Here is a 64,438-nt window from a genome sequence, read left to right on the forward strand (position 1 = left end):
TAGTGAATAATTATTAAAATAAAAATTCTAATTTTTGGAAAGCTTTTATAATCTACTAACTATAAAAATATGAGTTAATCTTAATTGATTTTTACCTTGAATTAAATTTGATCAAATATATTTTGTCTTAATTCTTATTAGAGTTGTCTAAATCTATTTAGATTATGTCTTAAAAGTGCCAAGTGGCATTTTCTCAATACATCACTTGGCTTAACCTCGTGCTTCCCTACCCTCGTTTTAATATAATATAGATAGATATAGTTGTTGTCCTAAAATTATCAAGTGACTTTTTTTAGCTTGCCACTTGGCTTAACCACAATGCATACTACCCTCATTTTAATATAATATAGATAGGTAAATTTTAATTTTATTTTATATTTTAACTTGCTCTAAAGTATAAATAGTCATAAGTTATCTCAATTTACGTCTTTCTATAAAAATAAATTTATATTATAGTTTTTTTAATTAATTATTTACCTCTGTAGTTCTAGCTAATATAGAAGAAAGTCTACGAGTGGATCAGTATATAGATAGGTATAGATATAGATATAGATATAGATATTGATTTATAGATATATAGATTAGATTTGTCTAAGATCTATTTAGATTATGTATACGATTCATTAAACTATTTTCATTAATTATGTTTTTATTTATAAATTTTAATTAATAATGTTATCCTAAAATTGCCAAATGGCTTCATTTTAACTTGTCACTTGGCTTAACCACAATGCATACTACCCTCCTTTTAATATAATATAGAAGATATAGATATAGATAATTACAAAGGACCGTTGGTTTTGTGTTGGTTTGTTTTACCATTTTGCAAAAGAAAAAAAATTAAGATATGCGGTGAAGATTAACATATTGTCATTTTTATCATCTTCTGTTTGGCCAAACTCTTAAACTAAACTTATTTTAAAAAATATTCTTAAAAAAAATATTTTTAGCGAGAAACACTTTATATTAGATTAATTAATTTAAAAAGTATTTTGAGAAGCAATTAATACTTGGCCAAACTTTTAAAACGTGTTTTTAAGTGTATTTTTTTTAAAAATATTTTGGAAAAAATACTTTTGGAAAGAAAACATATTCCTTTTTGCTTATCAAAAACCACTTCTATTCCACGCGAAAGTACTTTTTTCTTTCTAATAACTTGGCCAAACAACTTAACATTGAAAAACAACACTTCAACTAAAATAAGTTTGGCCAAACGGACTTTAAGTCGATTGATTTAAAAGTTGTCCTCTTCACTCCTTTCACTTTATTTGTCGTGATTTGATTTCACATAAAGTTTAAGAATTTGTTTTTGCAATTTATGATTTTAGATATATCATAATATTTGTGTAGTAATAAAATATTTAAAATTTATGATTTTAAATATATCATAATATTTCTATAACTATAAAAACTTCTCATCAAAGAAATATTGAAAAGTAATATTTTTGTAGCATAGACTATTAAAGAAATAGCGTTACTCAAAGTAAAACAGAGAACTGAGAAGTATCATTGTTTCTAGGGTCGTACCATAGTATCGATTAAGAGTTCGATCGAACTCAGTAACTTTGATTTAAATCGTATATTCATTATATATGTATAAATTATTAATTTAGAACAAAGTAATTTAAAAAAAATTGATTCCCGAACCCATAATCCAAAAATCCTGATTTCGCTTCTGATGGTTCCTAATTTAATATTTTTGCTAACAACTATTCTATAATATATGTGTTATCTTTATCAGCATTTTTATTAGGTGATTTTTGTCCACTATCTCTATTCTGGCGTATGATGTGTTTCTAATATTGACGAAAAGTATTGAGATACGAACAAATTGAAAGGTACATCACAATTATATATATATATATATATATATATATATATATATATATATATATATATATATATATATATATAAAATCAAAATAAATATCTTAAACTCTATATTCTATTGAAGACGGTCATATAAATGAAAAATAAAAAATATATATAAATAAATGATTTCATGTAACGACCCCGACCGGTCGTTTTGAGCATTTACGCACCTTTCAACTATTTGAAGTCTTGAACAACTTCCTAAGAGATTTTATGACTTATCGGGATAGTTGGTTCGGGTCCGGAAAGGAATTCGGAGTGAAATGAGACACTTAGTCTCATAATTGAAAATTTTAAGATAGAAAAGTTACTCGGATGTGGACTTATGTGTAAACGACCTCGGATTTGAATTTTGATGATTCCAATAGCTCCGTATGGTAATTTTAGACTTAGGAGCATGTCCGGAAAATTATTTGGAGGTCCGTGGTGGAATTAGGCTTGAAATGCCGAAAGTTGAAATTTTGGGAAGTTTGGCCGGGGGTTGACTTTTTGATATCGGGGTCGGAATCCGATTCTAAAAATTGGAATACCTCTTTATGACTTGTGTGCAATATTTGAGGTCAATCGGACGTGATTTGATAGGTTCCGGAGTCGTTTGTAGAAACTTGAAATTTTAAAGTTCATTAGGTTTGAATTGGGGTGTAATTCATGGTTTTAGCACTGTTTGAGGTGATTTGAGGGTTAGATTAAATCCTTTGGTGTTTTAGAACTTAATGGTATGTTTGGTTGAGGCCCCGGGGACTCGGGTGAGTTCCGGGGAGTTAACGGATCATTTTTGGCCTAGGTGAGATTGCTCATATCTGCTGCTGCATTTTTCTGATTATCTCTTTCGCGTTCGCGAGTGGGCCCTCACGTTCGCGAAGAGTGTTTTTTGAGTGTGAGGTTTTGTTCTTCGCGTTCGCGAAGGGGAGGACGCGAACGCGAAGGTATAGTCTGTGTGTGCATCGCGAATACGTGAGTGGTGTCGCATTCGCGAAGAGGAGTGAGGCTGTTGGGGACCCCGGGTCCTTGTTCTACGCATTCGCGAGGTGGTGGTCGCATTCGTGAAGGTCTGAGCTGGTAAAGCTTCGCGTTCGCGAAGCCGTGGTCGCGTTCGCGAAGGGTAAGATTTGTAAAGCTTCGCGTTCGCGAAGTAACGGTCGCGTTCGCGAAGGGTTAAATTTGTGGGCAGTCGAGTTGTGCTTCGTGAACGTGAAGGACCTGTCTCGTTCGCGAAGAAGAGAGGCCTGGACATAAAGTTTAAGTTCAAAAAATGGGATTTTTCATTTTTAACGATTTGGAGCTCGGATTGAGGCGATTTTTGGGAGATTTTCAGAGAAAATAACGGGGTAAGTGTTCTTAACTCAATATTGGTCAAATTACCTGAATCTGTGGTTGTTTTTAACATTTAATTGGTGAATTAAGTCGAAAAATTGTGAAAACCCTCTTGGTTTAATTTGGAGATTTGAGGGCCGAGTTGATGTCGGATTTGAGTAAAATTTATATGGTTGGACTCGTGGTTGAATGGGCATTCATATTTTGTAACTTTTGTTAGGTTCCGAGATGTGGGCCCCACAGGTAATTTTTGAGCTAAATTTCGAATTTTTATGAAAATTTAGTATTTTCTTATGAAATTAATTCCAATAAAATTTATTGACTGAAACGAATTATTTGTGACTAGATTCGAGGCTTTCAGAGACCAATTCTCGTGGAAAGGCCATAGCGGAATAAAGAATTACGCGGTTGGAGGTAAGTAACAGTTTTAAATTTGGTACTGAGGGTATGAAACTCCGGATTATTGGATTATGTGAGTATTCTGGAGGTGACGCACATGCTAGGTGACGGGCGTGTGGGCATGCACCGTAGAAATTGGGACTTGGTCCATTCCGTAAAACTATAAAGTTGTATAACTTGTTGCTAGCTATATGCTCTCTTTGTGTTGTAGAGATTTGACTGCAAATTATGTTATAAAATATGTTTAGGCTACATATTGGTACTGTTGGGACCCACAGAGGTCGTGTACATGTTGAACTCTTATTGTTTTGACATAGAGTGGGTTGCTCTAGTGGTAAGCACCCTCCACTTCCAACCAAGAGGTTGTGGGTTCGAGTCACCCCAAGAGCAAGGTGGGGAGTTCTTGGAGGGAGGGAGCCGAGGGTCTATCAGAAACAGCCTCTCTACCCCAGGGTAGGGGTAAGGTCTGCGTACACACTACCCTCCCCAGACCCCACTAGTGGGATTATACTGGGTTGTTGTTGTTGTTGTTGTTGTACTCAGTCACAGTTTACTTGTTTATTTTATCTCAGTCTCTATTGTTCATTATTGATGCATCATATCATTGTTGTTTGGGCTGATTTCATGATTATTGAGAGCCCGAGAGACTGAAGATATTTGTGACTGAGTGAGGCAGAGGGCCTGATTATGAGATATTATATTATAGCACGTGAGTTCTCCGTGTGGGATATTATAGCACGCGAGTTGTCAGTGCAGCACGTGAGTTGGCCGTGCGGATCCAGATATTGATACTATAGCATGTGAGTTATTCGTACAATATGTGAGTTGGCCGTGCGGATCCAGATATTGATACTATGACACGTGAGTTGTCCGTGCAACACGTGAGTTGGCCGTGCAGATTATAGCGATTGGGCTGTAGGAGCCCCTCCGGAGTCTGTACACCCTCAGTGAGTGCGGGTACCCATTGAGTGTGAGTGCTGAGAGCCGAGTGGTTGAGCTGTTGTGACGAGTTGAGTAACTGTTGCCCTGAGAGGCTGTACTTGCTTTTCATTTATTGTTGCACTTAGTTGCTATCTGTCATTGTTGTGGAATTCTCTGAATGATTTTATATGTGGATTACATGAACTTGAAATGTATAAAATTGATTTAACTTAAACTGCCGGATTTGAAAGTATGTCTATTCTTTGCTGGAATTACTGGAAATGAACTATAACTGTGTAGCTCGTCACTATCTTCAGTTCCTTATTTATTATTGTTACTTGCTAAGTTGGTTGTACTCAGACTACACCCTGCACTTCGTGTACAGATCCAGGTATTCCCGGACATAGCGGGTGTTGATTCTTTCGCACGGTTGATTTTTCGGAGATTCTGAGTTAGCTGCCGTATTTTGCAGACCTTGCCCCTCCTTCCCTATCTCCTTATTTACTGCATTTGGTCTCAGACTATTATGGAGCGTATTTTCCAGACTTGTATTTATATTATATGCTCATGTACTCAGTGACACTAGGTTTTGGGAGTGTTTATATATGTATTCGTGAGTTTTTCTTCCGTTAAATTTAGATATTATGTTTTCAAACTTAAAAGATATGGTAGTTTATTGAGATTGTCGGCTTGCCTAATATTGAGATAGGCGCCATCACGGCGAGTGAGATTTTGGGTCGTGACAAGTTGGTATCAAAGCTCTAGGTAACATAGGTCTCACGAGTCATGAGCAGGTTTAGTAGAATCTTGCGGATCGGTACGGAGACGTCTGTACTTATCTTCGAGAGGTTGCCGAACCCTTAGAAAAATTTCACTTTCTTGTATTCTATCATGCGGAATTGATTCAACTTGAAACATAACTCTTTGAATTCCTCCCACGCATTTCGTATGCGCATATGAGCACTTGGTATCAGTTGTGTGTCGCCGGCTTGTGATTCTATGAACGAGGTTCAAGATGTGTTTTCTGTGTTTTGGTGATGGGCCAGTCTGGAGGACTTCAGGCCAGGTTTAGACTGCAGCTTAGGCTCGGTAGCTTCAGTTGTAACCTGTACATTTGGACTCATATGTCCGATAATGTCCCTACGAGTGGAATTTGTGGCTCTATGAGCGGTAGAATGGCTTTGTGATGAGTATGATGTAACTGCAGGATGTGTTAAGATGATTTGAATGTGACGAGAAGTGTTTCCTTGAAATGTAAAGGAAGACCATTGTGTGCTTTATTTTCGTTTTGATGTGACATACAATCTCGAGTGTGAATGTTTTATAAGATCTTTCACGTTATTAAATTGTGGGGCAAATTAAATTCTCATGTCTTGTTAACGAGTTTGGACTCAAGAAGAGTAAGTGATTGTGTAGTAATTGTGGTTGCGAATGGGCATTTCTAATGTTGATGGCTCAAGAAAGATAATCTTCGAAGAGGCTTATAGTCGGTAACATTTTATGGGTTCAGGTGCGACAGAGATGCATTTTGATTTAATGCAACAGTCGGGCAGCAAAGTATGAGGGAAGACATGACGAGAAGTGTTTCGCGGTGGTTGAAGTACTAGAAGGTCAAGTGGGAAAAGTAGAGGTTGAGAAGTTGCTTAAAGGAGATGATTTAACCGAAGTAAGAGTAGCAGATTAGCATATGAATTCTGTGGTAGGGTAGTCGCGCGCTTTGAGGAAGTGTAGAATATAATTTGGCCTACGGACTTTATTTGGAGAAATGGTTACTGTACGAAGAAAGATTGAATATGACAGAAAGGAGTTGTTTGAAATGAAGAGGGATGTGAAGATCTGATTGTCGTTTCAGGCGTAATATGACTTGAGTTCGGAAGGTATTGTTGAACTTTCAGTTGATGTCGATAGGGAAAGTGCAGACTTATACAAATGGTGGGCGAGCATGAACTTAGGAGAATTTACTGATTACGTGGTCGTTGCACCCAGTGCAGCGTCTTTGGAAGATGTCGGTAAGGAATTCCACAGGTGGGTTATCTCCTGTGAGCAGTTAGCGGTGGTGTGATGTTGATGAAGCTTCTACGGGGAATATTACTTGCTACCCGGTAAGAGGTCGGGTGTGTGACTGTAGCTGGTGAGTCAGAATGTTCATGAAAATCTTAACAAAAGACTTCGAGAAATTTAGTAGGTTAACGGTGCGAGATCATGGTAATTGAGAAAGAGAAATCCTTGCGGGTTCTAAGTTTATATAATTACAGATTAAAGCTAAGTGGGGGAGCCTGCTATTGACAATTTAATTTCATGGTTATGTGTTAAAATTTTAATTGGTCGGAGACATACTTGTGGAGTAGTTATGACTTGCAGAGATGGAAATCGAGGATGACTCGAGTAAGGAAATTCCTGAATACGGGTTATATGGCACTTTATAGAAATACGAAAATCATGGAATGATTAAATTGTTATTTTGAAGAACGTAATGCGCGCAAAGTATGAATTTGATTGGTGGTGTTAAGGCATGGTTACTTCTTTGGGGGTTGTTGTGCTAATGGGGGATGGTGTCTTTCGGCCCGTTCGGGCGGTGCAATTTAGATTTGAGCATAGTGGGTGACTTTCGAAAGGATTATAATGGATTCAAAATGTATATGTGTCAATTGAATTTTTTTTCGGAATTTGTATATCACCATAATCAGTTATTTGCATTTGAAGATGTCGGCACTTGCGGTAATTTTGTATGACTATGGATTCTACATTTCAGTATAAGAAAGGAATGAGGAATAATTTTAAATTTCACATAAGGTACTTTCAGAGTGAGTATTACGGTTGTGGTATTTATGGGATAATTATGATGTTGTGAGACTTTACAAAACTTTTGGTGGCAATATTCTTGGGTTTGGTGACCTGCGTGGCTTGGTCGTGTTAGAGGGATGAGTTCTGATAGCTTGGTTATGTGCAATGAATTTCAAAGTGTTCCTAATAGTTTCTGCCATGGGTTTAACCGGATATATTCTACTGGTGTAGGGAACATATTATGTATTATGAATTCCACCTGGAATGAAGCAAGATGAAGGTTACTGAATGACCGGGTATGTAATTTGCTGGTTACCCAAAGTTGATAATGAGATTCTCGTGCTTGACACATGATGGCATGATAGATGTGGTGTGTGGCGCAGGATTAAGATTTACATGTATAAGGTGGAAGTTCATTCTTGAAAGGAAGATCACGAATTCTGGACATAATGGTCAGTGTTATATATTTAGATAAATGTTATAGTTGCTCGGTAATCCCTAAGAAGGGTGTGCGGTTGAAAGGGGTATTGTGTTTGGATTTACGGATATTCACTGGTATTGCGGTACTCTCCTGGTTGATAAATTGTTGATATCCAAATTATTGATATGTGGCACAGAAGAATTATGAAAGTATTCCTCATGGGAAGATCGTGAATGGAAGATGTGTTAGTCATTCTAGTGTTGGAGTTGGGATCAGTTACGGTGATTCATGTGTTTGATGAATTTAAAGACTGAGAGTTCTCAGAAGTATATTGTTTCAGGTTGTGACCTGTTTGAGATGAGTATTTTCTTTAACCTCAGTGGAGACACTAGTTGCGTTAATTATTTGTGATAGCTACGCGCTATAAGTGTGCATATTTGTGAGGTTTGAGCCAATGTTCGAGCATCAGGGCAAGTATTCATACTCGAAAGAATGCTTAGGCTATGATATGCCTAGAGTTGACTGTTAAGCGTAAAGTTACAACGTTTCTCGTGTTCGTACCTTTGTTGATAAACTATATAGGCTACATTTGAGGTTACAAAGAGGCTAATTCCCCTGAATAAATGGGGTAGTTACTATTTTCGCGTTAACTTGCCGATTTGAAGTGTGATAGCAGGCTTTGCACATGCTTACACTATGGCGTGCTATTTATACCAGTCCAGAAGCATGTGAATCTTATTTCATTATCATATATACGTGTACTTGTTTAATTGCTCCTGTATGATATGTTGGGATTGGAGGCCTATGACCATACCGGGTGATTCATATTATTGGCACGTGAGTTGTCCGTGCCGTGTGTGGGAATTTTATTTCTATGATAATTTATATGATTCATTAATTTCCTTCCTCTGCAATTGTGCACATGCGCCTACTTATCCTCTTCACGAAATTGAGGAGTTGGTTGTAACATTGCGATGGTGGTGGTGCTTGCTGAACTTGCAATACGGTTCTCTTCCTTGAGACATCTGCCATATTTGGGTACACAGATTGCGCAGTTGTGGCTTGAGTTATATTGATGTGGAGTGTTTGAGGGATAGTTGTGTTTAATAATATAAGGTCATTGGACCTAGAATGAGTACTAACAGACTTGATTATGATATATTCTGGAGATAATATTGAAAGTCGGCTTAGGAGATGATTATGGTTCTGGTTGGGGCGAAAGAGCTCCATGGCTAGTTGATCTAATGAGTGGTTAGGAATTTTTGATTGTTTCTTTTATCATTGGCAGTGTACGAAGGTTTTGGAATGGGGTTTTGTTGAATGCGGGGTTTTATACTAGTACTTGGTTGGTTTTGGAGTAGTCACTGTGATTAGGAATAGTGCTACGGGCATGCGAGTTGTGTAATATACTGGGTGATTATATCCGTGGTTATAGTTATAGCTCGATGCAGCTTGTTCAGACTCATATAGTGTATAAATATAAGATTCGGGTCTTGAAAAGAAATTTCTGATGGATGGGAATTGAATTCCAAGGTTTTTTAGGCTAAGGTTAAATTAATAATTTTCAGTTAGGTTGTGTGGTCAGGCCTATATAGAATAGGGTGATGTAAGATCACCCCCGGGTATGCGCGTGGTAAGGTGGAATAGAGATTTGAAGGTTAAGAACGACTCTTGGCACGTTCGAGGACGAACGTATGTTTAAGTGAGGGAGATTGTAACGACCCGACCGGTCATTTTGATAATTTACGCACCTTTCAATTATTTGAAGTCTTGAATAAATTTCTACGAGGTTTTATGACTTACCGGGTTAGTTGGTTCGGGTCCGAAAAGAATTCGGAGTGAAATGAGACACTTAGTTTCATAATTAAAAATTTTAAGATAGAAAAATTGCCAGGATGTGGACTTATGTGTAAACAACCTCGGATTTAAATTTTGATGATTCCAATAGCTCCATATGGTAATTTTGGACTTAGGAGCATGTCCGAAAAATTATTTAGAGGTACGTGGTGGAATTAGGCTTGAAATGCCGAAAGTTGAAATTTTGGAAAGTTTGATCGGGGGGTTGACTTTTTGATATCCGGGTCGGAATCCGATTATGAAAATTAGAATACCTCAGTTATGTCATTTATGACTTGTGTGCAAAATTTGAGGTCAATCGGACGTTATTTGATAGGTTTCAGAGTCGTTTGTAGAAACTTGAAATTTCAAAGTTCATTAGGTTTGAATTGGGGTATAATTCATGGTTTTAGCATTGTTTGAGGTGATTTGAGGGTCCGACTAGGTTCGTATGGTGTTTTAGAACTTGATGGTATGTTTGATTGAGGTTCCAGGGGGCTCGGGTAAGTTCTGGGGGGTTAACGGATCACATTTGGCCTTGGTGAGATTGCTCATATTTGCTGCGCATTTTTCTGATTTTCTCTTTCGCGTTCGCGAGTGGGCCCTCGCGTTCGCGAAGAGTGTTTTCTGAGTGTGAGGTTTTGTTCTTCGCGTTCGCGAAGGGGAGGACACGAACACGAAGGTATGGTCTGTGTGTGCATCGTGAACGCGTGAGTGGTGTCGCGTTCCCGAAAAGGAGTGAGGCTATTGGGGACCCCATGTCCTTGTTCTACGCGTTCGCGAGGTGGTGATCGCGTTCGTGAAGGTCTGAGCTGGTAAAGCTTCGCGTTCGCGAAGCCGTGGTCGCGTTCGCGAAGGGTAAGATTTGTAAAGCTTCGCGTTCGCGAAGCAACAGTCGCATTCGCGAAGGGTTAAATTTGTGGGCAGTCGAGTTGTGCTTCGCGAACGCGCGGGACCTATCGCGTTCGCGAAGAAGAGAGGTCTGGACAGAAAGTTTAAGTTCAGAAAATGGGACTTCGTCCCATTTTCCATTTTTAACGTTTTGGAGCTCGGATTGAGGCGATATTTGGGAGATTTTCAGAGAAAACAATGAGGTAAGTGTTCTTAACTCAATATTGGTCAAATTACCCGAATCCATGGTTGTTTTTAACGTTTAATTGGTGAATTAAGTTAAAAAATTGTGAAAATTCTCTTCATTTAATTTGGAGATTTGAGGGTCGAGTTGATGTCGGATTTGTGTAAAATCTGTATGGTTGGACTCGTGGTTGAATGGACGTTCATATTTTATAATTTTTGTCGGGTTCCGAGATGTGAGCCCCACGGGCGATTTTTGAGCTAATTTTTAAATTTTTATGAAAAATTAATATTTTCTTGTGGAATTAATTCCAATAAATTTTATTGACAGAAACGAACTATTTGTGACTAGATTCGAGGCTTTCGGAGATCAATTCTCGTGGCAAGGGCATAGCGGAATAAAGAATTACGCGGTTTGAGGTAAGTAACAGTTTTAAATTTGGTACTGAGGGTATGAAACCCCGGATTATTGGATTATGTGAGTATTCTAGAAGTGACGCACATGCTAGGTGATGGGCGCGTGTTCATGCACCGTAGAAATTGGGACTTGGTCCATTCCGTGAAACTGTAAAGTTGTATAACATGTTGCTAGCTATATGCTCTCTCTGTATTGTAGAGATTTGACCGCAAATTATGTTATAAACCATGTTTAGGCTATATGTTGGTACTGTTGGGACCCACAGAGGTCGTGTACATATTGAACTATCTGCTTAATTATTGTTTTGTACTTAGTCACAATTTACTTATTTATTTTATTTCAGTCTCTATTGTTCATTATTGATGCATCATATCATTATTGTTTGGGTTGATTTCATGATTATTGAGAGCCCGAGAGACTGGAGATATTTGACTGAGTGAGGCCGAAAGCCTAATTGTGAGATATTATATTATAGCACGTGAGTTGTCCGTGCGAGATATTATAGCACGCGAGTTGTCCGTGCAGCACGTGAGTTGGCTGTGCGGATCTAGATATTGATACTATAGCATATGAGTTATCCGTGCAGCACGTGAGTTAGCCGTGTGGATCGAGATATTGATACTATGGCACGTGAGTTGTCCGTGCAGCATGTGAGTTGGCCGTGCAGATTATAGCACTTGGGCTATAGGAGCCCCTCCGGAGTGTGTACACCCCCAGTGAGCGCGGGTACCCATTGAATGTGAGTGCTGAGGGATGAGAGCCGAGTGGTTGAGCTGTTATGACGAGTTAAGTAACTGTTGCCCTGAGAGGCTATACTTGTTTTTCATTTGTTGTTGTACTTAGTTGCTATCTGTCATTGTTGTGAAATTCTCTGAAAGATTTTATATCCGGATTACATGAACTTGAATTGTATAAAATTGATTTGACTTAAATTGCCGGATTTGAAAGCATGTCTATTCTTTGCTTGAATTACTGGAAATAAACTATAACTGTGTAGTTCGTCACTATCTTCAGTTCCTTATTTATTATTGTTACTTGCTGAGTTGGTTGTATTCATACTACACCCTGCACTTCGTGTGCAGATCCAGGTGTTTCCGGACATAGCGTGTGTTGATTCTTTCGCACGGTTGAGTTTTCGGAGATTCTAAGGTAGCTGCAGTATTTCGCAGACCTTGCCCCTCCTTCCCTATCTCCTTATTTACTGCATTTGGTCTCAGACAATTATGGACCGTATTTTCCAGACTTGTATTCATATTAGATGCTCATGTACTCAGTGACACCAGGTTTTGGGAGTGTTTATATATGTATTTGTGAGTTTTTCTTCCGTTAAATTTAGATATTATGTTTTCAAACTTAAAAGATATGGTGTTTTATTGAGATTGTCGGCTTGCCTAGTATTGAGATAGGCGCCATCACAACGGGTGAGATTTTGGTTCGTGACATTTCAAGATCCACAGTAATAGTAAAATCTTGTCTTTAAAGAAGGCGTTTGGACATAAGAAATGTGAAATTTGAAAAAAATAATATTTGAACATGCATTTTCAGTTGAAAGAATATTGTAATTTTATGAGAAGAAAATACTTGTTATTTAAAAAAAAGGTAAAATTCACTTTTTCAGTCTTGAAACTCATCTTCAAATTTTTTGAAACTCAGGTTAAAATATTTAGTTAAATGTATAACCAAATAATATTTTGAAGATGAGTTTCAGATAAAAGGAAAAAATATGGACAAACGTGTCCTTAGGAGCCGTTTGGAATGAATTTTTTACTTTTTCAAAAAATATTTTCAAATCCGTGTTTGGTTATATACTTAGGACCTGTTTGGCCATAGATTTTGCCAAAATATATTTGGGTTTGTTTTGGCAAATACATATTTGTTCATAAATTTTATCAATATTTTGGCAAATTCTCAAAACCCAAAACCCAAATCCCAAAACCAACTCAAGAGCTGGTTTTGGCCCAAAATATTACTATTTTATTTTTTAAAAATTGTCCTAAACTTTTATATTTTATAAAAGAGTGCACAATTTATTATTTTGTAACAATGATGCTTCGTCTTCTCGGTCATCTGATAGTCTATTATGTAGTTCATTATAAAAATAATAATTTTGTACCAAATTTATTTATGTTCAGGACTATGATTTGTGATAATATAATAAATGTTATTGATGAAGATACTGTTAGGTATTTGTGATAGTTTTTAGAACTTGTGGGTATAAGACATGTTTTTTTTTTTTTTTTTATAAAATAAAATATGTTTTGAAAACTAATGTCCAAACACATTTTCATCTTCAAATCAAATTTCACCCAAATCATATTTTTCAAAACAAATTTGGGAATTTATGGCCAAACGCTAGTTTAATTGAATTTTTTGAAAATGAGGTTCAAATTTTTTTAAAGAATAGTTTTAAATTTGAAAAAGTAGGTATAAATAAAGAAAACCATTTTTGTAACACACTCCCTCCGGTACACAATAAGTAATATTATTTTTTTCTTGTAGTCAAAAGTATCTCATTTTTCTAGATTTCAAGAATGAATTAATTATTTTTTTCCTATATTGCCTTTGGAATAAATAGTGTTGTGGTATTTATGTAAAGAGATAGTAAATGTTAATATGATGAATTTTATTACTAATGTTAAAAGATAAATTTATTAATTTGTGTGAAAATAATTAAAAAAAATCAATTATTATGGATGTAATATCCAGATAAGCATAACACGTAGATGATGGAGATTATTTACCAGTACGTATTAAAGAAGTGCGACGACATAAAAAGTGTAAAAAAGAGTAAAAAGTGAAGTTTGGGGGACCACACCCGAATCCAGAAAAGCTGATCTTGCTTGATTCTCTGCCTGTCTACAGCCGTCAACTTGTCTTAAAAGACCAAATTAACCTTTACCTCGTTTCCCACAAAAAGCCTACACAGACCCATGCAGACCTGCTATTCTGCACTCCTACCCACTGTGGTATCCTACGTCCCAATTCGAATTCTCCTTCTCTTTTGGTTTATATGACAAATTGACGAAATTTATCAGAAGAATATGTGATTTTAACACTTCAGTTGTTTAACCTTACCGTATATGGGTATTATATTAAGTTGTGTCACATTATTAATTAAAAGAGTGAATTATTATATTTTAAATAATCAATATAGATAAATTCAGAATTTAAACTTTATATCTTTTTTAATTAGATAAGAAGAAAGAAGAAAGGTTGTAGCGCAAAATGTACTTCTATCTAATTGTCTCATAAATCCTATATCTATCTATACGAAGAAGAAATTATGTAACGAAGAGGATTCTTGTATTAATAGTACTTTGAGCTTGGAACGATTATGAAAAGATTAACGATACTTCAATATCTTTTGAGTTGATTTGTCGGATCGTTCGCTCGAGATCTTTGATTTTTTCCGGACCCGATAAAAAAATAGGATCACTTTTTATGGACTCCGTTGAGAATGATTCTGGTCTAGTTCATGGCCTATTAAAAATAGAACTATATATATCAATCTTTTAAGGTTTTTAACTTTAAATCCATTGTATTTTAAAACTATATATTCATAATTACTACTATTTGCTATAGTTTTAATAGATTTTTATACATAAATTTATATATTGCGTCGAACGTTATAGGTTCAGTTGAACCTTGCTTGATAATGCTAGATTCGTCTCTGTTCTCATATCGTTAAGACCTTTCTTACTTGGTGAGTTAACTCTTATAATGCTAAATTAGACTCGGAGATTCATTTTAGTAGCAGATTGAAAACTAGAAAATGACATTGGACGGTGTGGATTTTGTTAGGCAAAAATTCTTAGTAGCATTTTTTTTTAGTTGTAGGGATGCGAAATAGAGAATTATACTTCGAGAAATTAAGGAAGAAATAAAAGCACACATTAAATAGCAAGTAATCTAGAAGTCAGATTTTAATTTGGTGGGCACTAAACACAGTCACTCCAGATTCCTTTTTCTCAAACTTTTCAAAATCATTGTTTTAATTTAAATTTAAACAGATGAAACTGCATATGTTTCTCCTTTTTGTCAACAATTCAGAGTCAAGGATATTGCATGAAGAGAAATATTAATCTGACTGTTATGTTTGAAAGTGAAATATTTTTGAAATGTCTTCTAAACATATTTTTTTTGATGTTGTTTTCTGAAAAAGCTTTACAAAAAGCAAAAAAAAAAAAAAACCTTTTCAAGATAAAAAATAACATGATAATAAAACTATTTATACAAATCATCTTAACTTTAACATATTTCACTTCCGTTATCCTATTAAGTTGTTGCTATTGTTTGTTGTTTTATCTTCACTGTTTTTTTTGAGTCGAGAGTTTATCTGAAACGATTTTTCTATTTTCACAATGTAGAGATAAGATCTGCGTTCATATTATTCTTCCTCGACTCTATTTCTAGGATGATAGTGAGTTTGTTGTTATTGTTGAACTTTATCTTTAATAGTCATATGTTGTTGTATTTTAACTTTAACACATACTCCACTATTAAAACAAAATACTACTACAGCATTAGCATTTTCCTAATAAAATAATGTGTAAAAATTCGAATGAATTTCTTTAAACAAATTTCTGAAAAACTGGTCAACCCGCGTCCTAGTAACTACAACATGCTCAGAAGTCAGAAGTTTCTTGAGAATGAGCGACATTTCTTTCTAGGATTAATTAATTAATACGCAATATAATAATTGTGTAAAAAGTTGTGCATATTTCTTTTTAACCTGATCTTTCTTTTCCATGTATCTTACTACTTTAGTCCAGCTTTTTTGTGTCAGTCTCGGGAGTCCTCTGTTTTGGTTTGGCCAGCCGAAAACAACAATATTATAATAATCATTAAATTTAAGCTCTATATAGTAGTATTATAAAAAAAAAAACCTAAAATTAATCGTTTAATCCGTTATAACTAGTAAGCTAATATTTTTACCTGGTTATCAGTTGATATTTATTGTAAAGATTGCCTATTATAATTTAATTTAATCATATAATTTTTTTTTTGCCTTTCGATATATAAACATTAAATTCTTTCCCATGTGTTGTCCCATCCCATTAGTTTATCTCACTTTCTATATGAGATAACTAATTCTACTGTGTTGATATAAAATTTATCTGATCATTAACTAATACTCATTATCAACAATAAGTTAAATATAATTCTATATTCTATCTCGAAATTAGTATCGTTATCCCGGCAACCAAACGATAATCTTTACATCCTGCTTGGATAGTCGTTACCCATTGTACTGTATCGTATTGTTACTTTGAATACAATATTTGTTTTGATTGTTACTTAAATTTTACTGTATCGTGTCGTTAAATCCGTCGTTACGTAACGACGAAAAATGCCACTTTATGCAACGTCGGATTTGGTGTGGTGGCGTCGTTACCTTGCTTTTTTTCTCTCATCTTACCCTTCCTTATTATTATATAATCATATTTTATCCTTTACCTTACTCTTTCATATAATAATTCTACTTCTTATCTTATTTTTCTTAGTAATATTGCAAGGTTATTCTTCATATTGTTGGCGCATGATATCATGAAACGACGACAAACAATACAATCTATCCAAATATTGTATTAATCAAATAATACAATACAATACGATACAATATGAAATGACATATAACAATAATCCAAATAAGTTGTTAGGAGTTGTTCGATATTAGGGATAAAGATAATAAACCAAGAATAAAATATGAGATTATTCTATCACGCCGGGATAACAATACTAAAATTAGCTAATCTCACGATAAAATAATCAAATGACAAATATGTCCTTCCAAAATTCCTCTCCCAAAATTCTTTAAAAATGCCAAAGTTAAAATTTGTTACTCCACATAACTTCATCCAAGTTTATTCAGTTTCAAATCAAACATATATTTCGAATTATACATAGTGTTCCATTTGTTTCAATTTAGACGACACATTTTTCTTATCGAGTCAATTTTACTAAATTTTGAAGCTAAATTAGATTAATTCAGCTCAGTATTTTAAAATTAAAATTTAGATATTCAAAAACTATACAAAAAGTACTATAAGTTGCAAATTTTCTCATGTTAATACGATTAAAAAGTATATTTTATAATGTTTGTCAAATTTAACGTAATTTGACTTTCGGTAAGCGAAATATGTCATCTAAATTGAAACGAAGGTAATATATCTCAATTTAATTAATTGAACCAAACAAAGTGCTCGGATTAAATAATTAAGTGAAGAGATTATTGAATTCCACCATATTATTAAAAATCACTATAATTTTATTATCTTTAAACCAAACAACCCCTTGTGTTTTTTTTTTATAAACCACTTGTGTTTGATGCACACCACCAAAAGATAGAAAGAGAGAAAGATTTGATCCTTTTATTATTATCTTACTTTGAGAGGGAAAAGAAATGCAATTTAAGAACCAACTACTCTATTTCCTGTTGGAAGTAACAAAGTGCATACCAAACCAAACCTTCCTAAAAGACATTGAAGAGTGAGAAAGTACACTGCTTCTCCTGACTATTAAAGAAACAACAGAATTCCTCCTCTCCTCTTGCTCTATTCTTATATACAGAGAGAAACAGAGACCACTTAATTTCTCACATAGAAAAAAAAAATTCAAGAAGATGTTTGCAGCTGAAAATGGACTCAAAGGAGATTCTAGACTTCAGGGCATTTCTGAAGCCATTAGAGTTGTTCCTGATTTCCCAAAACCAGGTAGTTTTCATTTTTCTACCTGCATTTTGCCCCCTTTTTCTTTCCCATTTTTTCTTGTTACGTGAAAGTAGCTTTCACGCAACGGTAAAATTTTCTTTGTATGATCTATAAGTCACTACTTATATCCACAAGTCTAGCTATTGTCTCTTAGCTGCCGCTCAAGTCCTGTATTTGTCTTAAAAAAATCTAATTAATATATGTAAGTAATCTACCGAGGATCCGGTAACTTATAATGTCCTAGATTCTAGAATCCATATACTCAACATTTGATCGCCGTGAAAGCAACCACTAATGCAATCATGCTACATCACACACTTTAGGTGCGGTCCTTTCTTGAACCTTCTAACCGACCTTTCTTCTTATTTTTTGCTATGCATGTCTTTTTTTTAATACTATTTTTTTCTTGTTTTTGCAGGAATAATGTTTCAGGATATTACAACTTTGTTGTTGAATCATAAGGTATTTAAAGACACAGTGGACATATTTGTTGATAGGTACAAAGACATGGACATCTCTGCTGTTGCTGGTAAATCTCTTCTCTTGCTTTCTAACTATTAGAATGTGTATCTGGTTTTTCTTGTGTATGCAAATGGAAACATTTTTTCTTTCACTGTATTAATTTCACTAAAAAAATTTAGGTTATTTCTTCTTGTTTTTGGTCCTTTCTTACTAATCATTGATGATTAAGTCATTATTCCACATTAAAATGAAGACTCTTTTTTTAAGGAAATTAAGTGTGGAATACATTTTTTAAAGCATAAATTACTTGTGTTGGATTGATTTGGAAGCTGTATTGAAGTGTATTTAAGCACCTGCCTAATTTTTTATATGACAAAATGCAATTATCTTTGAGTGTCATGACTAAGTAATTTTGGATTTTTCCTGAGTTCTAAAATATTTTATTCAATGAGAGAGACAGTTAATTGTGTTTTTTGGTGATACAGTGCATTTGGTCAGAATTATTTAATTGTAGTATGATAGTGTTTTCCATAATGTTAGGATATTAGGAAAAATTGTTCTTCACCCTTACCAATTTTCAAACTTTTTAATTTCTTTTCCTCATTTTTCACTAATGGCCAAATTACTTTATAGGAATTGAAGCTAGAGGGTTCATGTTTGGTCCATCTGTAGCTCTTGCCATTGGTGCAAAGTTTGTTCCTTTACGCAAGCCAGGAAAATTGCCAGGTATTTTAGATTGATTTTCTAAATAATCTTTAGAAATTAGAACTTCTTTTCATTATGAGGAGCACTCAATTATCAGTAATGCATCTCCTTTTTCTGGTGGAAATGTTGTGATAATTTCATGTTAATGTTAGAATTTTGCTTTCGGATTCATCTTAACTATCGAAGTCACAGTCAGTATCTTGTGATTCATCTTTTGTTCATCAGATAAGAAGATTTATCAAAGAGAACAGGATAAGAAATGGATCAACTCAAGTAGTTGATTAAAAAAGGGTAGCCCGGTGCACTAAGCTCCCGCTATGCGGGGGTCCAGGGAAGGGCCGGACCACAAGAGTCTATCGTACACAGCCTTACCTTGCATTTGTGCAAGAGGTTGTTTCCATTCCTCGAACCCATGACCTCTTGGTCACATGGCAGGAACTTTACCAGTTACGTCAAGACTCCCTTTCAAAAGAAGTAGTTGATTAAACAAACTAATTTCATGTAGGATAGGATGTGTTCAAATTTCTTTTACTTTGTCGCTGACAGTATATTTAATATCATGCATAATATCTTTACATGCTACTGGGCTCTACCTCTATGCTGCCCATTCCATCTTGGTGTATGGTCCAGATATGGAAATTATCTTCATTGAGGATTGCTTTAAAGGCTGGTCTTGAAAAGGAAACCTTTTTAATGTTTGACTACTATTTTTGGAAAGTCTTATCTCAGCATTGACAACATTGGACAGGTAAGGTAATTGCAGAATCATATGAACTGGAGTATGGGAAAGATTGTTTGGAGATGCATGTTGGAGCTGTACAGCAAGGGGATAGAGCAGTCATACTTGATGATTTGGTAGCTACGGGTGGAACGCTCTCTGCTGCAATTAAACTTCTAGGTAACTTTTGTGACTCTGATTGTTTCTTCGTTCTTGGGCTTAGCTAATGATGTTTTCTCTACTACAATGTAGAACGGATGGGGGCTGAAGTGGTTGAGTGTGGTTGCGTTATCGGAGTGCCAGAGGTCAAGGTAGTGTTTACTTATCATTCTCTTTGACTTTGCTTTGTATATTTTGAGATTTGAAACAATTTGTTAATCAATGCAAACTTTTGTTGAAGGAAAGTAACTGTTTTTAGGCTTTCGTGTGTTTTTCATGAAATTTGCTACAAGTTACATAAAAAATGATAGAAAGAAGTCCAAAAGAACTACTAAAAGTAGCCCCCCCCCGGGTTAGCTCAGATGTCAAAAGTTGAGGGACTTGTGTTTTAGGTCACATGTTCGAGCGTGCACCAAGCGAACTAACTCTGGTATTTAAGTGAAGGGTAGAAGGGTGAGCCCATTATCCCTGAGTTTCAAAGGCTGCGTTTGGTTCAAACAGTTGGCTCCAGACGGATTTCCTTTGGTCATCAGAAAAAGAAAAAAAAGAAATTACTGAAAATATACTTTGTTGGCATTTGTTCTTTCAGTTTTTTATGATTGAAAAGAATAAATATCCTTACCGGTTTCCTTGGCATGCAATAGTTATTGCCTACAGAAACTAGATCTCATCTGCAAATCTCATAAATAAATACTACATCTGCCCTACTGCTGTTCAAATTTAATACTCTTGAGATGCTAACTAGACAAGCTCAGTTTACTACTCTTTTTCGGTAATGGAATTTAGGATGTTTAGGAAACGGAGATACTTATTCAGTGGCGAATATAATTTATTTCCAATAGGTGTTTTTATCACTTCATTTTTGTTGGAATTTTATACAGTCTGAGCTCTGAATCATCTGTTTTGTGCAGCATAATTTGCAAGTTTTTTTTTCTTGTTCGTCTAATTTTTCTCCGCGTTTCAGGGGCAAAGTAGGCTAAAGGGAAAGCCTCTGTATATTCTAGTTGAACCGCGGGAACTAGAAGACTCTTGATGAGGTACACCTTGTCATTTTCTTCCTAAATTCAGTTTAAGGAACAAATTATAGTTCCTAGCTATCTTGTAATTTGCATATAAGTAGATATAAGTGTTCGCTGAAACAACACTTGAATTTGGTTTTCTTGTTCTTCTCGCCATGTTGTCTGTGCCTATTTTGATTCTTATTTTGACAGGCTAGTTCTTTACTATTAGTAAGAGAAAATGATCAAAAATCAGTTTTCATTGACTGATCTATTGAAGCTAACTATGAGGAAACTTATCCGCGCGGGTTAAGTGATAAAAATGACATGAGAATGTGTATTAATTAACTATGGTTGTGATAGCAATATATGTAAAAAAAAAAACATGTCCTGTACTTATTGAAGTGGTATAAACATCGGGTGCGAATAAGTATTTTTCTGCTAACTATTGCCATTGGTGATTCAAATTGTTTGTATTCATCGCTGTTTTCATCAAAATCAAGATTCATGATTTATATTGTCTTTTGTTCTATTTGTAGATATGTGAATCCTTAGATTGATTTCTGTCAAGAAGAGATGATGCCGATGAGAAAAATCACAGCTGTTTGGTTGACCGATGCTCAAATTTTGGTTTCCATTTATCATTTGTTGGCTATTCTTCTTTTTTTCATATGGTTCTTTCAGTTTCATGATTAGTTAAATTTCATTGTTTGAGATTTTCTTGTAAAAGCTGACTGAAAATGTGCCATGACAGAAGCTGGGTTTGACCATACATTGTTCTATCTAATTTACTTGATGCGATTCATTTTTAAATAATATTCTACCATATTTTTATTCAATTAAACATTAGTTCTAGCATTTGTTGTTTGGTGTTGACTGTTTAGATTGTTTGCTGACATGATTATTCTGATTTCTTAATCGTCATATGAAATTTGGTGGACAACTATGGTTAACTCTTGCAAGAACGGTAGTAGAAGAGTGTAGCACACCAATTAAATCGACTTTAAGTTGTGTGCATTGACGAACAAGGTTTTTTATATTATCATAACAGGCACCTTTTATAACGAGCTCGTTAAGTTGTTCTGATATTGTAGAATTCTTGGGCACTTCCAACTTTACGTTATATACATAGCTGTACCAGCCCCAACATTGGTAACAGTCCTTTTGAATTTTTTCACCACCACCCAAGGGAAGTTTCCCTCTTTAGGCTATACTCATATAAGGCAATAAATTATGGGTAAATGAGATAAAAAGATGGATTTGAGAAGTTGTAACTAACTGATGATCTTGCAATGGTTTCATGGAGCATAGAAGATTCAGTCATGAGAAGTAGGATTATATATTACTAATCCTGGATCCACAGCACGATTCGGATCAACATGTCCTGCTCCGATGCCTAATGGCGTTGTGGGCTATTGTTGTCCAAATCAATGATGGGGTTTGAAGTGCTGCCTAAGTAGGTTCACACCTTCATGGTGATAGCTGATGGACTCCAATCTGGATGCACAACTTTTGGCATGGCAGCAATTCCAGTAGCATGAGGACAGGACATGGATACGCCTGACTGAAGAAAGTACTCATATTCTAATTCTGTGCTGGTGCAGTTGCCAGTTGCACATATAATACAAGGCCAGGCTCCTAAGACTGACATGCATGGTACCATTCTCGCTGCAGCAGAAACTAAGACCCCCTTCAGCATGGCACCAAAAGAGGCAATTGCTATAGAATCTTTTCATATCATGGAGTAATTCAGTACCTAAGAGAAATGGATATTCTGTCAACACTATCTGCAACAGCCTGATCCATACCAGTAAGATAATTCGAGGTATAGCTTCCTTCTGTCCAGGTCACCTCGTAAATAGCCAGCATAGCATGTGGAGCAACTCCTCATGCTGTTGCTTTGGCATATCCATAGTACGGAGCAGATTGAGCATAGTTTCCAGCAGCAATGGAGGCTAGATGTGTGCCATGACTAGAACTATCCCTGGCAGAATTAATGGAAATGTTCACACTAGGATTAGCTGCCAAATTGATTGAAATAAATCGCCCCAACGAGTTTCCTGTTGCACATCAAAGAATTGAAATCCGTCCCCTCACAATAAATTCCTTCCACCTTTTTTGGGATTTCAGGTGTATCATCATCCCTAAAGCTAGCATATTCTGGCCAGAAGACGGGTTGAGCTTCAAGAACCATAGGAATATAGGAGCTTTCAGCAGAATGTTGGCCAGCGAAAAGAGGATCAGCAGTTTTGATGGAATCAATGATGGAGCAATGCTACTTGGAGAACTCAAAGTGGACAATGTAATTGGTTCTCTCTGCAACACAGAAAAGAGGAGCAAACAGAAATCATCAAAACAAAAACCAAGAAATTTTGCCCACCCCGTGAATGATCTCTGTCTGGTTTCTAGAGCTATGCCGCCATTAGTCAAACATGCATCATGCATCAAAAACCAACTGAAGTTTTGTATTGAGCCATAGTTTCCAGATCATATTCCATGGCCATTGTGCAGAGCTAGATTCACCCTCATTAAGTACTCTATAGTATGAGTTGACTGTGACGTGGATACTGCTGGTCCATTTCCAGAGATTCCTAAACGTCTTGATCTGCCCAACTCCAGAATTAGTTGATCCATGTTAGTTACTTCCAAGTCAAAGTAGTTTCTTCTAAAATCACACACCATTGACTTCCTGATCTACAATGGGCAATAGTTGCTTTAACTTGTTCCACAAAGCAAAAAAGATCTGGATATTTCAGCTTCAGGGGTCTGTGTTCAAACCTTGCATCTTGCTGTTGTGGGAGCATGTTGGGCCTCAAAGACACTTAAAAAGATATTTCTTTATTTTGTGCACAAAATTTGAGGATCCATGTAGGTAACTGGCAACTTGAAGTGGAATGTGTATCAACAGGTTTTGAAAGGAATCTGCAAGAACTATCAGATACTTGATTTATACCTTCAGCAAGGTGGAACATGAGCTGTCAACTGGGTATTAACATCTTAAATATAGCAGATTATGCAGGAATAATGAGTATGTAATCTTACCAGCTGAAATGAAAATGCAATCACCTGAAGTTATTAAAGGGTTTTGGTGAAACTGAAGGACTTGCTCATCAGATTGAATCCCTTTTGCTTAGGGTCAGGTACCTCGCTTTTTGTTATTACAAAAGTAGCTAATCCTCTCAAGACTTGCATAGACACCCAGGATGATCTCTTAAAATGATACATACAAGACTGTAGAAGGGGTTGAGGAATATTTCTTCCACAGAAAGCATAGAGTTGCATTAATTGTTTTCAAACTGCCCATCAAGCAACGGACCAGATATTTGCGTCTTGTTTTCGGTAACCTTTCCTTGAGCAGAATGCAGTAGTTTTCATCGATTTTGATATTTTTTAAAGGCCACGTTCTGATTTCAGCAACTTTTGCAAAGTTCCAGTTCCAATCCCACAATTACGTTTTACCAATAATCTTTACAAGAGCAAGATCCATTGGTGAAATGGTGAAACCGGCTACGATCTCTAACAACTATCTCGCGATCAAAGACTTTCGATATTAGTTTTATGGCAAGGTGGCAATCAGCACAGACCCTTAAGTTCTTCACAATTCTAATAGAGGTCCCAGGCGGTGTACTGATCAACATAAATGCAATTGCAATTTTTTCACTATGGTACGCCAAAGCAGTCTCTTTCTCCTCTTCTTCTATGTCAGCAAGCACATTGGATGTATGAGGGACATAACCTTCCAATCTCAACAATCTAGTCATTTCCACAAGCATAGTATATATAGCCTCAGTTTTAGGATGGGTTCTATCTCCCATAACAAATTCATGCACACGATTACCCAACTCAACGAGACTATGCCCGGGGACTTTCTTTACCCCTTCTTTAAGCATAGTTCTCCTCAGTTTATGCACATCTGACCATCGCCTTTCGGCTGCATAAAGGTTCGAAAGGAGCACATAATCTCCAGAATGTTTAGGTTCTAACAGCTTAAGGTGATTTCTGGTCATCTCAGCTAGAGCTAAATGACCATGTATTGAGCAGGCACCGAGTAATGTTCGCCAAATCACCGCATTGGGTTGCAATGGCATGTCTGTAATATACTTGTACGCCTTTTCCACTAAACCAGCCCTTCCTAATAAATCAACCATGCAGCCATAATGTTCAATTTTTGGCTTAATTCCAAACTCCTTTTGCATCCTTTCAAAGTAAGCAAAGCCTTTGTCCACCAAACCACAATGGCTACAGGCATATAACACCCCAACAAATGTGATCTCAGTAGGAACAAATCCTTTTCTTTCCATTTCCTTGAAAAGCTCAAGTGCTCTCTCACCAAACCCGTTAACAGCCAAACCTACAATCAAAGAGGTCCAAGAAACTACACTATCCTCCTCCAACTCATCAAAAACTTGCTCTGCCTCTTTTACATTCCCACATTTAGCATAAAGATCCAAAAGGGCATTTGCAGCATGTAAATTCTTATCCAATCCCACCTTCAACATAAACACATGCGCCCTTCTGCCCAAATCCAAAGCACCAAGCTCAGCAGAAGCAGTCAACAAACTAACCAAAGTAAACCCATCAGGCTTAACACCTTCAAAAACCATTCTCCTATAAAGGGTCAACGTTTCATTAGGTCGACTATTCAAAGCATACCCATTAATCACTGAATTCCATGCCACAAGATTCTTGTCAGACATTTCCTCAAACACCTTATGTGCATTCTCAGCTTGACCAATAGCTCCATAGAAATGAACCAAAGAATTCTGAACAAACACCAACGATTCAAACCCATTTCTAATTGTAATGCAATGGACCTTTTCTCCTTCCCTAACATCAATCACCTTCGCAATAGCTTTTAACACAAAAGGGTATGTATGTGTGTCAGGTGCAACAGAATTCACACACATTTTATTGTGTATTTCAATAGCTGGATACGGGTTTTCACTCTCAGCATAACCTCTAATCATTGTATTCCAAGTAAAGATATTTGGAAATTGAATTTGATTAAAGATTTTCTGGGCGTAGCGCATCGGACCTGAAAGGGAAACTAGAGAGAAAATCAAGTACTTGCCCATTTCTGGGCTTGACAAAGGGATGCCACGTCTGATGGAAAATGCATGTACTTGCTTGAATTTGTAAGTTGAAGAGGCACATGAAAGCAAAAGGGCAATGCATTTTTTCAGAATGTATGGTTTTGTGCTCTCTCCACTGTTGTTATGTGATTGCATGTCATTCATATTTTCAGAATGTATAGTGGGGCAAACTATTTGTCTATATGTAGTGATGATAACAATTTTCAAATTTAACCTCGTATAATGTATTTTCTGGTAACTTGCCATTGTTACTTGTTATTAATATTGCTTTTTTCATTTATTTTTCTGGTTCTTAGGTTGCTAGTACTATCTTTCTATACGGTTCCATAGTTGAGTGTCTATCGGGAACAACCTCTCTACTCCACTAGGATAAGAGTAAGATATGCGTGTACATTACCATCTAGTCAATGAAGTTGAATTAGGAAGTGCATTTGGTCGGTTCGCGTAGTTTAAAATTAATTTGTGATTCGATTCATTTTGAATTAATTTGATTCTCTTTGGAAGGTTTTTTTGTGCATAAATAAATACTTGATTACCAAACTAAAAATGTTTGATTTTTTATTTGAAATCAAGGAAAAAAATATTTAACATTAACTAGATAAAAAGGAAAAAATAATATCCAAAGCAAAGGAATTAAAAAAAAGAAAAGAAAATGGAAAGAGGGAACAAACAAGTCGTCCAAGAGGAAAAGCAAAGTTTAGCTTCTGCTAATATGAGAAAAGGAAAATTTTTGACAGGCACTCATTTAACATATACTCATTTTTTTAAAAAGTTTTTACTTGTACTCACTTTTTAAACAACTTCATCCTCTTTCTCCTCCTCCTCCTTTGTCTTCTTCTTCTTCTTTTTTGGGTGACAATGATTTTATATGATGTTTGTGAACATATTTTAAGATAGTTTATGATGTTTTATAATGGTGAGCTGTTATGACGCTTTATTTTTTACTATTGCTTAGGGTTTCTTCTTCTTCTTTTTCGTAATTGCAAAATGGGTTCATTAGATTTATTGTTGTTTTGACAAATTGATGATTGGGGTTTGTTGCCGATGATATTTGAGGTTATGTTTCAAATTTGACCTCATTTGGAATAGATTTAAGTATTAAATCGTATATTGGATTGTTATAATTCGAAGAACAAATTTTTGTTTCTGGGCAATTTGCACTTCAAGCCTATTTGGCCTTAAGTGCATAAAAATGTTGGTTGCACTTCAGGCCTATTTGGCCTTAAGTGCATTAAAACGTTTGTTGCAATTCACCTTTTGGCCTTAAGTGCATCTGAAGTGCAATTTTTCACTTCAAACTTATTGGTCTTTAAGTGTAGCAAAACGTTTGTTGCACTTCAGACCTTTTGACCTTAAGTGCATCTAAAGTGCAATTTTTCACTTCAAACTTACTGGCCTTAAGTGCATGAAACCATTGGTTACACTTCAGACCTATTTGGCCGTAAGTGCATGTGAAGTGCAAATTTTCACTTCAGACTTATGGACTTAAGTGAATGAAAACGTTTGTTGCACTTCAAATTTTTTGGCTTTAAGTGCATCTGAAGTGCAATTTTTCACATCAGACTTATTAGCCTTAAGTTGCACTTTAGGCTTATTAGCGTTAAGTGCATGAAACCATTGGTTGCACTTCAGACTAATTTTTTTTAACTTCATACCCGATAAGTGTGAAGTTGATCGTAAATGTGGGTACGCTTGCAAACTTTTTTGCAAAATGGGTATAGGTTCAATTGTGACCCCAAAATCGGGTATAGATGCAAAAGCCCCTGAAAAAAAGTGGGTATCGATCTTGGGCCTAAAGCCTGGTAGGGGGGATTTTAACCATGCCACCTACAATCACTTTGTGACTAGGGGTGCCATTCTTTTTTATCTCCTTTTTATAACGTTTTTTTACGTGATGTACCAGTACCTACATGAAATTTTACCCGAGCTACCGGATGACATACCACCCCAATTCCTCTGCACAGATCCGCCTCTGACCTCGTATACTGCATACACGTCTTGGGGAGTTTAACGAACTTGACTTGCACAGTGTTTCGAGCCTTTACTTGCAATGAGTTATAACAAAACCCAAGTTCCACATCCTAGTTGGCTAAAAATATGGGTTAAAAATACTAGGTTGCCCCTTAAATATATTTCTGAGTCGTCTTGGTTCTCTAAGTTTGCCAAGAATGAGCACTTTGATCTGTGTTACATACTTAACAAACTCTGACTATTAAATTTAATAAAAATTGTAAACAAAATGAAATATTGTATCAAGTTTGAGGGGTTGTCGATGTATTTGGCCTATACAAATTGTTGGAATTGATGTTGATTAAATGGTCTCTCTTGAGCCGAAGGTCTATCGGAAATATTCTCTACCTTCAAGGTAAGGGTGAGGTCTGCGTACACACTATCCTCCCTAGACCCCATTTGTAGGATTATACTGAATTTTTTGATGTTGTTGTTGATGATGCTGATTAAATGATTATCTCTGTTGATACACAAAGTCAACAAGGTGAATCTATTTTCAAACCATGTTCGCACTGCAGTATGGTTTGTGCTCTATTTGTTATTAGTTGGTGTTGGTTCTATCTATCACATGCACTAGCTAGTATGTTTAGCTATTTTTCTAGTTAGAGGCAGATTACTGTTTCCATTTCCATGCTCTTCATTCTCTTGCTTCCTCCTCCTCCTCCATCTTCTTCTTTTTGGCACAAAGTTTGGTACAAAAACTTTCTTTTTTTTCCTCCTTTTTTTAATGTATAATTCATCTCTTCGAAATGAAATTGAAAGAACTAGAAGCAGTAATTCGGCCAACTAAAACGAAATGAATTTGAAAGATCTATGAAGTCATTGTTATGTGGTCAATATGTGATGCATTTGTTCTTTTGTTTCAGTATCAGAAGCATTTGACAATTAGTGTAGGAAAAAGGAAGACTTCTCAGATTATACTCTCCTCAGATTATTATGTACATAATAAATCATTATAATGTTATTTAATCTTATAAATCGCTCCGATCAAGTCAAAAAGCCGTAATCCAGAGTCCAAACCGTGCTAACTTCATCCTTTTGATTTTCCAACATTTGCCCATCCAACAAAACTTGTGATCAATTTAAAAGATAGCCGTCCGGCAAAAAATATTGAACAACACAACATGATTTGCCACTTGGGCAAGACTTGTCAACAATTTAAGAAGATATACCAAATTATGCCGGCAAACCATGTGAACAATAAAACACAGGCAAAATTTGCCCATCGGGCAAGACTTGGTAAAATGAAGATTGCAAGTCCAAATCCTGTCCCCAACGGCCATAAGAACATTATTTACCGGGTTTGGAACATCAATTAAGGAAGATCTGTAACATCAATAAGGGAATCTTCAAGTGTTAAGAAGTGTAATGCATATCAACTTGAGTTTTTCGCGAAAATGATAGTTTATCAAGCAGCGATGTAAGCACAAAGAAGCATATAATTCCAACGTGCTAACACATATCCAAATCTTATACTCGTTTATTAAATGAATAGGATTCTTTTTAAGTATGAAGTTGTACATTTTACAGAAAGCTTCAATTATTGCATCTTTAGAGCAGTATACATAATGGTGCCGCGAAATTACAATACCAACAGTAATGTTGGATGTCAGCTCTAGATATTTTTCATGGGATTAGGCGCAGATTACACTAGATACGACAAAATTTTACAATATTTACGGGACTTCATCTATCTAAGTTCTTGCTTTCTACAGTTTCAATTGGAGAATCTTCACTCTCTCTTGGAGGAGATGAAAGTTTCTCTTTCAGAGCATAACGGATGACAGAGTTCACCTGTTTTCTCAGTTTACCATTATTGACAAGGATATTTGTCAGCACATTTCTCAACTTGTCATCTACAGTCCAGGAGTCATTATTCACATCATCCATTGTCTCAGCAGTAGAAACCGAGGATTCGGTTCCTTTGTCTGCGTTCACCTGATAAAAAACAAGTCACAAGTACTCATATCAGAAACTGATCAACACCGTACATAAACTTATTTATGCGAAATCTTGAGGTAAAGCTGAGGCCACAGGTTGGCGAATTATAAACAAACCAGAGCAACTTAAAACAAGATGCTGTAGACAGTAATTACAAAATCAGGACTTAGGTCATTCATATATATGAACCTAGTATGAGTTTCTAGTTTGTGAACCTTGGTTTAATCCATGTTCCACCTAAGAGTTTTCTCTAGCTTATGCAAAAATCAGCTGCATCGTAAGTGAATATTCGTGTCTACCAGAGAACATCTACGACTTAAGGAGCAACCAAGATTTCCAAATTTCTATTTGGCGTGCCTTCAACAATTAATTTTGGACTAATCTTCATCTGAAAGAGAGACTGACATATGCAAAAAGTCCAAGCCACTGAAATCAGCTCTCAGCATCTCTCACATCTTCAGTAGTTATATTACATAGAAAAGCTAAATCAACACTACCTCTACAGAAAAGCTGCATTATGCCCTTATAATACTGCTTCCAACACATCTCTTGGTTGCAACAAGTTGAACCCAAGTGACCAAACAACAATCTCATGCCCCAAGCTTGTAGGCAGTCAATGTTATCAATGCGAAGACCCAAGCCTCACTTTCATTACTTGCTAGCTACTCTTTCGTGATTCCTGAATTACTCTTCACAAGCAAGCATGCACCAGAGGTCAAACAACCAAATGTCTCATTCTTAATAATTAGCCATTACGTGCAGGTGTTCAGGCCAGGTGTCAAAAGCCAGACATTAATGTAAGAAGTTTCTGGGAGGAGGCATTTCTCTTTAATTGTGAGCTCATGCCTATCCAGAAATGTGTTTTACCAAAGAAAAACTCTGTTAAAGAGAAATTACCGTTATTTTTGAAAAATCATTAATTCAATACCAAACTTACATACCAACACTAACAAACAGACAGAGCAGACGGAGATCAAAAGCCAGACTTTATACTTTGCTGCTCAAGGAAGGAGGAAAAAAAGACAGATTGAGTTGAAATACCACAAGCTGTCTCTCAGCAAAGTAATTCCTTAGGGGAGAAACTCCGATCTTCTCTTTATACTAAAAAAAGAAGAAAAAAAGAAACTTTGATTTCTTCTTTCCTTCCATTTCTTTCCAGATACCTAGAAACAACACAATATAGCCGACCCCAACTTGTTTGGGGATGAGGCCTAGTCGTTGTGGTACCTATAAACAACGCAATATTATCATTAAATCGAACTTCCTGGTCAAATGCCTTGTTCTTCATTGTATTTAGCATCTCAGCAGTTTCAGGTAAATGTTACAAATTACACTCAATTGACTCACTACAGTTTATTACCGAAAGTGTTATGTTCAAAATCAATGTCTTCCAGTGCAAGTGCTTCGGTAGGGCTTACACCTAAGTTTATTGACTTTGCAAGTGTATATTGTTCGGAATATTGATTCTGTTACTTAATCTCATGGGTTTATGTCAAACATATTAAGTGCCACGTTAATTTGTCTTTGACATACTTTATTTATATCCTATCTTTCCCCGTGCGGTGTGTCTTATTTACCAAATGATAAAGATGCCATAAAGTATATCCTAAATTTCAGCTGATGAGGAAGTAATGAAATACTTCAAGCTTTACATGCTACTTTCCACTGTATAAACAGCTATCGCAAAATTGCAACTTAAAAGCCATTTTGCAAAAAAATCTCAATTGAATGTGGGAACTGTCCTCTTTTTATCAGTTAGAATGTGATGAACTGTCTTGAAATGTAAAAATTGGAATAACAGCTTCAATACCTCTGCAAGGAGAAGGTTGATTTGATTGTCATATGCTGTGAGGAGATTCAAGGCATCTGAGCATGATGGAAAATCCATGATAAGGTCGTCTTCTTTTTCGCTGACTAAATTAATGTTGCATTCTTCAAAGCGCTGTTGAAGAACTTGACATTCATGTAGCAGCTTCTGCCAAGATGTCCTTGCTTGTTCATTAGCTTGCCTCTCTTGTTCATAAAGTCTCTGCATATGCAAGAGAACTTTCAGTAACAAAAATACAATAAGAGACGAGGATCTGCAGAGCTGTTCACACATGAATCAAGTTAATCCTTGAAACCAAAAGAGATCTCCACAGTTGACCAAATATACTGAGACGGTCTCAAAGTTGTTCCTCTACTGCTACACTACCCTTTTCTTTCAATCTTCTCAGAAAGTTCAGTATTGTAGATAATTTAACAGATGAGAATGGAAGGAATTGCGCCAGGATGTGTTTTCTATAGCGTATATTCACAGATTAAATGAACCATAATCAGCAGAGAGCAAGAGAGACTGAAGAGCAGTTCACACCATAACAAAGTTACAAGTTCTTGAAGAAAGGACAAACAGAGAAGAAAATTAATCTTGGGAGGGAACTTAATGTAGACTCAGAAATGAAGTCGCAAGCTATACCTCAGCCTCCAATTTTCCTTTAAGCGAATGATCTAGCTGCTGCTTCAAATCTGCTTGTGAGCCTCGAAGAGATTTTATTTCTTTAACGAGAACTTTAACATCAGCTTTTGATTTTACTTCAAGTTCTTGATGTTGTTTCTGCAACTCATCAAGCTTCCGTTTTGTGGCATCCAACTCCTGCAAGATTCTGTCTTTCTCCTGACTGGCATTGTCTTCCATGGAAGCATTGCCCAGTTTAACCTGATAAGGTTTGACACATATATAGTCTGAATTAACATTCTATCTGACTGAGGGGAAAATCATCACAAACTAGAGGATAATCAAGTGAAATGGTGGCAAAACCTTGTGTGAGTTCAATTTCAGTTCCATTTCAAATGACTTCCGCCGAAGCTCTTCCATATCCCACTGCATCTGGGTGACCCGTTCCCTTTCAATCAAGATTGCTTGCTCAAGGTTTTCTTTGCTTTTCTGTTTAGTAGCCTCGAGCTCCACTTCCAAATCCTTAACCTGATATAGTAACCATTGTCTCAGAACAATAGAGTGTCATAGGATAATCATTTATGAGCTCTAAAATTAGGGCTTTTCTGAACAGCTATTTTCTCACAAACAAAATGGTTTATGCCTGATTAAGACCTCACCTACATTCTCCTTTTTAATATCAGTGGTGTTCGGGCAACCTTGCACACAGCCAACACAATCTACTGGTGGCCCGTGGCTGCTACTTCCTCCAACACAAATATTGGGTAACTTGCCAACCAAGGGTTAGGAAAATGGAAAGAATTCATATAATGTTGCCTCTGCTGGAATGGGACCTTGGTTCCCAAGGTTGTCACTACAGCTCTAAGGCCGCTAAGGCATACCTCCCTGGGGCGTATATTCTCATTAGAGATTAGCATGACTTTATTTCAGATTAATTTTTCTTTCAGCTATTACCTGAAGTTACTTATAAAAAAAAAAACTATTAACTGAAGTTAAATCAAAATCAGAAGCAAGATATGAAACTTTTATTTTTGTTGAGAAAGGCTTTGCAAGAAGATATAAAACTTGCCAGATACATAAGTTTCTTCTTTAATGCACAACTCTTTCACCTTCTTCACATATATACTAAGAAAGGTATGACTTGATCAGTATTCCAATGGAACCAACCAGGAGGGTTTGCCTGACTATCTGATCCTAAAGATGTCTAAGAAAGAATATAGGTAAAATCTTGCTTAAATGATGACTTATGAGCTTTCCCAATTGTGATCTCTCACAGTAAGTCAGAATTATAGACTTCAGCACAAGCACTCAGGTTCCAAATTTGTTCAATACTCTCTCAGGTTGGGTTCATGTGTTAAAAATATCGCAATATATTCCTCGTCTCTGCATCATTCAGGGACAGCTTTTAAAAGGCTTTTTACCAGCCATATGAAAATAGACCCATCATAAGGGAATTTAAGGTCATTAACACATGATCCAAGAAGTTCAAGATCTCTCTTGTTGCTAAGCTCCGTACTCTAATCAGCATGCATGGTCATCAGTAGCATTGTCAAAAAGAAATACATGAACATGTTTATTCTCGAAATGCCTTAGTAGCACCCCAACACCAAGGCTATATATTTTCTTTGGTCGAAGATAGATTTCATCCAATGTCCTTTCAGGGAACATGCATGATGATTAGAGTACGGAGTCTTCTAATCAAGCATGATGATTGTAACTTGGGATGTTGCTATTTATTTCCCTCAGCTTTGTGCTAGCTTATATGAATAGACTTCTATTTCAGAGAAAATATAAAAGCCAATACCTTAGTTGTGAGGTAGTCTTTCACAGCAATTTCCTGATTTAATCTTGAGATAAGATCCTCCATGTCAGTTTTTGCTGTTATCAGTCTCCTTTGCATGGTTGTAAGTACTCTATTCATTTTTTGGCGCTGATCTGAAGGAAGTAATAATTGCACATCACTTGGCAGCAGTAAGTCAGTGTTCTCAACATTTCCTGACATCTCAGCTGCTCTGGGGATGTTGACCCGTCCTTGTCCGTATGAATTCGGGATTGCTGAACCTGACAATTCACTGCCTCTTTGGGAACTCGTATCGCTTCCTATGCTCTCAGCTGATAGCTTCCTAGCATGATGGATAACTTTGGCGTTCTCCCGCTCCGAAGAAAGTCCACTCATACCATCAATACTAACAGCAAGATCAGACGATCTGGAAGCCTTTCCATTGGCTTTATTGTTCTCTTCAAATTTATTAATCTCTCTACTGTGCACGCTATGTCTAGGATAATTTCCAAGTTGTTCTAGAATAGCCTGACCCATGAACAGGCCTTCGTCAATGTTGGACATCCCATACTTCACAAACTTATCTATTGGACTTGTCACATCCTCATCCAACGAGAGATCATCTGTCCCAAAATCAGAGTTATTATCCCTTCCAAGGCGTGGTGTGCCAACATCAGATATCTCATAAGCTGTGTCACTACCATAATCTGATGTGAGCGATGAACTCGCAGTGATTGCAGACAAGCTCGTATTAGGATGAACTTGAAGGGATGAAACAGAACTAATCACAAAAGGATTTGATTCTGAAGCATGTTGGTTTTCATCTTGGAAAGCTGAAAGAATTATAGCAATAAATGTTACCAATTAGACATAACACAAAGATAATTTAGTTACAAAGCTAAAAATCAATTGAGCCACATGTCCAATCTTTTTCAGAGATGAATTTTAAAGGACAATAGTATAGTAGCAACAGCCATACAAGATCTAGCAGCAGCTTCCAGTTCGATAAAAGATGCCACTGGAGCACTTCTTGAAACATCAATATCAGATAGTAATTTGGTCATCCACTCCTCCAAGGAGGATCGTCTCTGGAAACCATACAAGTAGATGAAAAATTAGAATATCATATAGAACTACAGCTGCAATTTCACTAGGAAAGAAATCTTTGTAGTTACCCAACATTTCATTAACATTTTTAATATTAAATGCTGCTAATTAACTTCCAATAGTTTTGTGCAATTTATGTTTCACTAGAAAAAAAAAGCCATTTGATACGAGAATAATGAAGAAAAAAGTCTTCAAGTTCCACAAAATAAAAACTAAACATACAGAAGTTTGGCTCTAATTAAAAGATGTATGAGATTCTCCCCCCCAAAATTAAAGTTTTAGCTACAAAAAACGACAAATGACAACAATTTCATCACACATCGTATATGAGGAAACTAGCAAGTACAATGCTTACCTCTTCTAGTAGGGTTCTAGTTTTTATCCGCAAGAAACCCTTGGGTGGGGCAGGAGGAATATTCTTCCTTGGAAACAATCTTTTCAGCTGTGACACAGAATCAACCACACTATTAAATACCCTGAGATTACCTAAATACTCATAAGAGATAACTGGTCGACTTCGATCGTGGTCCAAGAAATTTCGCAAGTCCTCTTAACCTAAAAATTTAGAAAAAGAAAAAGCATCTGAAAAGAGCGTATGCAAACTTACAGCAGCTAGAAACTTCAAGAAATCATTGAACCTTCTTAATACGACTCGGGTAGTTGTATTCCCTTCTGGTGATTGTAAGCCAACCAAAACCCTGTAAAACTGCCCTTTAAGAATGTTAAATTTAAACCTCTATAAATGCTAACACATAAGAACCGAATCTTGACAAAGGAAGAAAAAATGCAACAGGTTATAAGTTGACCATAGGCAAGGTCCCCTGGACCCAGGTCCAAGTTTGAGGTGTAAAAATGAGTTCAACATGAGTATTTCAAAATTCAATTCTAGTAAGCTATTAATGATAAGAAAATAACTAGAGAAATGCCAGCTTCTCACAAGCAAAACTTATAAGAAATAAAGAAAAGAAAAGAAAAGAAACAACAACACAACAATAACAAGCCAAGTATAATCACACAAGTGGGGTCTGGGGAGGGTAGAGTGTATGCAGACCCTACCTGGTGAAGGTAGAGAGACTGTTAGAAAGGGAAACTTAATTAACTCCTTTTGTAGCTGAAAATGATTTAACCTTTTTGCACTTTGTCAGAAGGAATGATAGTACTTTTTCCAGTTTATAAAATTTTACCTACACATGTCGAGAACTCTATCATACATTCAATTACTCATCTTGTCAAAGTAGAATTTCCTTAGCTAGAGGCAGGGAGAAAACTCAATCCAGCATCATCTGCTTCTTCAAAGTTTGAAAATCCATGGAGAATCTCTAGTCTCATCACAACCAGAAAATGACGATAAGAGAAATGATGCCCAAACTTTCTATTTTACATCTAAGTTACAGTAATTTGTTAAAATAAGATAGACTCGTGATAATAACCATTCCCATAATTAGATTCAGAATCAGCTTATCACAATAAATAAGGGTGAAAAAAACATGGGAAGACGACAAAAAGCTCATTATAAAAATTGTGAACATCCTCAAACCTGGGAACCGACATATGCTAGGACCTACTATGCAACCAAGAGAACTACTGAATGATAGGTTCAAAATAAAGTGGGGACACTGCATAGATGAATCTGCAGATTATTCATAGCGAAATGCAGAAGAAATCAAGGTGCGGACTGCTACTCATTTCTTAACTTTGGGGTGACTGATTTGACTAAGCACAAAGATTAGGAAAGAAAGATTGGAAGAGTAACAATCATATGCCGGGTAAGCTATTTGACTGCTGCAATATAACTCTAGGTTGGGGCAAATTAAGATCTCTTGGGCTACTTTTGAGGGCTTCATTTGGACACCAAAAGGCACAATGATTAATCATTGGCAAGTTGTATGGACGAAATAAGGTGACATGATCCTGCACCCAAGGAAGTGGCTTGACAGTCAATGACGTGGGTGACAACCTTGGAGATCAGTGTTCGAATCCAGCACAGAATAAAAACGTCAGGTGACTTCTTCCCATCTGTCTAAGGCTTGGTGGATAGAGTTACCCCATACCTGTGTTGGTGGGAGGCCAGAATAATCGAGGTGCGCACAAGTTGACCCAGAGACCACCGTTTTCAAAAAGAATAATAAGGTGACACAATCATTCTGCTCACGACAATCCAATAAGTTCTTCGAGTGAAACATTACACATTCCATCTTCTAAAACCAACACTTTTTCATGTTATTTAATATACAATAATTTCTATATGCCTATTATGAATCTGCACCACTTGGGAGTAATAAACCTGTTAGATTTTTTTATTTTTTTGAGAAAGGTTAAAGAATAGACCTGTTAAATTTTTTTAAGCAAAGAGATCATTTTGTGCACTATAATTAGCTCAATACCAATTAAGAAACCCCGAGGAACTCCAAGAATTCCTGTTATACATTTGTTCCGCTCAACTCTTTTTCCGGATTTATGAATGTTGAATAACTGAGCACATTTCTACATCTGTTCCACTTCTGAAAGATGCAGTATTATATCACCTAACCTCGGATGCAGACATGGGAAGTTATGGACACACAAGGCCTTCATGCAGATAGGAAAAGGCCGATCACTTGGCAATTAAGCACATAGAAAACCTTAAAGTACTATAGTCTACTAAAGTATACACATCCACGATCACATACTAAATCTTCATAAGCTAACAATAAAGGTACATACAATATAAGATTCTTAACCTGAAATAAATCAACAAAAGACTAAAGGTAGGGTTTAATTTTCTTTTAATAAATTGTATCCATTTAAGTAACTTAAGTTGCAAATACATGAACTGTTGGCCAAGCTTTAGGCAAATGTCAGATAGGAAAGTTTAGACCTAGACAAATTTCTAAGAAACACTATGGGAAGGATAGATGAAACCAGGAAAGAAAGGTAACGGTAAAATGAAGGTTGGGGGTAAAATCGCATCAGGAACTCAAGGGGATTGAGAGTGAATCGAATTGAACCAAAAGCAGTTGGATAAGCAACCAAAAAAAAAAAGCTCAAAGGGTTGAAATTCTTTCTTTGTTTGAGTTTTCTTCATGACATCCAAGAACACTATAAGAATTTTATTTGGTACTAAAGTTAACTATTCAACCCCCCTTAGGTGCATCTTAATATATCATACTTGCGCACTGAGAGAAAGAATACAACTATTTTAATGTATAGATGATACCATCTAGTTAGAATAAGCAAAGTCTTTCTTGCCACACTTACATTGCGACCGGTGTTTGATAAGAATCTTTTAAGTTTGGACAAGATAGTATGACAGGATAAAGATAGGTGGAGGATTAAGAGAATCCCTAGTTTTAGAAAATATTTCGTTTGTCCATAAAGACATGATTGAATTGTGGAATGAAACGGGCCAAAATGGAGTGGAATGGACATAGAGGATTCATATACCCCAACTGATATGCGATTGAGGTGTATTATTCTTTCTTGTATGAAAGAAAAAGAATATAAAAGGCTATAGCCAAAATGAAAAGTATAACATCAAAGTCGGATAATACAGGTTTTACTCCCTCCAACCCAACTCCGTTGGTCTTATCACAAGGAGAGTTACAAGTTTTAAATACTAATGCAATGCTGCGATAATTTTGACAAGTGCTCTTTCTTTCCTAGGAAAATAGAACCATTTTATAGTGCAATGCAAGCAGGATTACATCACAATATCACATTACTAGATAATGTTCAATCTGTCCCTACCAACCCAACATAGAAAGTAAAAGAGATGGATAATCAATTAGATGCAGTGTTATCAAAGGCGAAAAGCGCAAAAAATCTCAAAGGTCTGTTGGGGCTTTAAGCGCAAATAAAGCGTGGGCTTTAATGAAGAAAGGCGCAAATACAGAAAAACTATAAATATGCATGCGTTGTCTAAGACTAACATCTATAAGCATGAATACCAAATATATGGACAAAGAAATTGAAGAAAATTTACGATAAAGTATAATATCAATTGTTTAATGTTGCCTCTTCCGGATTACGCCCGTTAGCAAGGAAAGGTATGCCTTAGAGCCTTGATGACAACACCTGAAGCGCCCGTTAAGCGAGGCAAAGCGCTCAACATGTTTTGAGCCTCGCTTCAGGGCTTAAGCGTGCCTTTGATAACACTTATTAGATGCATTAAGCGCATCCATTCCTAAAGTGTCGGGAATCTGTGACGAAAAACAAAATGCTCAAATATCATAACTTCGCAAAATGCTGAATAGCCGAAAAGCGTAAAAGAAGTGAGATACATAGTGGTTTTAAGCGCAAACTGCATGCTCAAGTGAAGAATGAGGAAATGAGCTTGTTCTAAACTAGTCTGGGGTGCAGGTGATGATGCCGGGTTTGGTGAAGGATGCACTGCAGAGCTAGGTCGCTAGCATAAGGAATAGAAGACGCATGGCATGGGATATTGCCCTACTAGCCATCATGTGAGTCTTGTGGGAAAGAGAGAAATAGGAGTCATTGAGGGGTTAGAATATGATTTTGGACATTCGGGGAATAATCTCTTACTCTTAGTTAAGTTTTGTGCATCCATGAAGTTCCCGTTTGTATAGAAGATTGGTGAAAATTGTAGAGAACCATATTGTTTTGTAGGTTCTCTACCTTTTGGTATACAGTTTGTATGCAGAAGTTTCTCCCACATTAATAAAATTAATTTACCTTTAACAATAATGATGACAAAATAAAAATAGGCGTGTAATGTAAGAAAATAATTAAATATAAAAAATATTATGCAGAATGCAACTATAAAAACTGACCGCAAAGAAGCGAAATGTACACAGTAAAGACCAGACCAACTGAATCTTTCTTTTTTTTCAATTAAAGCATCTTAATCACGTTTAATACAATTTAAATTTTTGATTCAAATGCAAAGATTCAGTTTTAACGTTTTAATTCAAATTTACTAAGTTTTATAATTAAACATAATTTTTCTGATAAGTATAATAAATAACATGTGTTCACACCATTCCTTTTTAACATATCCACGTATGAACTATATTCATTATCTAGAGCTACCCTCTTTTTTTCTTTCTTTTTATTTGGGGTGGGGTGGGGGGGGGGGGGGGGCGCTACCCTTTTAAGACAAAGTCAATGGTTGCTAAAGCACATGCTACATCTTAACCCCTTGGGGCAGCAACAACAACATGGGGCCTGAACTAAAATGCCGCATACGCTTGGTGAAGCATTGAGCCTGTGTTGCACTAGGTTTTAGGGCTTAAATGTGCTTTTTAACAAGAACGATTCGTAAAAGTGTCTCGATGGTCATAGGAATTCTACCTGAAGATCAAGAGCATCTTCTGTTTACAAATACAGATTATGAAATCATCAGCACCATGTTTTTAGCATTTAGTATCTTTAATAATCCTTATTCAACTATTTGTTTGAGATATACTAGTATCTATATCATAATGAAATGAACATTTAACTGCATGGATAAAAAGTCTGATTACCACTACGGGATCTGAATTTGTTGATTTTGCCAGGACAACCCACGAAGGAATTGTAACGCAGTAGCTCCAGCCCGTGTGAGGATCATGAGGCCAAACAGTTTCTCTTCCAGCCTGGATAGCACGTTAAGCATATGTAAGTATTTTCCAGGAAAAAACAAAATAATATCTGAACAGCAAGTCTGGAAGGTAGATCTATTTTTAAAAAAGCAATTGCGCAGTTGTACAAGTTAAATGAGTTCTATGCTCCATCCCTTTGAGAGAAAGTGATTTGAAGAATATGACATTTGGTAAGGGAAATAATGTGGAGAAGATTAACCACGAGCTGTATCCTCAATTAGGTCATAAAGATATATTAGTTACCAAACAAAAAAAGGAAGACATGGTATAAGGCTATAAGCAATCCTTATTACATTCAAATTCTACAACCCCGTACGCAAATTCAGAAACTAATTGAATCTTGGAAGAATGCCTTGTTTCAGAGACCAGAAACGCTTAATATGATGAATGCTAGATGTAAGCTTCTCATATATCACACAAGCAAAGTTAACAAAGAAGGTTATTAAATCAAACTGCCAAGTGAAGAACAGTGATGATGAACAACCAAATTCAGTGTTTTGTCTCAGGGAAAAAAAAAGAACAACCTAATTCAGCGTCATCAAGTATGATGTATGTATCAGTAGTCACAATGATAAGACAATCCACTTGCTCTTAGCATTTTAGATTATTAGCTATTAAAATCAAGCTAATATCAAATACTGGCACAAAAGAAGTCATCCAACTTTTTTCTGACCTAAGATATTTTCTGAACATGCATAAATATCTTTTGTTTTTTTTAAATAAGTAGCTAGGTATAAACACACATAAGTAATTGAACTATGATCGCGAGTTCTGATTACATGCTTCTTTATCAGAAGAAAAGACAGTCCTGATTACATGCTTCACCACCCATCCCAATCCATCATGCACGTGGACCATAAGAAAGTCAACAGACAGTTCTAACTTAAACTTAACGATAACAGGGCAGCAAACAATAAGCAACAAGCACCAGGAAGTCAACTATGACTACCTATCAATCTCATCAAGGATGCTCGAGTTTAATGCACAAGATAATAGTTTGAATGGACATAATATTCACCGTAAAACTTATGAAGAGTGGCCAAATTATGAATAGCTATATCTAAGTTTTATTGTTACGGCTTACTTACATTCTAATGTGTTTTCCGCATTAGAATGAACTAGAGGTTTACGGCTATACAGAGGAAAAGAGTTAGAAGCAACTTTTGATGAACTAGAGGTTCTTGCAGTTTTGAAGTCCTGTGCCCCCGACAAAGCACCAAGTCCTGATGGTTACACTATGGCTTTTTTTCATAAGTGCTGGGATTTCATCAAGTCAGACATTTTAAATGCCCTCAAGGCCTCAACTACTTCCATCATAACTGCCAAATGGTGAGATCCTGCAATGTCTATTTCATTGCACTCATTCCAAAAAAAAAATAAGGTGCAATTGAGCTTAGAGACTTCAAGGCCTATTAGTCTAATAGGCAGTGTCTACAAGCTACTTGCAAATATTCTTGCTGAAAGATTGAAGAAGGTTATCGGAAATCTGGTTTCAGGCCAGCAAAGTGCATTCTTGAAAAATAGGCAAATCACAGATGCCTCCCTAATCGCCAATGAGGTTTTGGATTGGAGAATTAAAAGTGGTGAAACAGGTATCCTTTGCAAATTGGATATTGAAAAGGCTTTTAATCAGTTAAATTGGTCCTACCTAATCAATATCCTGAAGAAGATGGGCTTTGGTGATAGATGGATACGGTAGATTTATTTCTGCTTTTCCACTGTGAAGTATTCAGTGTTGGTTAATAGAAGTCCGATTGGCTTCCCCTCCCCCCCCCCCAAAAGGGACTCAGACAGGGTGACCCTCTTTCCCCATTTCTCTTTATTTTGGCTATGGAAGGTCTCACTCATGCTGGAGAAGGCTAAAGAATTGCAATGGGTACAGGGGTTTCAAATAGGCAGAAATCCAGCTAATGCAGTCACTATTTCTCATCTGCTTTATGCAGATGACACTCTAATTTTTTGTGGTGCAGAGAGACCCAAGTACTCAACCTGAACCTTACTTTACTGATCTTTGAAGCAATTTCTGGGTTACACATCAACAATCAACATGCTCAAAAGTATCATTTATCCAGTTAATGAAGTCCCCAACTTAAAAGAACTAGCTGATATTCTTTGTTGCAAAACAGGAACTTTCCCTACCACCTACCTAGGACTGCCCCTAGGAGCCAAATGAAAATCAGTAGGTATCCGGAACGGTGTTATTGAAAAAATGGAAAAGAGGCTAGCAACTTGGCAAATGCAATATCTCTCTATGGTTGGCAGACTGCCAGACTCACACTAAGCAATAGCGTCCTTGACAGCATTCTCACATATTGTATGTCACTGTATCCTATGCCACAAATTCTCACTAGTGAAGTGGCCAAAAGTTACTCAGCAAAGTCACAGGGGAGTCTGGGTATTAGTGACCTAAAGCTACACAACAAAAGCATGTTAATGAAATGGCTATGGAGGTATATATGGTCAGGAGGAAGTAGGGTACTGGAAGGAGATTATAGATGCTAATTTTGGAGTTCAAAATCACTGGTGCACCAAGAGAAACAGAGCCCCTCATGGGGTTGGGGCATGGAAACATATCAAAGCCTTCGTAACGAGTTCCTCCAAAATATATCTTTCAAAGTTGGCAATGGTTTGCATATCAGTTTTTGGGAGGATAAATGGCTTGGCAACACAACATTAAAAGATTCCTATCCTGGTCTATTCCAGATAGCTAGCAATCAGAAAGCTAGCACTGCTCAATGCAGGGAAGGTAACAACTGGAACCTTTTATTTAGAAGGAACCTACAACACTGGGAAATCAATGATTGCCTTACACTTCTAGAAGCTCTGGGGGGTTATAGTATCATTGATCATCAGCCTGATAGAATAATGAGGGGAAGCTCTAGGGAAAGGATGGTAGGCTAAAAATACAAGTATTTGGATACTTTACACCTATTATTTGACTACACTTTAATCATGTTTGAGCTAAAATGTGGATAATTTATACTCATTATATGTTTTTTGTTATGTATGTTGTGATTCCGAGCTAAGACATATTTATTTTTGAAGCTAAAATGAGAAAAAGAGAACTTTGAAGTCTGAGTAGAAGTTTAAGAGTTAAACCGAGATTGAGTTCGAGGGTTGAGGACCGAATATGCATAGGAAAAATGAAGAAAATACAAGAATGCAATAGAGCTGCCACATCGTGCAAGCCACCTTGAAGCACTTCGTGGCTTTGCAATTATGTAATAGAAGTTAAGAAATTAATCCCTCTAAGAAAGGCCACTAACACGTCTTGTGTCAGGCCAATTTGGCTTTGGGCAAGCAAAAAGTCAAAGGCAATAGCATAGTTTCACTAATACGTAGCACCTTGCGACATGGCAAAGTAACTGCTAAGCCATTTTGGCTTAATGCGGAAAGGAAACAAAGGCCTCTGAAGAATCCCATTAATACGATTGTGCAATTTTCCGCCCAATTAATCCTCTTTCGGCTCAGAGAAGGTATTTTAGTCTAGGTCCCATACTCGGTAGAAATATACTACAAATACAATTTCTGATGGGGATTCGACCTAGGAGAGTTTTGGAGAGCTACTACGGCTTGTAGATACAAGATTTCATCAATTCTTTTGCCAACAATCGGTGCAAAATGGGAGTTTGTATCGTAAAGTTGTCTTTGATGTTTTATATGTTCTCAAACTTATTTGTGATGAATTTCTCCATATCTATAGAGTAGTTCTTCCATAGGGTCTTGACGGATATAGTGTTTTGACCGTTGTTTGTGGATTTAACTCTAGTTTAATTGCATGAATTCGTTTATGGAGCTTTGAATTGTTTGTAACTTTATTCACTAGTTAGTTAATCAAAAGAGGAATATTTTGGTGATTATCGTTGCGATTCTTCTAAGTAATCGAAAGAGCTTTTTAAATTGTTAACTAAACTAAGTTAGGAGAATATTCGAGAGACGTTTTTCTAAAGACTAGTTCATTAATGTATTCTTGCATACTTTCACAGTGCTTAATATTAGTTTACCTCCTAGAGTTCAGATTTAATCGAGAGAGGAGTATTGACTATACGATTGAACTAATTATCGAGTGAATTCGTGAGAATCATGAGAACATTAGAGTGAATTGAACTAGAATCAGATCCGGAATAGCTATCTTGCACCTATTCTGTCACGACCATTATTTCTCCCATTGATTATTTCTGTGTTTTGTCTCTCTGTGGTTAATTGTTAATTGCTTTAGTTTTAATAGTTAATTTTAATCCATAATCATTCCAATCAAAGTGTTAATCATCCTAAATAGCATTTAAGCCAAAAATTACTTGAACATTGTTTAAATTCAATCCCTGTGGAGACGATAATTAAACTATACTATCTTTGGCTAACGAGCATCAATTTCGTGTTGTATTTTGTGCTCGTCGGATAACTACAAACATTTGTGTTCACAAAATGGTATGCTAGATGATTGGCCCATGGTTGTAAATAGCGCTCGCTACGTCACTAATAGCGAGTAGCGACGCAAGGCTTGGTCTGTTGCGATGCGTTTTTAAAAAGCGCCGACGAGGCGAAGTAGTGTCGGCGAGGTAGCGACAGAGGCGTCGCTTTTTTTGAAAAAAAAAGAAAAGAAATAAAAGTTAGGGTTTTCTTCGACTTACAAGTACTTCTTTCTTCTTTCTTTTCTCGTTCTTTTTCCGGTAGTAAGCCTCTATTCTTTCTTCTTTCTTTTCTCTTTCTTTTTTCCGACATTAAGCCTCTGTTTTTCCGATGTATTTTCCGGCTGTAAGCCTCTCTTCTTTCTTCTTTCTTTTCCTTTTCTTTTTCAGGTAGTAAGTCTTCTTTGTTCTTCTTCTTCTTTCCGGCAACAACTGATTTCCAGCAGAAATATTCTTTCTTTCTTTTCTTTCACCTCTGTTTTCGCTTCTGCTCTTCTTTCTTCTTCTGTTTCTCTCTTTTGATTTTTTTTTTCCAGTTTAGTAAACAATTACTTGCATATTAACTTCTCTCTATAATTACAATTACAATTAACTATTATTTTCTCTCTTTAATTACAATTAATTTCTCTCTATAAACAGTATATTAAAATATTTGATTTCTATCTATTGAGTTTTTGAATTGATATATTTATTAATATGCTAATGGTGTTATTGAGTTTTTAGTTATTTATATATGCAAATTTAATATTTTATTTTTTGTACTAATTGGCGCTTCACATAAAAAAGGCGAGCGCTACGCTTCTCGCTTCTCGCCTCAGTGAAGCGGGCCCTCATCGCTTTTTGTCGCCTCAAACTATTCAAAACACTGGATTGGCCGTGGAAACATGTTTGGAAGATTAGCAACCTCCCAAAGTAGCTTGCTTCACATGGACTGCACTTCATGAAGCCTGCTTAACATAGGACAATCTCAGCAGAAGAGGCATTCCACTGGTTAATAGATGCTACATGTGCCTTCATAATTCTGAGAGTGTCAGTCACCTGCTTCTACACTGCCCAGTTGCAGTGATATCTGGAACCTTTTCCTCTCTATTCTTGGTTTGCACTGGGCCATGCCTCTCTCTATTAAAGAAGCTTTTGAGTGCTGGTATTTCTAGAGAGTTTATAAAGCCATCAAGAGAATCTGGAGAATGATCCCATCAACAATTTTTTGGTGTTTATGGAAGGAAAGAAACCACAGATGTTTTGAAGGGATCTCAACTCCAACCCACACTCTGAAGGTTAGATGCTTAGTTAGTTCGTTCATTTGGAACTTTTACACCCCTGTAAACAGTGTTGATAATTTTTTGGATTTTGTTAGTTCCCTGGTATTAGCATAGTTACTGTATTGGGGATAAACTTTTGCTGTTTACAGTTTTTTTACCATGATAGCTCTTGGTTTGTACTGGATCTATTCTTTCTCCTTTTGTAATTCTGCATCTTCTTGATGCCTTACTAAAGCAATTTGATTACTTCATCAAAATAAAAATGTGTTTTCCGCAACAACATTCAAACTGAGATATCAAGGCAAAGAAACAATTATGCCGACAAATGAACATCTGCCCTTCCATAAAAAAGATAAAACCAATATTTGATTTCTCAAAAAAAAAGGTTTCGTCTTTAGTCTCACATATAGTATCGTACATGTTATGGCCTATTGGTATCAAGCTATGTCAATAGAAATGGCTACAGGTATACACCGGATACAGCTGTGTGCAAATATCCAAACGATGTACATGTAATATCTCCTAATTTCTAGTGAGTATTGAACAATGTGCACGAGGTAACCACCACCCATGTCACACCTATGTTGCATCACACGTATTCGACATAAGTACGCAAGGCAAACGAAGGATCCCTATAATATAGGTGTCAAGTAATTTACTTATTGCCAATTACTTGAAAATCTCTATGTATAGTGTGTGTTTACACTCAAATCTCCCAACAGGCTCCGCCTTACTATGTTGATCAATCAGCCAGTAGACAAACAGACAGCTAACTCTGACATAGTGGCTAAATTCACAGGTCCTTCCTAATAAAGCTGATGTTTTTCCTTCAAAGAACTGATCAGAAGTCTTACTCTACTGTATCCAATCCCAATTTAACACTTCCACACTAAATTCAGCATGATCAAACAATACCCACAAAATTTCCATACATACTATTCACTATTCAGTTTATCCAATGATTCCAAATAGATCAATAAATTATCTTAAGTAGATCCATCAATTAAAAGGGGAAATGGAAAAGAAAAGACTGACCCATAATTTGGGAGGAGGGCTCCAATCCATACCCAACGGCAAAGGCGAAGTCCCATCATGTCTATGCTTCGGCGGACTCTGTCTTTGCCTCTGCATAGCTCAATCACAAATCAAATCAACTCCTCTTTCTCTGTTTAGACCAAAAATCAATCAGTTGGTGAGCGACTCGGGCAAATTAGATATTGTGTTTCTCTCCCAAGAGAGAGAGAAACTATTGCGATTCTAACGAAGAAGAAGAATAGTGGGAAGTGGAAAGCCTGGAAAAGCAACAATCTTTGTTTCTTGTGTATGTAAAAGTGTAATTGATCTCTGAGCTTCTTAAACCGGCGCATGATAACGAAATATAGTTAAACGTGGCTAAAATGTTCCCTGTTTGGATTCCTTTCTTCTCCGCCCAGGGACAAGCGCGTGTGCCACGCGGAAAATTGCCTCGTAACCAAATTTACTTTTTTTATGCCAACTGTGACCACGAGAACAATGACAAAATTTTAATTAGCAAAACCTAGTCGAGGTTTTAAGGCGAGGAAATTCGCTATCAGCGTAATTGTTTTTAGTAGAAGAATTAACCCGTTGTTATAAAATAATAAAAGAAGAAAGAAGAGTATTGCATAGAAAAGTAGGTACCTAAATTTCTCTTCAAATTTTATGAAGTGTTATGTTATGTGATCTTCTACATCACTTGCCTCCTTATAATAATTATTTGTTCATCTTCTTTATCAAGAATTTTATTTGAAACCGATTTGTCTATATGCTTTAAGCGTACCATATATTTTATTTTTCTAGGACTTATTCTAATAGGAGCATTTGCATTGAGAATATAGTTACATTCTTTGGGTCAGCAAATGCATCTGACATGTTTTTCAGAGTATTGCAGATGAATTATCTTTTTATGAACTTCAAGTTCATATTATCTTATTCGAGGATCTAAATGTACAAATGATAATTCATTCCACGTAATTTTTTCTCAACTGTTTGTTCTGTCTCCCGCTCATGTTAGAAAAACTAACATGCTTACTCAACTTTGGAAGCACACATTTGTGTGTTATGGTGTTAATCAAAATATATATCGCACATCAATAATAATAAGATGAAAATATTTGGTTTCTGACTCTGAACCATTTGTGAGGGGAGAAAGTAATATATTTTCGTATATAACGTATATCAAATTGATATAGATAACATTGTTCTCATAAGTAATAGTTTAGTTATTAAGTGGAGGCACTCAATAAATTATTTGCTAAACCAAGTATAAGTAAACCAACTTATCAAGACGAACTGTCTTGAATAGAAAATCTGAAAATTATGCTCTAAATTAAATTATTGAGCAAGTTGCCTCACAAACACCGGGTTGCGGGTTAATAATAATCGCACATGTAATCATCTCATAGATGCATCTTATGTAGTATATATGGCAAGTGAATGTGCCCATATTCACCTTTGATATTTTCAGCAGTCATGAGACTCAATCATAATTTTAGTTGGTCTATTAATTAATGAGAACAAGCAACATAAGAGAATTTGTAAAGAACTTTCTAGTTCTTTACTAATATTTACCCATGTGAATTCTCTTTTATTTTTGCATATCATGCTTAAATTAGTATAGCTAAACGAATTATGCCAACTGAATAAATTATCAATATTGATAAATTTCATGTTTACACCAAGACGTGTGCAATTATTACAAAAAACTCCAAATTTATTATGATATGAGTTTTTATATCGATAAACATCCAGTTTACTACGTCATATAATTTCACCATATTTTTTATTTGTGTAGTACAAATCGGGCAATAAAGTGGGTAGTTTTCATATACATATTACTCCGCTACAGTTGTAGTAATATAAGATATTAAATCTTCTGATTATTTATAGTCTCAATATAACCAACAGTTTTCGCGAATGTTTTAGAAACTCAATAAGTTTCTTTGAGACTTACTACGACACAATACCTTATTGATAATCAATTTTATTTCTCCAAAATAGTATAACTGGCTCTTCCAGGGCTCTCAATTAATTTTGTACTACCACATATTAATCAACATCCATATGGTGAATATCTCTTTCAAGGAAGAAGTTATACCATTATGGTCATGGTCAAAAATTATATGCAAGATTTGTTTCTTACATTACTGTTATCCTTTAATAATTACATTGCCACAATATTTTGGCGTACAATAGGTACGTGATCAATGATCATTCATGCCATAATAAATGAAATTATATTACTATTTCACCTCAAACCTCCTTCTAGAGGTGAGTGTGGTATATTCACTACCACTAGCATGTTCATATTCTTCCAAGAATGAATATGTATTCATAAATCACATGTTGTCACATTCACATCATGAATGCACCATAATTATCTATATGTGCTTTATAAAATCTCATGTCAAATCAATAACACATATTACTTTCACAAAGCGAAGGATTATTTTGAGAATCCTTATTGTTCTCATTACCACAATAATGACGATTATAATTTCGTCTATTGCCACGTCCACATCCATTGGTACCTTCATGATAATAATTTTGAATTCGTTCATACTTATTAAATATTGCTACCACATTCTCTTACGGGAATGAGAATGAAGCAAATTCAATGGGACGAGTTTTCACTTCTTGTGCTCATAATCATACATGAATTTGATCATGACGAGACATAGAAATTTTATCACTTCGGATGGTTATAATTTCTTACAAACTCTATTAGAGTTATAATCATAATTTATTGTCTTCTCTTGTATTTAAAATCAAATTATAGAATTTTAAGAATTAAAACAAGAAAAATAAGGTAAAATACTTACCTTAGATCCAGATTTTATTCATGAATAAAGTTCACGGAACAATTGATAATCATTATACTCAATATTATGTACAAGTAGAGTACCACACATGTATCCCAAAGCCTGGTGACCAAAGAAGATACCTAGTATAGGAATATCAATGCATTCACGCAAAAGCCTCACGCAAATTCCTATATCTTATCTATACGGGTGGTTTAATTTCTCAAACATTAGACAACTAGACAATATATCTACAAATTAAAACAACTGCCCTATACTCAATTGGTTAGAGTCTCGTGATGATAACGTGTTATAAAACAATAAAAGAAGAAGAAGAGTATTGCAGAGAAAAGTAGGGAGAGAGAATTCTTATTGATTTGGGATGACTTACAATTGAATAGAACCCTTGTATTTATAGAAAAAAAGTGACTTAGCCACAAAGTAACAAACCCCAAAATCTCTCTAAAATATAGATATTGACCTTAAATACAATTTTATTTATAACACCCATATAGTTATCTTTAAACTAAAATAGCCTGAAGATATATAATTTATGTATATATATATTCAGTATATTGTATATAATCTATATCGGCTACAAAAAGTAAACAGCGAATCCGGTCGACAGGATAGAAATCCCTTAGTATGAGCAGAGGTTAATGAGTTCACTCTTTTGTATCAAACAGAAGCTCTAAGGAACATTTACGGAAGGAAATTTAGTAGAGGTCCAAATTTCACTTCTTTCTTCTTTAATTTGTTGACGAGTCTTTCATTTTTTATGTTTAGCAAATGTTAAAAAATGCTATGCGGGTATTCTTCAGATTCACTAATAGCATCTGCCATAGTGAAATGAGATTGATGACAACGAGTACTTAAGAATAAATTAAGGTGGAGACTTTATTAATCTGATTGATGAATATTTAAGGGTTTGGATAATTTCTTCTCTTGAAACTGCTAAAAGTACACTAGTGTATAATTTCATATAGACTGGTTATCATTAGCAACTCTCAAGACTTACATTATCTGGATTCAAACTTCACATAGCACTCTGAGAACAAACTAAATGTGTCAAACAAACTAAGAGTGTTTTTGTTTCATAGGTTATAATACCTAGGTTGTGGAGTGAGGATTTCTCTTTTACCGTTGTTACTAGAATTATATGGTGTTCAGTATGAGTTCATACTTGCTACAACCAAAATGATGTGGTTTTGACTTTTGCAGATCCATAACATAGTTAGTGTTTGGACATAGATTTGATTGAAACTTGAAAAAAGAGTTTTTGAAGTTATATTGAAAAATAATTTTTGGAAATTGAAGTTATATTTGGACATGTATTTTATTTGGAAAAAAACTTGAAGTTTTGTGAGTGGAAGAAAAAATTTCACCAAAAAACTACCCTAAACCAGTTTCTTGGAACGTGAAAAACTGAACATGTTTCATTAACTAACAATGTTTTCAAAATATTTTTTGAAAAATATACCCAAAATCTATGACCAAACGGGTGCATTTATTATTTCATGACTCGTTTGTCATTTTGTTCCACGAATGACTCATTTCCATGTTGTGAACTTTGGGAGCAGTACAATTACTCTTAAAATCTCTATGAGTGGAATGGAGCAGAACTCATTGCAGTCCTTTGGGGCAACAAAAACTACATTAACATCAACCAATGTGATGGATGAGAATTATTTCCAAGATCCGAAGAAGGTACTGACATGTTCCACTTCATACTTGACTTGATCCAAATAGAGTTTTATATCCTTTAATTTTGGTGACTGCTTTCCTTGAAATCTTATTGTGTTATTTTATGCAGGTGTCACCAGTTGAAACTATAGTTGAACAAGTTAGCAAAAACATGGATGTTGTACTCTCACCGTATTTTTTCAGTTCATTTGATTTGTTACTGTTCCCATTTGGGTGAAACTACCCGGTTTGGATTTCAAATATTGGGGTCCTAAAGGGCTTAGCAAGATTGGGAGCATGATAGGTAAGCCTCTAATGGCTGACAGGAACACTGAAAACAAGATTGGGCTCAATTTTGCTAGACTCCTTATTGAGGTTGATGTTGATTCTCCCTTACCAGATAAGGTATATTTTAGGAATAAAAAAGGTTCACTTGTAGAACAGAAAATTCAGTATGACTGAAAATCTGTACTATGCAAGCATTGCCATAAATATGGTCATTCAGAGGAAGAATGTAGGAGGAAGAAGCACCCCCCCCCCTCTCCCAAAAGCAACAAAATGTTGTGCAAGAAGTAAAAGCAGCTGATACAAACAAAGGTCAGGCAATCAACAATCAAACTTTAACAACACTAGTAATTAAGAATGCAAGGTCATGAGTCGAGAAGGTGACACCAAAAAGTATAACCGAAAGAGGAAAGATGAACTCAGAAGGCTGGGTAACTCCACACAATACAAGGAAGTCACCTAAGGAGCAAGTACAACAGGCACCAGCAGGGCACAACACTTTCAGCGTTCTAAGAGAGGTCAGTACTAGCACACAACCACAGAATAGCTAGGTATCACATAGGGGAGGCACTGTTTTGTCTCCAAGTGGAGATGGATAGCATGCTAAGCTGGAATGTTAGGGGCTTAAATTCTCCTAACAAACAAAAGGCGGTCAAACTCCTTTGTACCAAGGAAAATATTGGTATAGTAAGCTTGCTAGAGACTAAGGTTAAGACAGGCAATATGGAGAAAGTAATAAATAATATGTTTGGAGGATGGCAATACCCCACGAATCTATATCAACACTATAATGGTCGAGTGGTTATAGTATGAAGGCATGACTACTATCATGTCAGGTATATAAGTGGAACTGCCCAAAGTATTACATGTTTTGTTACTGATGTTGTTCTTCAAAAGGAGTTCTATATGACAGATGTGTATGCTTTTAATACTAAGGAGGATAGGAAGAGTCTGTGGCAACATCTAGAAAGTAATAGTGGAGGTATTAATATACCATGGTTGATTACTGGGGATTTTAACTCAGTATTGCACGCCGATGACAGAATAGGAGGGCTTTCGGTTATTATGGGAGAAGTGGTAGATTTTCAAGTTTGTATTGATGTTTGTGAACTCATAGAGTTACCATATGGAAGGTGTAGGTACATATGGAATGACAAACATGGAGATAATGGAGTGTTCTCCAAAATTGATTGGGCATTTATCAATAGAGAATGGTTGGATAACATGCCAGTGATTCAGGCTGATTTTCTTGTAGAGGGAATCAATGATCATTGCCCACTTAAACTAAAAAAGGTTACTGTTACTTTGAAGGTAAATAGAGCCTTTAAATTCTGCAATGTATGGGCTTTACACTCCTAGTTTAAGGGGATTGTAACACAAGTGTGGCAACAACAAATAGAAGGCTATAGTATGTTCCAAATAGTTAAGAAGCTAAAAATTCAAAAGAAGGCTCTTAAGAAGCTCAACCAGCAACACTTTAGGAATATTCTAGCAGAGGCTGAGGATGACAGGGCAGTTTTAAGTCAAGCTCAAAATAGACTGCATGTAGATCCTTCAAGTGTGACATTACAAGAACAAGAGAAGGCCATGTACCAGAAATTTAGGAAATCTTCTTATTTAGCAAAACTGTTTTTACAACAGAGAAGTAAGGCAAGCTGGAGCAAGCTAGGAGATGAAAACACTAGATACTTCTATTCAGTTATCAAACATAAGAGATTACAACAAGCCATCACTCAGATCAAGGATCAAACCGGGGCAGTACAAACAGACAGTATAAGCATAGCAAATGTTCTTGTAGACTATTATGAAGCAATGCTAGGAAAGAGAAAAAGAAGAAGAGCAAAAGCTTTTCACATCTTCTTGAAGAATGGACATATACTTTCTACTGAACAACAGGTAGAACTGATCCAACCTTTTACAACTAAGGAAGTGAAACATGCTATGTTCAGCATTGATGTGAATAAGAGTCTAGGGCCAGATGGGTATGACAGTGGATTCTATAGAGAAACTTGGAGTATAATTGGTAAAGATATTACTGCAGCTATATTGGAATTCATGGAGAATGGTAGATGCTAAGACAAATCAATTCAACAGTAATATCACTAATTCTTAAAGTGCCAGTGCCACAATATGTAAGTTAGTTCCGGCCAATATCATGCTGCAATGTTCTGTACAAATGCATCTTTAAGATGCTATGTATGAGACTAAAGAAAGCAGTATCAGTGCTAGTAGCAGAAAACCAAGCAGCTTTTGTAGAAGGTCGATCATTGATTCACAATGTTTTAATATGTCATGACTTATTGAGACATTACAATAGGAAGACCTCTCCTAGATGCCTTGTGAAAACTGACCTTAGAAAATCATATGATATGATCAATTGGGAATTTATAGAGGAAGCTTTGAAAGGTTTTGGATTTCCAGATTCTTTCACTAGTCTAGTGATGACTTGTGTTACTACCACACAGTTTTCCATCAGAGTTAATGGGGAGATTCATGGCTATTTTGAAGGGAGGAGGGGAGTTAAGCAAGGGGATCCTATATCACCCCTCCTATTTGTCCTAGTTATGGAATATCTCTCAAGGGTGCTAAGCAAGATGAGTGATCTTCCTGACTTTAGATATCACCCCATGTGCAAGAATATAAGGCTAACACATCTGGTACTTGCAGATGATCTCATGATATTCTGCAAAGGAAATCTGAAATCAGTTGCTAGAGTTATGGAGGCATTACAGCATTTCAGTGATGTAACAAGGTTGGAGGCTAACTTGGATAAATCTATTATGTTTATAGCAGGTGTGGATGATATTACAAAGTAGAATATGCTCAATATAACAGGTTTCACTTTAGGAACCTTGCCTATAAGGTACTTAGGCCTTCCACTTACTTCAAGGAAGTGGAACAAGATGGATTTCAAGCAATTAGTTGATAAGATCACAAACAAAATCACTACTTATACAAGGCAATTGTCATATGCTGGGAGATTGCAAATTATCATGGCAATTTTGTTTTCTATATATAACTTCTAGAGTGCAGTGTTCATACTGCCTCAAAGTGTAATAAAGCAAGTTGATAAGAAATGCAAGGACTTCCTATGGGGTGCTATAGAGGACAAAAGAAAAATTAACATTGTTGTATGGGACAGGGTATGTATTCCAAAGGAAAATGGAGGTTTAATTATCAAAGGCTGCTGCAAATGGAACATTGCGATTGTTGGTAAGCTACTATGGCAACTAACTAGAAAGAAGGATATTTTATGGGTAAAATGGGTCAATAGTATCTATATAAAGGACAAAGATAGCATACAGGATCACACTCCAATAGGAGATTGCAGCTGGTATTGGAAGAAATTGAACTCCCTCAAAGTTCAAATGGCAGGATGGTATCAAGGAGACAAATATCTATTGACCACATCAGGAGAATATTCCATGTCCAAAAGCTATCATCATATGGTGGGGCCTCTACCTATAGTAAGGGAGGTTAAGCTAATGTGGAGCACATTTATGCTTCCTAAACAGAGGTTCCTAGTATGGTTGGCATGCAAAAATAAATTGCTAACCAATGAGAGATTGCAGAGAATACTGACTCGTGTGGATGATCAACAATGGTGTCTATGTGATCAGGCACATATGGAGACACAAGCACATCTCTTTGGTCAATGCATACGGCTTACAGACCTAAGAGAAAAGCTGAGCAGCTAGCTGGGCATAAAGATTCAGAACAGCGAAGCAAGCTAGGTGATCAAGTGGATCATATGGAGACGATGGAGCCAATTCCAAAAGGAAATAGTTGTTGCAGTATGGGGATCCATGTTGTATTAAACTTGGCAAGCAAGAAACTGAAAAATCTTTAGAAAAGTAAATGTAGACAGAGAGTATGTGTTTGCACAATTAAAAAGAGAGATTATAGACAGATTGGGTACATTGGGTAGGAATAAAAGAGTTAGGAAAAGTCAGTTGTTGATTCAGAGGCTATTTAATTAGATGTGTTATTTTTGTTTGGAGATCTAGAGTCTGGAGCACCATTCCTAGAAGGTGGCAAAGACACTAGAGGCTCTTTAGGATGTAAAATTGCTTTGGTTGTTATGGTAATTCACATTTATTACCAAAAAAAAAAAATTCTTCTGACCTTGAATCATCATTCCAAAACTATGTATCATTGCCAATAATGAATAATATTATTTTTATCTAATTTTCATGTGTCTTTAATTTTTGATGTTTACATTTTAGTCACTTTTCTGCTGTGCTTTACGACGTTTGTTATGCAACTCAACTTTTAGCTTAACTAATTGAAGAATACGCCTTTCTGACATTTTCTTTTCAAACAAATACACGTTGATCAAACTCTTGTCATTTGTGATACAAACTGGTGATTTTAGTTTCCAATCTCCTGGGGCTGTGATGTGCACGAAATAATTTCGATACTGTAGAGTCGTTAGATCTTCGCGGTACTAAAGGACAACTATATATGGCGATCTACAAACTCTTTTGTCCTCTAAGCTTAGATTTAAGAGTGAAATTGGAACACTTACAAAAGAGTAGATATTGCTTTCATTTCTTATTCAACAGCATAAACACTGGAAAAGTCGGAACAAGAGGCAACAACTGATACACATGCTCAAAACCAATGATATCAAAGAGAATAGTTTTCACTTTGATAACCTCTAAAGCAAACATCTATAGTCCCTGACTTGGACTCCAGAAGAACTCAAGAAAGTAAGCAAAACTGAACAAAGAAAAGTTTCAGATAGTACAAAATGCACAGCTAATTGATTTACCGTTTATACTAGGGATAACACATAATTACCTCCCTGGGTTGTCCCACTTTACCAGTCGCAGCCTTAAACTTTGCGGGGGAGGGGGGAGGGGGGTCCTATGCCCCCCCTGAATTTATTTGAAGTGAAATAAAGACTACCTTTTTCGCTGACGTGACACTTGGTCTGTTTTGCACCCGATGAAAGCGCGTAAAAACTCTAAAAATTCCATTTTTCATTTATTTTCTCCTTTTTATTTTCTCTCTTCTCTCTTGTTTTCTTTCCTTTTTCTCTTTCTTGTTTCTTCTTCTTCCATCATCACCACCACCGGTCAATCACCATATCCAAAATTTCCAGCAAGCCAACTGTAAAATCTTATAAAATCTATCAAAGAGTGGTCCTAGTTTGGCTTTGATTCTTAGTGGAGTTTCTAGATTTTTGTTTCAATTTCTTGGATCCTCTCGGCAAAGTCGAAGCCATATCAACCCGTTTAAATAACAATAAATGATTGAAGTAAAATAATCATTCTCACCACTAAATCGTAAAACAACGAACAAGAGCCAATTTTGGATTTTGTTTGGGTGGTGATTTAGATTTTCAGATTTTTTTTAATTTGTGGGTTTATTTGATTTCTGATAGATTTGGTGGTGGTTTAGATAATAGTAATTTGATTTTAGTTACTTTGTATCTGAAGGCTTGGATGATGATTTTCCCTGGTTTGATTGATGGAGGTTGTGTTATGGAAATCTATGGTGGAGGTATTATGATAAAGTTGTTGGAGAAGAAGGAAGGAAAAAAGAAAGAAAAGGAAAATATAAACCGATAAAATGAAAATAGTGAATAATATAAATAGAAATGACATGGCACAATCTGATTGGTGCGTGTAATCCACTGATTTCTTTAAAATTGGTGGTGGTCTCAGAATGTTATATTTATTTCACTTCAAACAAATTTAGGGAGGGGGGGGGGGGGTCATAGGACTCCCATAAAATTTGAGGATGCAACTGGTAAAGTGAGACAACCCAGGGAGGTAATTATGTATTATCCCTTTATACTATAAAATTAAGAAATTAATCTGGAATAAAAGTTAATTAATCCTTAAAATTCTATCAACAAATTGAAATGGTTTTAAGGCTACAAAAAGGTGAATTGCGATAATAGAAGGAAATATAAAGAGCAGAAACCTGCAAATGTTTTGAGGTAAAGACTAAACATTCTTGTTCTTTTTCAACATTGAAGATGATATCGCCATTTCTTCCTTAAGCGACGCTTCCTAACAAGTTTCTTCCTTCTTAATTGGATATTCTTTGCCAACTTCATCTTCATCTTTTGCTCAAGCGTCGGCTGAAGCTGACTCCAATGGCAAGTTACTAACAATGATGCTTTCTTCATCACTCTCTATATTATCAGAACCCGCGCTATCAATATCAGTAGCTACCTTAGCAATCAAGGCACTTCTCTCTTTGAGGATAAAGGGTGCCTGAATATAGTAATTGACATATGACTTTGGTTGCAAAGTAATGGGAACGCTGCAAAACCTAGAGATTAATACAGAACAGATTGCAAAGTTAAGAACCTATTATGGTGTATAACATAAATAACGAAGAGGAAAGCAGCTCCTCAATTCACGCCCTTCGCTTGATTTAACTTTGCTCTGAAGCTTTTAAGCTACTTAATGAAAGCCCCAGTTACCAATTACATATTAGTATCAAATATAACTACTGATTCGTGGAGGTGCAAAGAATAGATGGATCATCATTATAATGAAGATCAAGTATTTTATTAAGACTATATTTATACTGTAATTGAGCTAAGTCAGCATATCATTAGTTAGTGTTAGTTAGTATAGTTTGTTAGTACATTAGTTAGTGGAGGTTGATTAATTAGTGGAGGTTTATTTTCTTCCCAGTTTTATCTTAGCTATACACTTGTATATAACTGAACAATACTCAATACAAGACTTAGAGTTTCATTTCACAAACTCAAAGACTCTTTACAGCTCTCATTTCTCTCTCTACGAACTCCATCTTCTAGAAGCTGTTGAATCCTCCATTGGAGGAGATACAGAGCTCAGTTCATATCCACAATCTTGACATGGTATCAGAGCTGAGGTTCTCTTATCGACCACGCCATTCTTTGTTTTTTCTGTCAATTCTAACCATTGAGTAACCTAGGGTTCTTCGTCAACCATCGATTTGGGGAAAATCTCGGTCGGATGCATGCAATGACGATTCATCAACAAATGGAAGAAATTGAGCTACACGAACATCAATCTAACCGATTTTGCATAGTTTCGATGGATATTATAGACAGACTGAAGAGACGACTCACAGATGGTAATCGATACAACTAGCCCTCTTTACGTACATCCTTCTGATAGTCCCGGTTCCACACTAGTACTTGTTCCATTTGATGGAATTAGATATCGTTCCTGGAGAAGAAGCGTATTGAGAGAGCTTTCAGTGAAAAAAAAATTAGGTTTTATCAACAGGGATTGTAAGAGACCCGATGCAACGTCTCCACAATTTCGTCAGTGAGAGAGATGCGACGATATGGTCACCTCATGGATTCTAAACTCTCTGGAAAAGGACATTGTTGACAGTGTTGAGTATGTGAATGATTCTGTTGAGTTGTGGAAGGAACTGGAGGATCGATATGATCAGACAAATGGAACTAAACTATACCAAATCCAGAAAGAAATCAATGACTTGAGTCAAGGAGTGCTTGACATCACTGGCTACTACATAAAAATGAAGAAGCTTTGGAAAGAGTTGAATACTCTGAGTATAAAAACCCATTGCAATTGGGTGTGTACCTGTGGGGCAAAGGAAAGTATGCATAAAGTAGAACAAGATAGAAGACAGATATAATTTCTAATGGGACCCAATGAAGTCTATACGGTTGTTCGATGAAGCATACTCATGATGAATCCTCTGCCATCCATGGCGCATGCATTTGCTTTGTTGATACAAGAGGAAAAGCAGAGGGAATTCGGGCTAAGAAATCAGCTAATTGTTGATTTTACTACATTGAAATCTAATCTAGAAGGAAGAACCTTCAAGACAAACTACTCAACTGGAAATCAGAGTACAAACAATAAACCCCGACCCTTTTGTGACCATTGCAAACGACTAGGTCACATGAAAGACATATGTTATAAACTACATGGATACCCTTAGGGTTTTAACCAAGGGTCACAAATAGTACAAGCAAAGCTCTCAAGGATACAAAAACAATACAAGGTTCAGCAAAGGGAAGAACACCATGGCAAATGCAATTGCAAATATAGATAGATGAGGTGAGTGGAACACCTAGGAGAAAATAAAAACATGAGTATTTCAAAAGAGCAGTATGAAAAAATTGTCAACCTGCTGCAGAATTTTCAAATTGGCAGTACTAGAGAAAACCCAGCCAGTGCAAATATGTCCAGTGGAGCTTATGTGAATTTTGCAGGTATCATTGCTTGCATCTATTCAATTGACTTTGATAATCCATCATGCAAATATTTTAATGCAAAAACTGACTTATGGATATTAGATTCTGGGGTATCACATCATATGACCTTTAACAAAACTCACTTATAAAACATTTTATGTTTACCATATTCTCTGTTGGTTAAACTTCCAAATAGTTACAAAGTTAAAGTAACTGAAATTGGAGATGTGCTCTTGACACCTAAAATTATTTTTTACAAGGTCTTGTTTGTTCCATCCTTCAAATTCAATCTAGTGTCTATCAGTTCCTTAGCAATACATCTCATGTGCATTGCATCTTTTTCTGATACTTCTTGTCTACTGCAGTCCCCTTCACTGAAGAGGCTTCTGGAGATTGGTAAGATGGGTGATGGACTGTTCTTCCTCTGTTCCAAGTGTCTGAAGAAAGGTAGTCTTGCACCTAAACAAAAATGTGATCTTCCTTGCTTTTCTGTTCATGCTGATAATATGAATGCAATACACAATCCTTTCCCTATTGTAAATAATTCCAATTGCAATAATAAAGATAGTGTTTTTGGTTTGTCTTCTTGCTCATCTCATAGTGATAATGTAGATTTGTTGTAGCATTTCAGACTTGGTCATGTACCGTTCAGTAAAATGAGAGGCATTTCTGCTATTCCTGCAACCTTTTCTACCAAACAGTCCTTCATGTGTACCATTTCCCCTATAACCAGGCAGTCTAGACTTCCCTTTCCTCAAAGAACAACTGACACCACCAAAATATTTGAAATACTTTACGTAGATTTGTGGGGTCCTTATCATGTGGCCACATACAATAACTTCAAATACTTCTTTACCTTATAGTAGGTCCACTTGGACACACCTCTTGAGCTACAAAAGTAATGCCCTACAAGTCATAAAGGCATTTGTGAGTATGATAGAAAACTAATTCCAAACCATTATTAAATGTGTAAGGTCTGATAATGGCCTAGAGTTTATCAGCAATGAAGCAACCTCCTTTTTCCATTCAAAAGGAATAAACCACCAGAAAACTTGCCCTTATACACCACAACAAAATAGAGTGGTGGAGAGAAAACATAAATATCTTCTTAAAGTAGCCAGGGCACTACTCTTTCCGTCCAAACTACCATTGAAATATTGGGGAGAATGTGTACTTACAACAACCTTTCTCATTAACAAACTTCTAACTACTCCTCTAAAGAACAAATGTCCTTTTGAACTATTGTATGGGAAGAAGCCCAATTATTCTCACTTGAGGAGCTTTGGGTGTTTGTGTTACCCCACTATACCAAAGCTTCTCAGGGACAAACTTGAGCCAAGGACTACTCCACATGTGTTTGTAGGATATCTATTTGGCACAAAGGGGTATAAGGTACTAAATCTCGTCACTAAGAAAATACATATCTCTAGAGATATTTCTTTCTATGAATTTGTCTTTCCTTTCACCTTCAGTTCTACTGCAAACATCATACCACATGTTTTTCATGATGTACCAACTGCTGATAATTCATTTGATCACACTGATGTATGTATGTCTCACAATACTAGTGATCAGGAGAATATAAACCTTCAATTCTCTGACAAACCACCTCTTTCTTCCTCACCTACTGATCGCGTCCAAATGCACACCTCAAAAAGGGTATGAAACGGTCGTTTGCAATTATAGAATTCCAACTAAGAGTCGGGGTCGAATCCACAGGAAACTAAGATGGGAGTCATGGGTATATATTTTAGTGCGCATGATTGAACTATCTACATTGCACTTCCACAAAAAGATTGGTGTTCTATTTTTAATTTTACTCTATTGATTACAAAATAAAGAAATAAGACTAGAGATAATTGTATTTTGGGGTTTTTTCAAATTGATAAAAAGCCTAGGGCTTTGACCATTACCTAGGTGTTTGCCTAATGGGATAAAGACTTTAATGCTTGTTCTGTTGATTAAGGTGTATTATAGCTATCAACTCTAAATTGCCCACTCAATACCTCTCGGTCAGAGAGTGATTTCATCCAATTTGGCTTTCTCAAGACCAAATGGGTATCACACAAAACAGTTAATAAAAACTCAAGTCGAGTTATTACTATCTCTAGGTTGAACCCTTTAATTGGGTAAATCAATCTCTCGATTAACCCAATTCCTTGTTAGCCAAGTTATCCTAGACTAGGTCTCTCTTTCTCAAGTAGAGACTAAGTTAAATAGGCATGAGCTAATATTTGCAACCATTAATTCTACAAATTAAAGCATGAACCAAGCTAAATAATAAATACACAATCATAAACAAGCACTAAAGTAAATACCCATAAGGTTTACACACTAGGGTTGGGTCACAACCATAGTAAAAATCTAGCTACTCATACTTGGGTTTGAAGAAAATGAAGAAGAAAGACTAATTAAACTCAGAATAAAAGCTTAAAATGATTAAAACTATAGTAAAATACACTAAAGGAAAGGAAACTTCCAAAAATGGCAAAGAAAAACGGCTACAGTAATTGCAGAGATTCAAACTTGACCTAATTTTGTGAAAGTCATCTATTTATACAAGGCTGAAAATCTCAGACAAAACTACCCCTCGGGAGGTTTTGTGGCCGCACAATTCCATGTGTGGTCCGCAGATTTCTGCATCTGACAGGAGCTGGAGTTCTGTGGCCACACAATTCTGAATTGCGGTCGCGAAGCAACTTTTCTGCGGTCCGCAGATTTCGAACTGCGGCCGCAAGACAATCTTCTGCGATCCATAATGTTAGGGTTGAGGCCGCAAGGCAATCTTCTGCGGCCGCACAAATGTTGTGCGGTTCACAATTCACTAAGGTTCTGGACTTGGTAATTTGCATACTCTCTGATCTTGACTCCTAGCCCAGCTTTTGCGGCCGTACATTTCATGTGCGCTCCGTAATTTGCACAATTGTTTGCAGATTTTTCCTTCTTTGCTTGCGGTCGTAGATGAAATTCTGCGGTCCGCTATTTCTTCTGGGGACCGCACATTTTGTGTTTTTGTACCCTTTATTTCCTTGTGCTTAGACTGCTTCTTTTTTAGTCGGATTTCATCTCGGGAGCCCAACTTCCAGTAATCCTACAATTTTGCACAATTTTATTAGTTTTGGGCACATAATTCAATGCTTTTAGACTAAAACAAAAGTTCAAAGGCGCTAATAAGTAGTCAAAATCCCCACTTTTCTTCAAGCAAACAATTTAGTTCCCACCTCCAAAAGTGAAGGGTCATTTCAGCGAGTCAAAGGTGAGCCATCCAAACATCAGTTGGGACCAACAATTACCCACACTACTTATGTATTATCAACAAGGAGACAAGTTAAACATTTATGCATATATAGTTATAAAGTGACATTTGAGCATCAAAAGGTGACTTTACTCATCAAGGACTCTTTGTCTATCATGTAGGTCATTGTGGATTCCAAACTCTTCCTCTTCTACTCTTTGTTTTCCTGACTAACTTAAGAATTTTTGCACTCAATTCAAAGATTTATGAAAGGTTTACTCATCTCCCTCAAGAGAATGTCGCAAGTACGGCTTCAAGTACCATAAGCTTGCCCCTCATATAGATCACCACTAATGCAAGCTCACTCAGCTCGAGATCAAATATGGCTTCTTTCGGGATGTAATGAATGCTTTTGGATTAGGGTTGGATACAATATGGTTGAGCGGTTACACCTTTTATTAAGCACTCTATTTTTCTATTCTCGGCTCACACTTTGCCAATTCTTTGAGGCACTTTCTTTTCCTTGGGGAACTAGAGAGACTTAATATCAATCTTTCTTGCTCATTACATTCATTTTCTCCCTCTTTGATTTCTTCATGCTTGGGATCATTACCTCTCTTTGAACCCTTCAACTCTTCCACTTATTCACTTTTTTGCATTTTTCTTTTTGTTCTTTTCTTTTCTTGCCTTTCCTTCTCATCATTATTTTCCCTTTTTGTGCCTTGATACCTTTTTTTAATTTCCTCGTCTCTCCCCCAAACTTATGTTTTTAGCCATTTATTTCACAAGAGTGTTAAGAAAAGCTTGGATGCCAAGAGAGGGTCAT

General features: G+C 36.1%; 3 protein-coding genes across 9 annotated transcripts; 1 reads left to right on the top strand and 2 right to left on the bottom strand.

The window, feature by feature from the left end:
- Positions 1-17,385: 17,385 nt before the first annotated feature.
- Positions 17,386-21,561, top strand: LOC104105061 (adenine phosphoribosyltransferase 5). Of its 2 annotated transcripts, none has more exons than XM_009613297.4 (7): positions 17,386-17,752; positions 18,168-18,278; positions 18,845-18,937; positions 19,665-19,814; positions 19,887-19,945; positions 20,758-20,830; positions 21,331-21,561. In XM_009613297.4, exons 1-6 carry the CDS (start codon positions 17,662-17,664, stop codon positions 20,824-20,826), a joined length of 573 nt encoding a protein of 190 aa, XP_009611592.1. In that variant the 5' UTR covers positions 17,386-17,661; the 3' UTR covers positions 20,827-20,830; positions 21,331-21,561. The 2 variants fall into 2 exon arrangements, with proteins under 2 accessions (XP_009611592.1, XP_009611593.1); XM_009613298.4 differs by lacking the exon at positions 17,386-17,752 and adding an exon at positions 17,834-18,072.
- A 449-nt stretch (positions 21,562-22,010) lies between these two features.
- Positions 22,011-26,104, bottom strand: LOC104105059 (pentatricopeptide repeat-containing protein At4g21065). 5 transcript variants are annotated; one of them, XM_033658390.2, is made up of 2 exons: positions 23,858-26,104; positions 22,011-23,713 (listed from the first exon to the last, which is right to left on the bottom strand). In XM_033658390.2, the coding sequence occupies exon 1, from the start codon at positions 26,026-26,028 to the stop codon at positions 24,247-24,249; it is 1,782 nt and encodes a 593-aa protein (XP_033514281.2). In that variant the 5' UTR covers positions 26,029-26,104; the 3' UTR covers positions 22,011-23,713; positions 23,858-24,246. The 5 variants fall into 5 exon arrangements, with proteins under 5 accessions (XP_033514281.2, XP_033514280.2, XP_033514277.2 ...); XM_033658389.2 differs by having other exon boundaries at positions 22,011-23,722; XM_033658386.2 differs by having other exon boundaries at positions 23,834-26,104.
- Positions 26,105-29,354: 3,250 nt separating this feature from the next.
- Positions 29,355-47,733, bottom strand: LOC104105062 (PX domain-containing protein EREL2). 2 transcript variants are annotated; one of them, XM_009613299.4, is made up of 10 exons: positions 47,442-47,733; positions 40,619-40,729; positions 35,764-35,862; positions 35,512-35,598; positions 35,029-35,137; positions 34,074-34,882; positions 32,633-32,797; positions 32,291-32,530; positions 31,646-31,864; positions 29,355-29,832 (listed from the first exon to the last, which is right to left on the bottom strand). In XM_009613299.4, the coding sequence occupies exons 1-10, from the start codon at positions 47,535-47,537 to the stop codon at positions 29,581-29,583; spliced, it is 2,187 nt and encodes a 728-aa protein (XP_009611594.1). In that variant the 5' UTR covers positions 47,538-47,733; the 3' UTR covers positions 29,355-29,580. The 2 variants fall into 2 exon arrangements, with proteins under 2 accessions (XP_009611594.1, XP_018629273.1); XM_018773757.1 differs by lacking the exon at positions 47,442-47,733 and having other exon boundaries at positions 35,764-35,854.
- Positions 47,734-64,438: the final 16,705 nt, after the last annotated feature.

Source organism: Nicotiana tomentosiformis, chromosome 8 (assembly GCF_000390325.3).
Source record: "Nicotiana tomentosiformis chromosome 8, ASM39032v3, whole genome shotgun sequence".
NCBI classification, from domain to species: Eukaryota; Viridiplantae; Streptophyta; class Magnoliopsida; order Solanales; family Solanaceae; genus Nicotiana; species Nicotiana tomentosiformis.

Coding starts and splice junctions, on each gene's coding strand:
- LOC104105061 (XM_009613297.4), top strand. CDS start 17,662: ATGTTTGCAGCTGAAAATGGACTCAAAGGAGATTCTAGACTTCAGGGC. Junction 17,753..18,167: donor TCCTGATTTCCCAAAACCAG/GTAGTTTTCATT, acceptor TTGTTTTTGCAG/GAATAATGTTTCAGGATATT. Junction 18,938..19,664: donor CAAGCCAGGAAAATTGCCAG/GTATTTTAGATT, acceptor AACATTGGACAG/GTAAGGTAATTGCAGAATCA.
- LOC104105059 (XM_033658390.2), bottom strand. CDS start 26,028: ATGAATGACATGCAATCACATAACAACAGTGGAGAGAGCACAAAACCA.
- LOC104105062 (XM_009613299.4), bottom strand. CDS start 47,537: ATGCAGAGGCAAAGACAGAGTCCGCCGAAGCATAGACATGATGGGACT. Junction 32,798..34,073: donor AAGACTACCTCACAACTAAG/GTATTGGCTTTT, acceptor TTACTATATCAG/GTTAAGGATTTGGAAGTGGA. Junction 32,531..32,632: donor TGAAATTGAACTCACACAAG/GTTTTGCCACCA, acceptor AAACCTTATCAG/GTTAAACTGGGCAATGCTTC.